The sequence below is a fragment of the Bubalus kerabau genome, chromosome 4 (assembly GCF_029407905.1).
Source record: "Bubalus kerabau isolate K-KA32 ecotype Philippines breed swamp buffalo chromosome 4, PCC_UOA_SB_1v2, whole genome shotgun sequence".
In the NCBI taxonomy this organism is placed as follows: domain Eukaryota; kingdom Metazoa; phylum Chordata; class Mammalia; order Artiodactyla; family Bovidae; genus Bubalus; species Bubalus kerabau.
The window spans coordinates 125,354,268-125,426,356 of record NC_073627.1 but is presented as its reverse complement, the minus strand read 5'-3'; the positions used below and the strand labels follow the sequence as shown (position 1 = coordinate 125,426,356).

Here is a 72,089-nt window from a genome sequence, read left to right as displayed (position 1 = left end):
TCCAACTCTGTGACCCCATGGACTGCAGCATGCCAGGCTTCCCTGTCCATCACCAACTCCCAGAGCGTGCTCAAACTCATGTCCCTTGAGTCAGTGATGCCATCCAACCATCTCATCCTCTGTTGTCCCCTTCTCCTCCTACCTTCAATCTTTCCCAGCATCAGGGTCTTTTCCAATGAGTCAGTTAGTTGCATCAGGTGGCCAAAGTATTGAAGCTTCAGCTTCAGTATTAGTCCTTCTAATGAACACCCAGGACTGATCTCCTTTAGAATGGACTGGTTGGATCTCCTTGCACTCCAAGGGACTCTCAAGAGTCTTCTCTAACACCACAGTTCAAAAGCATCAATTCTCTGGCACTCAGCCTTCTTTATGGTCCAACTCTCACATTCATACATGACTACTGGAAAAACTATAGCTTTGACTATATGGACCTTTGTCAGCAAAGTAATGCCTCTGCTTTTTAATACACTGTCTATATTTGTCATAGCTTTTATTCCAAGGAGCAAGCCTCTTTTAATTTCATGGCTGCAGTCACCACCTGCAGTGATTTTGGAGCCCCCAAAATAAAGTCTGTCACTGTTTCCATTGCTTCCCCATCTATTTGCGATGAAGTGATGGAACCAGATACCATGATCTTAGTTTTCTGAATGCTGAGATTTAAGCCAGTTTTTTTCACTCTCCTCTTTCACTTGCATCAAGAAGTTCTTTAGTTCTTTTTGGCTTTCTGCCATAAGTGTGGTGTCATCTGCATATCTGAGGTTATTGATATTTCTCCTGGCAATCTTGATTCCAGCTTGTGCTTTATCCTTCCCTGCACTTCGCATGATGTACTCTGCATATAAGTTAAATAAGCAAGTGACAGCAGATTATGTTCTCAGCTGAAAGTCCTAGGGCACTAGACCTTGGGAATAACAGCAAGCCACAAATATGTGTATATTGAAAGAAAGTGAAAGTCACTCAGTTGTGTCCGACTCTTTGCAACCCCATGGTCTTTCCAATCCATGGAATTCTCCAGGCCAGAATACTGGAGTGGGTAACCTTTCCCTTCTCCAGCGGATCTTCCCAACCCAGGAATCAAACTGGGGTCTCCTGCAATGCAGGCAGATTCTTTACCAACTGAGCTATCATACGTACAAGCAATCCAGCCTTAACTTGGCTCAATCCCTGAATGAATTAAAAGGATTCACTCTCACTCTGTCCCGCAAAGGAAAGATTAACCCTGATAGGAAAATGAAGAATCATCCACAACTTTTAATTAGTTATAAACAACGTCTAGCATTTGGTCAAACTACTAGGCTTGTCAAATAATAGGATTATACAACCAAATAACAACAACAATAACAAAAACATAGACAGTATAATCAGTCTTACAGGTGAACTAAATATTGGAATTATTACACAATGACTTTAGAATAATTATGATTAATATGTTCCAGAAAATAGAGCAGAAGATGAATAATTATATTGGAGAATTGGAATGTATACAAAATGATCAGAGGGAAGTCATTAAATTGAAAAATACAATATCCACAATTAAGAACTTAATAAATAGATTTAGCAGCAGGAGGCACAACTAGTGGACTAAAAGATAGCTCAAGACAGACGATTTAAACTGAAGCATAGAGAAAACAGAGGGAAAAATAAAGCCGATGTTAAATATCTATAATGCAGACTCTAAAGTCTATTATAGATGTAATTAGAGAAGCAAAGGAGAGAGAGATTTTGGCAGAAGCAGAGGTAATGATCAATCATTTTCCAAAGATGGCTAATGACTTCAAGTGACATTTTAAAAAGCCTGCAGATATCAAGCAAGATATATAATATATTTCTATATACATATATATATATATAGACACATATACATATATATATGTATTTAAAACTACATTGCTTTCAATAAGAAGTCATTGATAACTTCCCAACAGAAACAATATTAGTTAGAAGACAACAAAATAATATTAAACTTTTAAAGGTTTGAAAGAAAAAAATTACCAATCTAGAATTCAAAACCTAATAAAATTTACTTCTAAAATGAAGGAGAAATAAAGATCACATGACCCACATTAACTACAGAATAGGGCTCAGATTCCTCACTCTGACCTAAATAAATTTGATGTATGTGAGGTCTGTGAGAATTCTCGGAACTTTATTTTTCTTTGTGGCTAAATCTGTGTCTTCACCAGGCTTGATCTCATTGCAGATAATCTGCTTCTGATCTTGTCTTGCCTGCAATACCTTTACCTTTACTCCAACTTTGTTTGTTTATTTCATATTTGTTGATTTATTCAATAAGGATTTTTTAAAAGCATTTAAATCTATTTGCTCACTTAATCTTTACAGCAGGACTATGAAATGGTCACAGTTATTATTGCCTTTTTACAGATGTGAACACTGAGGCCCCCAGAGAGTTTAAGACCGATTACCCCAGAGCTAGTCAGTGGCAGAGTGAGGATTTGAACCCACAACTCCTGCTCTTGATGTGGTTATTCTAGATCACAATAACCATATCAGCCTTCTGTCTATACCTCAATGTCAGGCAGTGACCTTTATTGCAACTTTTAAAGTCCAGCTTGTCTTTACCAAAAGTTCAGCTCTTATTTTCATTTCAGAGTCTTCCCAGGCCTTTATGAAAGTCCTGCACTATCCAAACCACTCATTTGATTTTGGTACAAATTGCCTTGCTTCACTTGTTATTAGTTTTGTAAGTACTGTATTTTGTCAGATTGAAGATGACAATGATTTCCAGGACATACCATTATATTATACATCAGGAGGACAGAAAGAAGGAAATGCTGCCAACTGAACTATGCATACTGCAGTCCCTTAGCAATAATCATAGTAGCCTCCTGTTTTGAAATTTCTCGTCTATTTTAAAGGTTTGGCAATCTCCTGCTCTCACTTGCATTGCTTAGTATATAATCCCAGTTATATATACACATAATAAAATGTCACACATCTTCAACTTTTTTGGAGTATCTTTGTTTTTTCAGGTGCCATGACCTATCTGATTTTTGCTTTATAATAGAATATGGAATTATAAAAAATATGGAATTCTTCCAAAAACAACTACTTGCCTCATTTGTTTAAAATGTAGGCCCAGTTTCAGTGAATTTTTCTACATACACAGATTTTTCAGTTCAATTCTATGACATGAGGTACTATTTTAAGTTATTCCAAATGTAGTTAAACTCACTATATGTGGCACCAACTATGCACATAATTCAGCTGAAGTGATGACTGTAAATAACTAGGACTGAGTCTTGAGCATGTTTGGACAATGATAACTACAGCCTGAGTTTAGCCAGGTCAGTAGCTAATCGGATGACATATCTCAATTTGAAATGTTAATATAGGGAAAAATTTAATCTTAGAATCAACAGGATATATTCTTGCTTTCTAAAATAGATCATAAGGTCCCTGAGGGCCTAATGTATTCCTTCTATGTTGTTTGATATAATGGCATAATTCCTAACACAATACTAAGCTCATAGAAGACACAAATATAAACAGTATGATGGGGAATAAAACTTAATGAAAGTAGGGAACAAAACGTTGAAGTGAAAAGAGGAATAATGCATCATTTTAGCAGCCAAAGTTTCCCTTTATCAACATTAGCCAAGATTTATTTTTAGGCATGTCATGTGCAATATTCTTTGCTCCTTTGGGGTCTGTGAATATTCATGAGGGGTCCATGTGTGTCTAATATACAGTATTCTGGAAGATAATATGTTCAGTTTATCTGGATGGTCATTAATTCCAGTAGATTTTTGCAAATAATAGTATTTGCAAATTTTTCTAGCAAAGATTGGAGAAATATCAAAGACTTTTTAAAAAAGATTGATTTGTTTTATTTTTGGCTATGGTGGGTCTTCTTGCTGCATGAAGGCTTTTTCTAGTTGTGGAGAGTGGGGGCTACTCTGTGTTGTGGTGCGTGGGCTTCTCGCTGTGCTGGCTTCTCTTGTTGTAGAGCACAGGCTCTAGGTGCACAGGCTTCTGTAGCTGCAGCACTTGCTTGGGCTCAGTGGTTGCGGCACATGGGCTTAGTTGCTCTGCAGCATGTGGAGTCTTACCAGACCAGGGATTGAACTGGTGTCCCTTACATTGCAAGGCAGATTCTTAACTACTGGACTACCAAGGAAGCCCTCAAAGAATGCTGATTGTTGTTAAGTCCTCTTTTCATATATTTACAGCTGTTAAAACTTTTTTTTTATGGGTCAGAAACACCTATTGCAGTTACTCTGCATGGAATCATATGCCCTGAATAGATAGTATAAAGCATGCTGAAATATTTGTGGTTGATATGAGCAACCTCACTCATTTGGATTGGGTAATTCAGAGACTATATTAATTTGAACCTTGTCAAATAGGTTGAAGTGTATCCCACGTCTCAGGAAATAGGAGAAGGAGAATATTTGGAAAGATGAACAGAGTGTATTAAACTTCCAGTCAATATCTTATTTAAGGAACAAATGCTTTGTTCATTACCAAATTTTAACATTTAAAACAAATCACTTACCTATTAATCAAAAAACACCAGTGGTCATTAGAAGCATTCCTGCATGTTCTTGATGTTTTTGATTTTTTTTGGCTGTGCCATACAGCACGTGGGACCTTAGTTTCCCAACCCAGGGGTATGATACAATAAGAATCTTTCAGTTTTTGGAATCAGAGACATATCAGTGTCAGCCATGCGACAATGTCCTGAACTAGTCCTGGGGTCTGGTTCTTCATAAAAAAGTAGGAATCAGCAGTTCAGCCTCAGGCATTTGTGAGACACAAGTAAGCTAATTGTGTGAACATTCCTTGGAATATGGTTGGGAAGGAATAAATGTTTATTGAATTAATTTATTATTTAATGAGTAAATTTTAAATTTCTTATTTTAAAATTTTAACTATATCTTATTTTGAATTAGGATGGTTTTATGTATGTGGGTTATACTAATAATTCCAGTTCAGGCTATCAACCAAATGAAAGATGGGCAAACTTTTTCTGTAAAAGGTCCAGTAGTAAATATTTTAGTCTTTGCGTGTTACATGTGGTCCCTGTTTCATATTCTTTTTTATTTTTACCCATAACTCTTAACAAGCATTAAAACCATTCCTAGCTGTTAAACTGTGAAGAAAAGGGCAGGGCCAAATTTGGCCTGTGACTAGAGTTTACTAACTTTTGATCTAAACTTTCTGCATTTACTCTGTTTTATTATGCACTTAAAATACAAATGACTAATGCTAAAGCTGAAACTCCAGTACTTTGGCCACCTTATGTGAAGAGTTGACTCATTGGAAGACTCTGATGTTGGGAGGGACTGGGGGCAGGAGAAGAAGGGGATGACAGAGGATGAGATGGCTGGATGGCATCACTGTCTCGATGGACGTGAGTCTGAGTGAACTCTGGGAGTTGGTGATAGACAGGGAGGCCTGGCGTGCTGCGATACATGGGGTCGCAAAGAGTCGGACACGACTGAGTGACTGATCTGATCTGATCTGATCTGAATGTGCTTAAACAATTCAGAAAGGTAAAAAACCCAAGTTTAGATTTCTTGGATAAAATTTGTTGATGTTTTGCTCAGTCTTTAAGTCGTGTCTAACTCTCTATGACCACGTGGACTGGCAGCATGCCAGTCACCTCTGTCCTTCACTGTCTCCCAGAATTTGCTCTAATTCATGTCTATTGAGTTGGTGATACTATCTAACCATCTCATCTTCTGCCACACCCTTCTCCTGTTGCCTTCAATCTTTCCCAGCACCAGGATCTTTTCTAAAGAGTAGGTTCTTTGCATCAGGTGGCCAAAGTATTGGAGCTTCAGCATCAGTACTTGAAATGAATATTCAGGGTTGATTTCCTTAAGGATTGACTGGTTTGATCTTGCTGTCTAAGGGATTCTCAAGAGTCTTCTCTATCACCACAATTTGAAGCCATCAGGTCTTTGGCACTCAGCCTTCTTTATGGTCCAACTCTCACATTCGTACTAACTACTGGAAAAACCATAGCTTTGACTATACAGACCTTTGTTGGCAAAGTGATGTCTCTGCTTTTTAATACTTTTTAGTACTTTCAATTAATATATTAGAGAAAATAAACTTTGCTTCAGGGATATTTCAGTAATTTTCAGAAAAGTACAAAGAGGAATAATAGAGACAATTTTTCCTTCTGCCTGTGAAATAAATCAAAGACTTATGTGCTTGTGCACATCTTAAAAACAAGTAAGTTTGTATTTTGTTTGATTAGAAAATGTGATTTCTTCAAAGGTGCTTCTGTGAGTCTCATAGGTATACACATTGATTAAGATTTCTTATTAACATACAATCATCTCCAAATGTTTCCACTTAATTGCTTTTTATTTCAGTTAAGTACCAATGTTCTTTATTCTCACACGGAGTTTAATTAGCATGGAAGGTCACTGAGAGGTGTTAAGGCACAAACTTGCCCAGAGGAAGTAGTTGATGCCTGGCTGGCTTCTAATTATAAAGCATCCTAGAACTACAGAGGGAGAGAGAACTTAGAGGGGAAAACAATGAAAAGTGGGCATGAGCTCTCTCGGTGCACATGAAGAACAGATGATTAACTCCTAGTCTTTTTTAAGGTCACAGGTGCATATCGTTATCAATAGGACACAAAATACAGTGTACAGTAGTTTATGGGCTTCCCTGGTGGCTCAGACAGTGAAGAATCTGCCTGCAATGAGAGAAACCTGGATTCAGTCTTCGGGTTGGGAAGATCCCCTGAAGGAGGGGAAATGGCAACCCACTCCAGTATTCTTGCCTGGAGAATCCCCATGGACAGAGGAGCCTGGTGGCTAGTCCATGGGGTCTCAAAAAGTCAGACATGACTGAGCAATTAAACACAGCACACAGCACAGTAGTTTATTGATTATTTAACAATATTCACTGAACACCTTCTGTGTACAAACATGGTAGTCAATGCTTGGAAGGGAATATTTATAAAAGTGTTGAGTAAAATGCTGTTGAGAAATATGTAATAATTAAATATCACAATCATATGTGAAAGATGAGAGTATACTATTGCTTATTATTTATTAAAATTAGCATTTATAGTACTAATAAAATAATTTTGATTTTACTAGATTGTCACCTAATTATATAAAAATTGGACTATTTGACCAGATTATCCATAGTATTCACCTTAGAAGTATTGTTATGGTGAATTACAATGTACTCCTGTGTAGAGATGGGGTCTGTCTTAAAGCAGTTATAGCCAATAATAAAGGAGGCAACTATAAGTGCCACAAAATTATTTTTAATTTTATTAAGTAATTCTGTATAATTAAATGAGATATATGGTAATAGAATTAAAATAAAATTCGATGTATAATATTTTATCTATAATTTTATCCTAAGGGATAAATCCAAGTATCCCTATATTTTGTATTCATGCATTTCATGATAATTCCTCTATAAACAACTGTGCCTTAGACTAGCATGGGTGATGATAGCACTGAATACTTTTTGTGTTCCAGGCATGGTTCCAAGAGTATAATAAGCATTATTCCATTTAATACTATGCCAATTCTAAAAGGAAAGTATGTACTATTGTTGTCCTCATTTTCTAGACAAGGAAACTGAGGCTGAAAAAAGGTAGTTTGCCTGAGTCATATCCTTAGAAATAAGAAAGTTGGAATTAAATCCTGTATGGCTCCAGCTTCTTCTCCTAGTAATTCAGCCTCAGTGTTACCATAGATACACAAAGTATAGGGGTTTCCCAACAACAATCACCCCATAGCATGAATGAGTTAACAGCATAGCATGTTCATTATGTTCATTTAATAAGGAGGATTTCTTTGGTGAGGAAAGTTTAGCTGATTTCTCTGGGCCTTTCCCTCATATATGGAAAGAGGGGATTTGGGTTGGACTCAGTTTCAATATTATCCTTTTATGTTTTTTGGAAGTGTTTTTTTAGAAGTGTAAAACCATGAATTTCATACAAATGTAACATGAATACATGCCCAAGTGAAGTGAAAGTGAAGTCGCTCAGTCATGTCTGACTCTTTGCGACCCCATGGACTGTAGCCTACCAGGCTCCTCCATCCATAGGATTTTTCAGGCAAGAGTGCTGGAGTGGGTTGCCATTTCCTTCTCCAGGGGATTTTCCTGACCCAGGAATCAAACCCGGGTCTCCCGCATTGCAGGCAGACGCTTTACCGTCTGAGCCAGAGTTTATTTAACTCATTAAGTAATGAGAAAGCCAGTAATATGTTACAACTACTTAAATGAACTTTAAACACTACGCTTTTAAAGCTGAATCAGAATTACAGAAATTAATTTATAAAGAAATGCAGAATTGATTTTTGTTGTGGGGGAGAGTGGACCAATTCTCCCTCCACTGGACAGAATTTCCATGTTTGTGGACAAGTGCTGCTTTGCTACCAGTTTACCTATTTAACAGAGTGATAACTCAAAGATAAGGAAAGGCCCAAAGTCTCCACAGAATAGATAATTTAGAGGATGTGTTAGATAATGCCTTGTTTTTCATTGAAAATGCACAAGAATCTTTTGGTCCAATTTAAAGTCTTTCACAATTTCCCCTGCACCTGAGACCAAGAAGTCCACTGTGTGAAAATAGTACAGTATGGCCGCTCTAATGGAAGCATGGGAGGACAGAAAGTTCCTGTCAATTTGCCTCAATCACCCACCCAAAATTCCCCAAAGTTCTCCTGCAACTGCCCTGGAGGCAGCTTTTGGCACTGTGACGGCTGTATGGTATCTCCTTGCTTCCACAGCTAACATTTTGTAGTTTCCTGATTCTTCCCTTTGGAGTCAAAAGGCTATTATCAGAGATGAATGCAACTCATGGTGGTTCTTAGGCACCCATGAAGCCAGGAACATCTTTCTGGGTCAGGAACCTAGGATTCCTTCTTTATTTTAAAAAACATTTTTAGAGTGTAGTTGACTTACAATGTTGTGTTAATGTCAGGTGTACAGCAAAGTGAATCAGTGATACATATACGTACGTCCACTCTTTTAGATTCTTTTTCCATATAGGCCACTATATTCAGTAGAGTTCCCTGTGCTGTATTTAGTAGGTCCTCATTAGTTATCTATTATATATATAGTGGTGTGTGTATGTCAATCCCAATCTCCCTAATTCATCCCTCCATCTCCCTTAACTCCGATAGCCATCAATTTGTTTTCTAAATCTGTAAATCTATTTCTGTTTTGTTGATAAGCTCATTTGTACCCTTTTCTTTTTTTCTAAGATTCCACTTATAAGTGATATCATATGCTATTTGTCTTTGTGTTTGACTTACTTCACTTAGTATGACAATCTCTAGGTCCATCCATTTGCTGCAAATATCTTGTGTTCCTTTTTATGACTCAGTAATATTCCATTGTATATATGTGCCACATCTTTATCCAGTCCTCTGCTAATGGACATTTAGGTTGCTTCCATGTCCTGGCTATTTTAAGTAGTGCTGCAGTGGTCATTGGGGTGCGTGTATCTTTTCAAATTATGTTTTTTTCCAGATATATGCCCAGAAGTGGGATTGCTAGATCATATAGTAGCTCTATTTTTGTTTTTTTTTTAAAGAACCTCCATACTGTGCTCCATAATGCCTATACCATTTACATTCCCACCAACAGTGTAAGAGGCTTCCCTTTTCTCCACACCTTCTGGGATTCCTTCTGATGAATCCTCAGAAAGACTCCTAGGCTTGTAAGATTGAAATATGCAGAAGTTATTATGCCCACTACAAAGTCTTCTCTGAAGGGTGTATCAGTTAAACCCCAGGATTATTTTTTCGAGATCTTCCTTCCACCCAAGGGACTTCTGACCATAAGACATTCATCACATTATTGAATGATGTGTGGATAGTCAATGTATAATTCATTAACAGAGTTCCAAAGTATGGGCAAAGGAAGGGGCTGGTCTGGCAGAGTTTGTTTAATTACACTGGAAAAGTCCATAGTGAGTTATCACTGATTTGTGGGAAACTCTGAGTGCAAGGCCCAGTTTAGTGTTGATATAAATTTAAATGAGCATATCCTTATTTTCTCTCTGGTCATCATTATTACTGGGAATATTTTCTAAGAGGTGTAGATGAAGGTTATGAAATCAGTTGGTATTTTATTTTGCTACTTCAGATCTCTATCAATGCTGTTTTAAATATTCTCAGGAATAAATTTCCCTATTGATTGATTTCGGGGGTGTGGTGGGGGTTAAACAATTTATAACCATGCCAGATCTCTTTCAAATTTCCTGCACTTTGCAACTCTCTTCTGACCACTTTCTTTTTCATCAACCAAACCACCTTTCTTCTTTTACTGATTTTACCTGTTCTATTAAATACTTAAATTTCATAAAATGTTTATGGAACAAGTAACATAACAATAATTGACAGTTTTTAAAGAAAAGAAAAATCAACTGTGTCTATTCAACAACATATCACTTCTTTATTTTCTTACTCTTTTATATTCCTTGTCAGTAAGCTCACCTATTTTGAAGATGCAATCATAGTGTAGATGTAACTGTATTGTGATTTTTTTGGTCATAAAATACCACTAACATTTCCCAGTTTGCTCTATAATATTTATAATTATCTTTGTTTTTATTTTTATTTACTTGAATGATTTTTATTATAGCAGACACACTGTAAATTTGAAAAAAAAATCTAGAAAAGTACAAAGGAAATAGTAAAAATCATCTGCAATTCTACTAGCTAGAGATAATAATTACTCCTTTAACAGTTTTTCCTTCTCTTTTTACACATACATACACACATTTGTTTTTACATAGATGGATTCACATATACATGCAGATAGATACCCAATTTGTTTTTCTCAATAATATGTTCTGGACCTTTCCTCCCCCATGTAAATGAATACAGATATGCATCATCACTTTGTTGTTGTTGTTTAGTTGCTGAGTTGTGTTTGACTCTTTGGTGACCCCATGGACTGCAGCCCACCAGGCTCCTCTGCCCATGGAATTTTCCAAACAAGAGTACTGGAGTGGGTTGCCATTTCCTCTCCAGGGAATCTTCCCCACCCAGGAATTGAACCTGCATCTCCTGCATTGGCATGCAGATTCTTTACCACTGAGTCACCAGGGAAGCCCATAATCACTTTAGGTGCCTGAAAAAGACTGCATTGTAGGTTTTTACCTCCAACTTTTAACCATCCTTCTCTTGCTGTACAGATGAAACAGTTCCAGATTTCTGCCAGTCAAAATAAGGCTTTTGCACACTTCTGGGATTACCTCCTTGCTGTAAATTTCAAGTCTTATGATTATTACAACAAATGGAAGTCTCTTTTAAACTTTAAAACATATTTTAAACACTGTTTTTTTCAAAGTTTTAACATCTTACATTCCTGTCACTAATGTTACTGTCTTTTTCACTGCATCCTGCCCTAATCCTGAATTTTAGTGATTTGTTTAATATTCTAATATTTTTGGGGAAATTCAGCATTTTAAAATTTGCATTTCTATGATTACTTGGGAGTTTGAATATCTTTTATATATTTGTTTTCTTTTGTGTAACTTATTTTATGACTCGGCTCTTCATATCCTTGTCCAAATTTCTACTGAAGTTTTTCCTTTATTCTTTTTTCCTTTTGTTTTATTTTTCTTACAAAATATGTAAACTCTCATATATATTAAAGTTTCCTCATTTTTACTCATTATGATTTAACTTTTACACATAAAGCATTATGTAGTGTTTTTCTTGGTTGCTATTTTTGCTGATGTTGTTAAATATATACAGATTTATCACTGTTTTTCTTTGCTGTCTGTATCATTTGGGTCACAGGCAGAAAAAAACATCTTGTTACATTATAAAAATATTATCTCATTTATTCTTCTAATAACTCGTGTTTATTTTTAATATTCAAGTTGATAAATCTAGTACTTGTTTTGGTATACAGAATCCAAAAATTTATACCCAAAGCCTAACCATTTTGTCTGTCTCTATAGAACACTGGAAAAATAAAGATGGATGGACAATCAGGTATTATTTGGACTGAAAAATATATGTAAATTATAGACGATGTCAGATTTGAATAGAATATGTCTAAGGAAATTGGGGACCAACATCATTACTGAAATTGTGGGTATAATTTTACTTGGCAATGGGGACTCTATTAGTATGTAATATTTATTTTATTAGGTATGTGTGCTTATGAGTAAAGGAATAGGTGGAGAGTTTAGATTTAGAAATCATAAAATGTTAATGAAATTAAATAAATAAAGAGCATGTTTTCCATAGGATATAACTATGTCTGCAATGTAGAGAAGAAGTGAGCAACCACAGACAGAAGGATTCAGATTTAAGTGGGTAAAATATAAGTTTATAAGTTTCATAAAGGATTGTGCTAAGTGAAGCACAAATTCCATCTTCATTCAAAATATATGAACTGTGAGGCCGATAAGAAAGGATTGGCCTTATGGGTAGGACTCTAAGGAATTGGAAATGTTAACAGACAATAAGTTAGTAGAACGCCTCGGGCAATTACAATTAACTAGAAAACAGGGTGGAGATAGACTTCATTGAGGATGGGACTGAGGGATTATAAAATCATAAAGGCACATTGTATTAGTGGACCCAGCTGCTAGATGGCTCTATCAGGGGCAAGCCTTCTGAGAAAAACAGAGAAACTACATCTCAAAGACTAAGACTCTGGTTAGCACTGCGGGGAGACAGGAGTGAACACAGGTAATTAGAAATGAGACCTTTAGTTCACACTAAATTTTCATTTATTCTCACATCCATTCTCTTTTATTGATCTGTCTGCCTATTCCTACACTCTCTCAATTGTAACTTATTATATATTTTAATATCTATAATATCAGAAGTTTGCTCTTTATCTTTCTATCAGAATGTTCCTGTTTTTTTTTTTTTTTTACTGATTATTATTATATTTTCACTTTTGAATCAGTTTGCCAAGTTTTCATCTTAAAATATCTGTCACTACCACATGCCACCTAAGTTTTAGTCATAAGTGGGTAAACTATGGTAGCAAACAACCTCCAAAGCTCAGTGGGTTAACACAAGAGTTTATTTCTTTCTCAGAGTGTATCTACCACGTGAGTTGGTGTGCGAGTGAGTCAGGGGATGGCATTTGCTCTGCAACTTCTCAGGTACCGAGGCTGACAGAAGTTCCAACACTTTTCAGTGACACTTCTCAGCTCCTAAGTCACCAGAGTCAGGGGAAAGCAGCTGGAGAATTGTGCACAAGTTAAAAGGGCACGTATTTCCTCCTCTCACAACTTATTGTCTAGAATGGCACTTCCTACGGAACTTCCTACCATAATGGAAATGGTCTGTCATCTGCACTGTTCAATCTAGTATCCACTCACCATTTGTAGTTAATGAAATGTGAGCACTTGACATGTGATTAATATGACTGAGAAATTAGATTTTAACTTTTGGGAAAATGATTAACTTACTTTTCAGTTAAGCTGCATGTGGCTAGTAGCTATGATATGGGACAGCACAGGTCTAAATTAGTCACCTAGTCCTGCCTAAATGAAGGAGAGTGGGTAGCTAAGGTTATAAATGAAATATTCTGTGAGCTCTACTGTCTCTGCCTTCATTCCCCAAACAAAACACCACCATACACATATACACACAAACATACACATTCCTACTGGGAATTTCATTGATTGCCACAAAATCATATTTTAATCTTTTCAATATAGAGTATATATCTTTAAGAACAAGGTAAAACTTTCCATTTCTTGAGACATTCTTTTGTTTCTAAGCCATGTTTCTTTCAATTTTGGGGTGCATTTATTTACTTCATTCTTTTTAATATTGCCCTTTATTATGGTTTATCACAGGATATCAAATATATTTCCTTGTGCTATACAATAGGACCTTGTTGTTTATCCATTCCATATATACTAGTTTACATCTGCTGTCCCCAAACTCCCACTCCATCCATGCACACCTTCCTCCCCCTTGGTAACCACTAGTCTGTTCTCTATGTCTGTGAGTATTTTTTATAGATAAGTTTGTTTGTGTCATATTTTAGATTCCACATATAAAGTAATATTGTATAATATTTGTCTTTCTCTTTCTGATGTACTTCACTTAGTATGATAATCTCTAAGGGCATACATGTTGCTGCAAATGGCATTATTTTGTTCTTTTTTTATGGCTGAGTGGTACTCCATTGTATGTATGCATCACATTTACTTTATCCTGTCATCAGTCAATGGATGTTTAGGTTGTTTCTATGTCTTTCTAATACACTTGCTGTTGTTTAGTCATGTTGGACTCTTTGCAACCCCATGGACTGCAGCACGCCAGGCTTCCCTGTCCTTTACCATCTCCCGGAGTTTGCTCAAACTCATGTCCATCTAGTAGTAGGTAATGCCAGCCAACCATCTCATCCTCTGTCATTCCCTTCTCCTCCTGACTTCAGTCTTTCCCAGTAAGGGTCTTTTCCAGTGAGTCGACTCTTTGCATCAGGTGGCCCAAGTATTGGAACTTCAGCTTCAGCGTCAGTCCTTCCAATGAACACCCAGAACTGATCTCCTTGAAGGTGGACTGGTTAGATCTCCTTGCAGTCCAAGGAACTCTCAAGATTCTTCTCCAACACCACAGTTCAAAAGCATCAATTCTCTGGTGCTCAGATTTCTTTACAGTCCAACTCTCACATCCATACATGACCACTGGAAAAACTATAGCCTTGACTAGACAGAGCTTTGTTGGCAAAGTAATGTCTCTGCTTTTTAATATGCTGTCTAGGTTGGTCATAACTTTTCTTCCAAGGAGTAAGCCTCTTTTAATTTCATGGCTGCAGTCACCATCTGCAGTGATTTTGGAGCCCCCCAAAATAAAGTCAGCCACTGTTTCCACTGTTTCTCCATCTATTTGCCATGAAGTGATGGGACTGGATGCCATGATCTTAGTCTTCTGAAGGCTGAGCTTTAAGCCAACTTTTTCATTTTCCTCTTTAACTTTCATCAAGAGGCTCTTTAGCTCTTCTTCATTTTCTGCCATAAGGGTGGTGTCATCTGCATATCTGAGGTTATTGATATTTCTCCTGGCAATCTTGATTCCAGCTTGTGTAACTTCTACTTACCTTAAAATAGTTATGTACATTTTTAAAGTATCAGTTACCTCATCTATAAAATTAGAAGAATAACACTACACATTTACCCAATACTTTTGAGTATCAGTGCTGCTAATGTTATTGTTGGGGCTTCCCTGGTATCTCCGTGGTAAAGAATCTGCCTGCCAATGCAGGAGATGTGGGTTCGATTCCTGGGTTGGGAAAATCCCCTGGGCAAGGAAATGGCAACCCATTCCAGTATTCTTGCCTGGGAAATCCCATGGACAGAGGAGTCTGGTGGGCTATAGTCTAAGGGGTCACGGAAGAGTCAGTCATGATTTAGCAATTAAACAACAACATTATTGTTATTACTATCACTTTCCTTATTATGACTTATTATTACTACTCCTTTCATGATAATAATTATTATTTTCATTATTATTAGGTAATAAGCAGTTTGTGTGAATAATATTACTTAGTTTACACAAGAACCAAATGAGGTTAATAAATTTAAATCTGATAAGAATGAGATTAGCACAATGATGGATCCATGTTAAAATGCAATCATTTTATCCGTTATTACTGTTGCTACCATCAGTGTCAGCATTATCATTATCATCATTATTATCAATTGTGGTTGCCTTCTCAATATCTCTTTCACCGTACTCCATTAAGAGCAAGCAGGTTTGTTTAGGCTTGCTCCCATCTCCAACTCCAAATATAGATAATTCCACCTCATTGTTATATTGACAGGTTCAGGATAGCCACATTATTCAGTCCAAAGCCAATTAATACATGGAATTCCCTTACTCATAATGACTAGTTGATAGGTTTACGATCTAAGGCGAGCCAGTTAAAAAGAAGCCCAGGACTTTTGTTTAGTAGTTGGAGGTAAGGTGATTTTTCCTATAGGACATAAAAGAAAACAGGTCAACAGATAGAATCATGATATAGGTTAACACTGCGCCACAATATTGAACATCATTTTAAACCTGCTTTTACCTCTGGACATTTTGGATACATGAGTCAACAAATTCCTTTTATTGGTTAAAGTTTTCTTTTTATCCTTCACTTCAGTCACTCAGTCGTGTCTGACTCCTTGCAACCCCATGGACTGCAGCACGCCAGGCCTCCCTGTCCATCACCAACTCCCAGAGTTTACTCAAACTCATGTCCATTGAGTCAGTGATGCCATCCAGCCATCTCATCCTCTGTCGTCCCCTTCTCCTCCCGCCTTCGATCTTTCCCAGCATCAGGGTCTCTTCCAATCAGTCAGTTCTTCACATCAGGTGGCCAAGGTATTGGAGTTTCAGCTTTAGCATCAGTCCTTCATCCTTCACTTACTATTAAATAAATTCTGATTGAATGATTATTCTTCTCATAATTCCAATTGGAGTTATATTTAGTAAATATACCAATTGGATATATTTAGTATATTGGGAAGTGATATATAATGATTCTATAATCTCTTTGTAGAGATTCTTACTGCTTGCATTACATTTTTGGATGCTTCTTTTGGGGTTTTCTAGGCATATAGTAGATGGCAACCCACTCCAGTACTTTTGCCTGGAAAATCGCATGGACAGAGGAGCCTGGTAGGCTGCAGTCCATGGGGTCGCTAAGAGTTAGACACAACTGAGCAACTTCACTTTCACTTTTTACTTTCATGCATTGGAGAAGGAAATGGCAACCCACTCCAGTGTTCTTGCCTGGAGAATCCTGGGGACGGGGAAGCCTGGTGGGCTGCCGTCTATGGGGTCACACAGAGTCGGACACGACTGAAGTGACTTAGCAGTAGCAGGCATATAGTAATGTAATTTGAAAATGATACAACATTTGTGTTCTCTTTTCCAAAACTGGGGCTTACCAGGTGGCATTAGTGGTAAAGAACCTGCTGGCCAATACAGGAGACATAAGAGACATGGGTTCAATCCCTGGGTTGGGAAGATCCCCTGGAGGAGGGCATGGCAACCCAGTATTCTTGCCTACTCTTCATGAGGTTCTCAAGGCAAGAATACTGGAATGGTTTGCTACTAGAGTCTAGTGATCTCGTCAAGAAAATTGGAGCTACCGAGGGAACATTTCATGCAAAGATGGGCATAATAAAGGTTAGTTATGACAAGGACGTAACAGAAGCAGAGGAAATTAAGAGGTGATAAGAATACACAGAACTATACAAAAAAGGTCTTAACGACCCTGATTACCATGATGTGATCACTCACCTAGTGTCACTCACATGATAAGAGTGTGAAGTCAAGTGGGCCTTAGGAAGCATTGCAAAGCTAGTGGAGGTGATGGAATTCCAGCTGAGCTATTTCAAATGTTAAAAGACAATGCTGTTAAAGTGCTGTACTCAATATGCCAGCAAATTTGGAAAACTAAGTAGTGGCCACAGGGCAGAAAAAGGTCAGTTTTCATTCCAATCCCAAAGAAAGGCAATGCCAAAGAATGTTCAAACTACCGTGCAGTTGTGATCATTTCACATGCTTAGCAAGGTAAAGCTCAAAATCTTTCAAGCTAGGCTTCAACAATATGTGTACCAAGAACTTCCAGATGTACCAGCTGGATTTAGAAAAGGCAGAGGAATCAGAGATCAAATTTCCAACATCTGTTAGATCATAGAAAAAGCAAGAGAATTCCAGAAAAACTTCTGCTTCATTGACTACACTAAAGTCTTTGAATATGTGGATCACAACAAACTGGAAAATTCTTCAAGAGATGGGAACACTAGACCACCTTACTTATCTCCTGTGAAACCTGTGTGCAGGCCAAGAAGCAACAGCCAGACCCAGAAGTGGAACAACAGACTGGTTCCAAATTGGGAAAGGAGTATGTCAAGGCTGTATATTGTCACCCTGCTTATTTAACTTATATGCAGAGTACATCATGTGAAATGCTGGGCTGGGTGACTCACAAGCTGGAATCGAGATTGCTGGGAGAAATATCATCAACCTCAGGTATGCAGATGATACCACTCTAATGCCAGAAAGTGAAGAGGAACTAGGAGCCTCTTGTTGAATGTGAAAGAGGAGAGTGACAAAGTTGTCTTAAAACTCAACATTCAGTGTGTTTAGGCAGTTTAGAACATCTCCTGCCTCTCACAGTTGGGAGGCTCTGAACAATTCAGAAAACTAAGATCATGGCATCTGGCCCCATCACTTCATGGAAAATAGATGGGGAAACAGTGGAAACAATGACAGATTTTATTTTCTTGGGCTCCAAAATCACTGTGGATGATGATTACAGCCATGAAATTAAAAGATGCTTACTCCTTGGAAGAAAAGTTAGGATAAACCTAGACAGAGTTCTAAAAGCAGAGACATTGCTTTGCCAACAAATGTCCATATAGTCAAAGTTATGTTTTTGAAGTAGTCATGCATGGATGTGAGAGTTAGACTATAAAGAAAGCTGAGCACTGAAGAATTGCTGCTTTCAACCTGTGGTGTTGGAGAAAACTCTTGAGAGTCGCTTGGACAGCAAGGAGATCAAACCAGTCAGTCCCAAAGGAAATCAACCCTGAATATTTATTGAAAAGACTGATGCTGAAGTTCTAATACTTTGGCCGCCTAATGTGAAGAGCCAACTCACTGGAAAAGACCCTGATGCTGGGAAAGATTGAGGGCAAGAGGAAAAGGGGGTGACAGAGAGTGAGATGGCTGGACTCAATGGACAAGAGTTTGAGCAAACTCCAGGGGATGGTGAAGGACTGCAAAGCCTGGTGTGCTGCACATGGGATCACAGAGTTGGACAGGACTTAGCGACTGAACAACAGCAACAAGCAAACAACATTCTCTTATTTTTGCTTTTAATGATTTTTTTGAGGCATATCATTTTAAATAGTCCTGTCTTCCTGTTTTGTTAGAATTTATGATAGCAAGGCCAGCAAAAATAAAAGTTTTTCATAGATGACTAATCAGAAAATAACAAAGACACACAAAACTTCGTACAGGTGAAAGACAGCAAAATCAGAGGTAAAGAGAACTGAAAAGAGAGGGAGAGAGAGAGAAAATAGTTGCATTACAGAACTTCTTAAAAATGAATTATAAGCAATAAAGGACTGGTAAAAGATAATAGACACATTGAAAATTTGAAGTGTTCATTTGAACATTTATCAATTTGAATTGGGCAGTGCTAAACTGGAAATTTTAGTTCGCTGATTCCTAGAATGTCGACGTTCACTCTTGCCATCTCCTGTTTGACCACTTCCAATTTGCCTTGATTCATGGACCTGACATTCCAAGTTCCTATGCAATATTGCTCTTTACAGCATCGGACCTTGCTTCTATCACCAGTCAAATCCACAACTGGGTATTGTTTTTGCTTTGGCTCCATCCATTCATTCTTTCTGGAGTTATTTCTTCACTGATCTCCAGTAGCATATTGGGTACCTACTGATTTGGGGAGTTCCTCTTTTAGTATCCTATCATTTTGCCTTTTCATACTGTTCATGGGGTTCTCAAGGCAAGAATACTGAAGTGGTTTGCCATTCCCTTCTCCAGTGGACCACATTCTGTCAGACCTATCCCCCATGACCCGTCCGTCCTGGGTGGCCCCACAGGCATGGCTTGGTTTCATTGAGTTAGACAAGGCTGTGGTCCTAGTGTGATTAGATTGACTAGTTTTCTGTGATTGTGGTTTCAGTGTGTCTGCCCTCTGATGCCCTCTTGCAACACCTACCATCTTACTTGGGTTTCTCTTACCTTGGACGTGGGTTATCTCTTCACGGCTGCTCCAGCAAAGCACAGCTGCTGGAAAAGGAGTACGTCAAGGCTGTATATTGTCACCCTGCCTATTTAACTTATATGCAGAGTACATCATGAGAAACGCTGGGCTGGAAGAAGCACAAGCTGGAATCAAGATTGCTGGGAGAAATATCAATAACCTCAGATATGCAGATGACACCACCCTTATGGCAGAAAGTGAAGAGGAACTAAAAAGCCTCTTGATGAAAGTGAAAGTGGAGAGAGAAAAAGTTGGCTTAAAGCTTAACATTCAGAAAATGAAGATCATGGCATCTGGTCCCATCACTTCATGGGAAATAGATGGGGAAACAGTGGAAACAGTGTCAGACTTTATTTTTTTGGGCTCCAAAATCACTGCAGATGGTGACTGCAGCCATGAAATTACAAGACGCTTACTCCTTGGAAGGAAAGTTATGACCAACCTAGATAGCATATTCAAAAGCAGAGACATTACTTTGCCAGCAAAGGTTCGTCTAGTCAAGGCTATGGTTTTTCCTGTGGTCATGTATGGATGTAAGAGTTGGACTGTGAAGAAGGCTGAGCGCCGAAGAATTGATGCCTTTGAACTCTGGTGTTGGAGAAGACTCTTGAGAGTCCCTTGGACTGCAAGGAGATTCAACCAGTCCATTCTGAAGGAGATCAGCGCTGGGATTTCTTTGGAAGAAATGATGCTAGGGCTGAAACTCCAGTACTTTGGCCACCTCATGGGAAGAGTTGACTCATTAGAAAAGTCTCTGATGCTGGGAGGGATTGGGAGCAGGAGGAGAAGGGGACGACAGAGGATGAGATGGCTGGGTGGCATCAGTGACTCGATGGACGTGAGTCTGAGTGAACTCCGGGAGTTGGTGATGGACAGGGAGGCCTGGCGTGCTGCAGTTCATGGGATCGCAAAGAGTCGGGCACAACTGAGCGACTGAACTGAACTGAAACTGGAAATGATTAGGAGCACTCTATTGACAGGAGATCCTGGAAAGACTTTCACAGAGAAAAGGTAGAAGTAAAGCAAAAAAATTATTGATTGGCTATTGCTTAAAGCCTGTCTGTGAGTAGTGGTCCTTAGGTTTCAATTTTGTAACCTCACAGCCTTTTCAAGCTCAGATTCTGGTTTGCTTATGTAGGCTGCCATGGCATTAAAGCCACCTCTGTCTGATGATCTCCTTGTTTTAAATTAAAATGAATTTAACAGAGTCTATATGACCGAAGTGTAAATCTACAAAGTGGGGACACACTTCGAGAGAATCTGAAAGAAAAGCAGGGAAGTAGATAAGGAAATGTAAGACATTTTGGAGGAAATTATAGATTATAACAATGCAGATATCTCACCTATGTCTATTTGATGTGTCTGAAAAAGAAAGCAAGAACCAATTATGAACCAAAAATAATTTCAAAATATAAGAGAAAAGGTTTTGCTTTATTGATGGGAGACTATTCAGATGAAAATGATTACAAGATGTAAAAAAATAAGGATAATATAATTATACAAAAAATAAAATACATGGCATGGGATATTAAAGTTTTATTGAAAAGAAAAAATGTTCTGTCATTCTGATTGCCTTTGTTTGACTGTTCTTGAATTGTTTGGCAATTCTGGTAATAATTTGAGTTAAAATGAGGCCCCAAAGCTTTTGAGCTTTTCATTTTGTGCTTGAGCTTTTCAGTCACCTCTGGTATGCAGCTGCAAATTACATTCTTTTCCAGACTCCGCCCTTCAGCTAAAAACTCAATTGTGAGGAATAAAACAGGGCACAGGGTGTCTGCTGTGGGTTTTTCCTCCTCTGTCTCAACTGCCAATTGAGACAGGGGCTGGCGGAAACTCCAGGTTGGTTTTTCTCCATCTATTATGCAGCCTCTATGCAGCAATATGTTCTGCCCCCATCCTACCCCTAACTGAATCTCTGCCCTGGGGTTTGAAGGCAAGCAGGTAAATGCGAAACACATAAAGGACTTCCTTCCTGCCTCAGTCTGTGCTGCGCTCCACTGCACTGTGTAACGAAGCGAGAAAGCCCTGTGATGGTGCTGGAGTTCCTTCACCATTTGGTCCAATTTGTATCGCAATAAGCCAGTGTTCTCTAAAGTTGCACCAGAGGATGGGGTCATTATGAGTTTCTGCACGAATATAGTTTTTTGTCCGCCCCCCCGCCTTTTCTCTCTGTCCCACTCTTACTTGTTGTCCTATAGGACACGGGTGGAGAAGGAAATGGCAACCCACTTCAGTATTCTTGCATGAAGAATCCCATGGAAAAAGGAGCCTGGTGGGCTACAGTCCATGGGGTCACAAAGAGACTCAACTGAGCGACTAACACATGTAGGACACGGGGGAGGATATTTTATAAATATGTATTTGTATTTATAAATGTGTGTGCGTGCATACTCAGTCGTGTCCGACTCTTTGCCACCCCATGGACTGTAGTCCACTAGGTTCCTCTGTCCGTGGAGTTTTCCAGACAAGAGTACTGGAGTGGGTTGCCATTTCCTTCTCCAGGGAATCTTCCTGACCCAGGGATCTCTTCCATCTCCTGTATTGGCAGGAGGGTTCTTTACCAGTAATTTTCCTTTTGTCTTACTCCTTAATCCTATTGCAAATTACAGCTTTTAATTTTACCCCTTTGGTCTAGTATCTGTACAGAATCCTCAGGGTGCTCTTCCCTCTGATATACCTCTCACTATGTTTCTGTAGTCCCATAAGTATGTTGCATATGGTGAACGGGGAATACTGTAATGTGCTCCCATTTGATGTGAAGATATGTAACATTTCAAAACATACACGAACAGCTCTAGCACAGTGCATCCGTTGCGGGTCTATGGCAGGAAAATAGAGCCTATACCAGGTGGTTTATTAGATGTACTTTAATACAGGGATCTTGTAACGAATGTCTTAGAATTGACAGAGCCAAGAGGAAGGATTAGAAACTTTGGGAATTGCTCTCACTGCTCAGGATGGGAAGACAAAGATGGAGGCAGTGCTGTTATCAGCATCTGGGAGCCAGGAAGAGCTCACCTGTGGAGAGCTGGAAATACCGTGGGCACAGCTCAGAAGAAGTAGGGAGCATGGAGAAGACATGCTCCAGAAGGCCACCTCTGGACACACTGCCCAAAGCAGAGAGAAAGAGAGAGAAATACCCTGGCATCTTCTTCTCCTGCCATTGCCTCCCATTGACTGGACCCTGCTGAAAATGTGATTTGAGGTTTCAGCCCCTAGTGTTCAGACCAGAGCAGGAAAAAGCAGAGAGTGGATCTGAGGACCAAGAGGCAAATGTGACACATATAAAGGACTTTGTGCAAACACAGAAAGTTCACCAAAAATTTGAGGAATATTAAAAATGAGAGTTTTGCTTTGATCAAGGGACTTGAGTGCTGTGCCAGGGTGGCTGTTGGGAGACTGAAGAAGATGCTTCTTTCATGAAGCAATTCCACCTTCTCTTTGAAGCTTGAAATCTTTCATAGGCAATGAAGCTTAAGTTCCTCAGATACCAGGCAAAGTATCACATACTTCTGGAGAGAGAACTCCTCCATCTTTTCCATTCTCTCTGTGTTTTATTCCTAGAAAAATTGGTGCCTATTTTTGAGTGAACACCATTATAGGCTCCAGAGATGAAAACTTGAATTAGGCAAAATTACCACCCTCAGGTAACACACAGCTGTTGCTGTTGTTGTTCAGTCATCCAGTTGTGTCTGACTCTTCACAACTCTATGGACTGCAGCACGCTAGGCCTCCCTGTCCCTCACCATCTCCCAGAGTTTGCCCTAGTTCATGTCTATTACATCAGTGATGCCATCCAGCCATCCTATCCTCTGTCGCCATCTTCTCCTTCTGCCTTCAATCTTAACATACATATTAATAGAACCTAAATGTTGATAGTCACACTTTGTATATTTTGAGCTAAAATAGACTTAAATGAACAATATGCTGTGAGACCAAAATGGAAGGGATAAAAGTTGAGTCTTAAAGAGCAAATAGGAGTTAATCAGTTAAAGAAGGGAAGAGAGGATAAGAGGACACAGACCTCTGAGGTCATCAGAGAATGGTGAGGACTTCCAGGGGCCTAACACATATAAAGGAGAGGAACAAAATCTAAACCTCACGAATGCTGCTCTGGCCCTTCCATGACCTGTTCTACACAGCCACACACACACACATCCTCAAGGGAGACATCATTTTTCAGTTCCAATACATTTGCCAAATGAGCCTACACATACCTCAGAACCCTTCTCAACACAGGGACACTGACATCTGTTTCTAATTCACCGGTGCTATGAAATAAACCCCTCTGCTCTCCTTACAGCAGCTTGTCATTGGTGGGTAGCATGTCTCACAGGGTGAGGGGAACAGGTAACTGGTTGAGGGAAGGAAGGGAGATTGTGAAGCAGGGAGGGGACACAGGACAGGAAAGATGACAACACTGAGACCTCACAGTTCACTGTGGTGACCTTAGAACAACACTGTGATCAAAAAAAGGTGACGTGCTCCTTGCAGTGGCTGTGAGTAATAAACTTCTACTTGGTTGTACGCCCTCTTTGATGACCTTTTCAGCATCCTGTCTGAGTCTGTGAGGGCTGGCCTAGGGGAGCGTGTCTTCCAGCAAAGATAGTATGAATTCTATCTGGAATTCTGGATCTTTGCATACTGGGGAATATAAGTAGGTCAGCATATCTATAACAAAATAGGGTGAATAAAAAATTCTGGGTTTCCTCCTGCTCCTCCAACTGCCTCTTCTCTGGCTCTGTTGATGCCCCGTTTTCCTTCCAGGCCTCCTAAATGTGGATATAGGCCAATAAAGCAAATAAGGCAGCAACTTTGCCCAGTGAAGAGGACAGACTGGATTTTAGGCAAATTTCTTAATTCTAAGCAGGTTTTCCCCTGGGATATCAGGGCACAGAAACTGCATGCTGTGGCATAGCTATAAGTTTGTAAGGCTTTTGTTCTTATGTACAGTCCTTTATCAAGAACTCAGCATCTTGGCACTGATAATATTAAACAGATATAAGGAATGGAGTACCTCAAGGTACACATTTATTACCATTTATCAAAAGCTGTAATATATTTTTTATATTAAAGTCAAATTAAGCTGAAAAATTCTGGTGTCTATTATTATAAGAAAAATGATTTATTGACACCCTGTGCACTTCCTGCTGATTTATAGTGGCCTCTAACACTAAACAAAGATGCCTAAAGAACATTAATGAGAGAATGAAAATTCAAAATGTACATTTATAACCATTTCACACAGAAACCATTTCTTCCGATAGGGTTAGCATGTAGAATTTCCCCAGGTGTCCTAGAGGTTGAAATTTGTGTGAACTGTTTTTTTCCCACATGAGGGCATCAGTGCTCTAAGCAGCATTAGAATTCCCCCTCTTCTAAGCTTGACTTTAAGAGCTCTATTTTGAGAAAATGAAAACACATTGTGAGCGTCATACATCTTTGACTATATAAAATTAACATTTGGTTTATCTTCCTGGAAAAATCATTCATTCTTTTCTTTGATTCATCGAGCAGTGTAATTGTACCTTCTTACGGGGGGAGAAAAGATGACACACCTGTGACACGGCCGCTCCCTGTGGAGCCCACCAGGGTCAATTAGATTCTGTTATATTAACAGGATTATAGAATTTAGATGAGCTGTAATACTATATAACACGTGTTCATTTCCAGTGAAAATTAATCCACTTAAAAACTCTATGTATATGTCTGTTCATATTCCACAGATTTATTTTCACAGCCTAGGATATACTGCCATCACACATTACCCTCGGTTAATTCTAAATTTCACACTTTTAGTTGAGAGTAAATCCAGGTAATAATATAGATAGATCCCTGGAATATTACCCTCAGTCTAGTTATTGGCATAACAACTAAGAGTTTGTCAGTGAGAACTTTCAATGACTTGACTTTTCCTTACCAATTAAGAATAAATTAATCACCTTAGCACTGATATCCTCCATAATAAGCCCTGACCTGCTTTTCCGGCCTTATCTCAGCTAACTTCATTCTCAGATGGTGAATGAGTTGTAACAGAACTAATAATTCACACACCACTTTTCAGCACAGGGCAAAGGTATCCTTAACTTTATTGCCTTTTTTCATTCTACCTAAAATATCATCCTTAGCCCCCATATGAATCTGTAGAATCCTAGCTGCCTTTTGCAGTCCACGATGCATCCCAGATCCTCTGATTCTCATTCTGACTTCACCTTATCCATTGCCTGGGTGTGATCTCCCTCTGCTGCTGCTGCTGCTGCTAAGTCGCTTCAGTCATGTCCGACTCTGTGCGACCCCATAGATGGCAGCCCACCAGGCTTCCCCGTCCCTGGGATTCTCCAGGCAAGAACACTGGAGTGGGTTGCCATTTCCCTTTCCAATGCATGAAAGTGAAAAGTGAAAGTGAAGTTGCTCAGTCGTGTCCAACTCTTCGCGACCCCATGGACTGCAGCCTACCAGGCTCCTCCATCCATGGGATTTTCCAGGCAAGAGTACTGGAGTGGGGTGCCATTGCTTTCTGCGGATCTCCCTCTAACCAGGTGCATAGAGTGGCACTTTGTCTTTGATTCATTGCCACTAATTGGCCCCTATTTTAATATTCATGAATGTACCTGATGTCCCCCTAACATCTTATTGCCGAAGTGATTCCATGTTTTTGTTCCTTTAAAGTAGCAGTACTTTGCTTGTCAAAGGACGAGGAGCTCCCTTCTGGTATTTTTGTGAGGTCTTTCTTTTGCTTTTTCTATGAGTTTTTCCCCCTGCCTTACTCTGTCTGTCTGTGATGAGGCTCTAACTTTGGGGGTGTGGTTTAACGAACAGAAATTTATTTTCTAACCACTCTGGAAGCTGAAGTCCACGATCAAGGTGTCAGCAAGGTTGGTTTCTTCTGAAGACTCTTTCCTTGACTTGTAGACATCCACCTTATTGCACTTTTTGGCTTATGTATGTGCATAAATGTGTCCAAGTTTGTTCCTCTTATACTGACAACAGTCATATTGGACTAGCCCCCTCCCTGCCCCCACAGTGACCTAATTTTAACTTAATCGCCCTTCCTAAAGACCCTAATCTCCAGATATAGTCACAGTCTGAGTTAAGAGGGTCAAGAGTTTCACTTTTGTAGGTTTTGAGAAGGACATAACTCATCTTATAAAACCGTATTACTCAATTTTGTTTCATTTTTGTTATGTTTGAACACCTCTTTTATGGAATTTTTTCTCAAACTGAAATCCTACTATATTAACACATATCTATCACCTACTGTTCCCAGAGGGCTTCAGGGAGAACTGAAATGGTTTGTGAACCAAAATGAATAGAATACAATTCATTTAAAATGCTGTGATCCCTCCATCTAAGTTGCTCATTGGTGCCATCAGTGAACATGGGCTTGAGAGAAGAGAGACCAGGTGAGAGACCACAGCCTATGCAGCCTGTGGAGAAGGAGAATGAACTGTGAACTGGAGCAGTTATCTGGGTATGAGGAGGAGCAATGTTACAGAGGCATGCTCCAGTTGGTCTAGACACCTTGGTGAACAATGGGGAAGAAAGGGAGGAGTTCTCTGGTGACCCAGTGCATCACACTGCTCAGCAATTTATAATTAGAGAGCTCAGAGAAAAGTAATGCAATGTATTTCCCATTCAATCTGTTGGTTCAGGAAATAGCTATTCTCCACAACCCCTGGGAACTTGTCAAAATATATCTTCATATATCATGAAACCCTGAAGTCGGCAGAAGCCTCAGCCTTGACAAGTAAGGGTATATCAATCTGTAACACTGTCACTGTCCTCCAGAGATCTTCATGGAACATCTTTCCTGAAGAGATGGTAGTGGGCAGATTTGACACAAGGCTCTGTAGAGTTCTCCTGGTGCTTTTCATTTTGTTGTATAGATCCAGGTCTCCATCCAATAGAATCAACCCAAAGGACTTTCTTTAACATTTCTCATGGTGCAGGTTTGCTGGTGATGAATTCCTGTATACCCCTGAGACAAAACTAAAGGGTCCGACCAGCTCTTATCTGTTGCCTTTGTGGATTCCTCTCTGGGGATAAATTTGTTCAATTTTTGTAGATCTGCAAAAATCTTTATTTCATGTTCACTTTTTAGAGCACATTTTGTTTGGGTATAGATGTTAGAGTTAATGCTTTTCCAGTACTTTAAAAATGTTGCTTCACTTCTAATTTCTATTGTTTCCAAAAAGGTTTCTGTACCTTTTAACATCCTATCTGAAAGTCATAATTGGCAGATTTTGCTTGGAGTGAGTGGTGTAGACTCAGGCTGCTCAGTTCTTGAGCTCTGTCCCCTCTAATTCCTTCTTTAACATTTCTATCCTGTGGCTTGAGTGAAGGTAAAGAGGACTCATCAATTTTACTTTAGAGATGAGAAGTGAAGTTCAGGGAAGTTAGGTAACTAGTCTAGTGCCAATAGGAAGCAGAGGAGGCATGTGACAATATAATTGCAGGCATCAGGAAGTGAACCTCTGGACTTCATTCCTAGGAGACAGTTTTGAATCCATGATTTTCCTCTTCTCTTTGCTTTTGTAGGGTTTTCCTTTTTAATCTAGAAATTATGACAATTGATTTTTACCAAACGATAATAAAAATAGTAAATAAGGGCTTATGGTGTCACTGAAATCCTTTACTACATACACAGCCTGTAAGTATCATAATGACCTCTCTCTTTCATAACTCTGCAGTTGTTATTCAGATAACAAATGATCATTGTGTGCCTATTGGGTACCTGATCTCAAATGTTCTTACCTATAGGAAATTTACACCACCAAGTCTAGTTTTATGAATTTTAAATTTAACCTTTTCCAGAATATTTCTTTCTGGTAAAATATTGTTCAGTCCTGGAAGAACAACTCTTTGAAGTAGTTGCTCTATTGAAAAAAAAAAATCAAACCACACACACACATCACACATATCACACATATATGTATCTATACACATATAATATATACACGCAAAGCATACACATGTGCTTGCATATTATATGTATACTATTAATATCTGTTTATATGTGTATATATTTATATGTACACACACATATATATGTGTGTGAATTGTGTATGTATATATATTTGTGTATATATATGTATTATTTTGAAAAAGTAGAGTTGAAAATTTTGAAAAACTAGTTTTAATTTCTTTTTGAAAGTAGCAAATATGGATGGTTGAGTCAACCTAATCTTCTACTGCTTCTACCATTTAGGTTCTGAGACTGGTTGTTCTGTTCAGTACTTTATTCTGAACATCTTTTGTGTGGCATCAAAGCCTTCCTTAGCTCTATTCCAGCTTCACATATTTTCTGATTCAATGTGACTTGAGTTTTCGAAGAACTTTTCTTCCCTCCTTTTGAAGCTTTCAGAGATTTTGAAAAATGCTTTGGTCTATTTTCAGGGATAGTCATGCAGAATGATGAACTGTTTTTGTTTTATGGCTGAACAACTTCCCTTCTTGGAGCACCTCAAGGGGAACGTATTTAACTGATGCCATCATCAACTTGACTCGTTTCTTTTCATCCTCCTCACTCTTCTGTGAATGTCATGAGTTTTAATATTTCCCAAATATCCTGGTGGTTTTATTTTTCTAAAAATGCTCATAGATTTTTAAAAATGTATGTAAAAGTGAGAAACAAGATAAAGCAGCCAAACATTACATGTGTGGTCCTTACTGTATCCTGCTATATTTTTAATTTTCCCAATTGATTTTTTTTTTAGTTCAGCTAGAGTTTAGGTCTGTCAGAAAACAGTGAGCTTTAAGAATTCCAAGTTCATGGGCAAAGCACTCGTCCACAGTAGAAAATAACAAAGATGTATTTATATGATGCCAGAACCCTGGTAGGTGGTGGTGGTTGTGAAGGAAGGATCATTATAGCTGGGTTTAGGTTTATACTGGTAAAAACAAGAAAACTGAGCGAACTGTCAGTACAACGCATACAAAATTCCTTCCACCTTTGCCTTAATTATTATTCTAACTAGGTCATTATTATGGGTTATTATTATACTCACCTTATTTTCCCTCTTTGCTCTGTCATTGAGACCTGGCCTTCAAGTCATATGGTTTTCTTCTCTATATTTTGTCTGACCTGTTTGGTCACAATGATTGGTGTCTCCAACATAGTTCACTTTTAAGGGATGTGTCTCATTTCCTCCTCCATCTCATTGCTCACTAGTTTAATAATTTTATTGACCAAATTTCCCACTGTCTTTTTTGGTTTCTAAAAGCCATGTTTTCCTTTTTATATTATTTTCTCTATTCATTTATTGGCCATACCACATGGCATGTGGGATCTTAGTTTCCCAGCCAGGGTTTGAACCTGTGCCCCTAAACTGGAAGCCCAGAGTCTCACCACTGGACTGCCTAAGAATTCCCCTGTATCGTGTTCTCTTGATAGGTTTTTTTCTGTCTCTTTCCTGTCTGAACTTTTGTTTTTCCTTTCATCCCTTCTCTTATTTTCTTCACTTTCTGCCCTTATCTGGTCCTGTATACAGGACCAAAGGTCAGAGGTCTCTTGCCTGGATGTAGTGCACCATCGGAAGAGGAAGGAAAAAAAAATTACTATTTCCATAATTTTCAAGATTTACTCCTCAAAAATCTCAAGTGCTCAAGAACTTTAAAGACTCATGAGGGTCCTCAAATCAACAAACCAAAAAGAAAAGAGTTTATACCCATGATAGGTTGAGTTTTTGTAGAAAATGCCTTATTCAGTTCTTTCTAGTGACACAAGTTAATTTATTTAACTTTGACCAAGAGGTGTCTTTCCAATCCATAAAGTTTAGAAAATATCTGTTTATTTTACCAGAGACAGTATGATGAACTTGGCACAACTTTTAACCCAATATGATTTGTTGCTGTAAGAGTGAAGGCAGGCCACACAAGACTTCTCTACAGAGTATGATTACTGGAAGCCTGGCCATGGCTCAAATGGTGGAGGATGGGCCTTTCATTCTTGTAGCTACAAAAATCTGCCAAGTTTAAGAGAACTTAGAACGCATGGAAAGCAAGACTGCTGTATCATGAACCATGCGAATGAGTGTATATTCTGGTTAGTAGCACTGTTCAGTGAGGAAAAATAAGTACTAAGAGTTTATTAAGTGTCTACCATGGCTACTTCCTGTATATAAAGGACTGGGAATACATCTGTGCATCAGCTGGGATGAGCTAATTGTTGTTGTTCAGTCATTCAGTCGTATCTGACTCTTTGCAACCCCATGGATTGCAGCATGCCAGGCTTCCCTGTCCTTTCCCATCTTCTGGAACTTGCTCATGTCCATTGGCTCCCTAGATAAATCTGAGACTTGGAGTATGAGTCACTCCAGTGGCAAAGCATATTCTAGTCAATCCTTTAATGTTTTAAATACTTAATTTAAAAATTTTTAATTGGAGTTTAATTGATTTACAAGGTTGTGTTGGTTTTTGCCATATGACGTTAATTAGCCTTAAGTTTATATATCCCCTCCCTCTTGACTCGCCCTCCCACCCCCCATATCCCCCCATCCTCACATCCCACCCCTCTAGGTTGTCGCAGAGTGCTGGGCTGAGCTCCTTGTGTTATATAGCAGCTTCACATTAGCTGTCTATTTTACATATGGTAGTGTATATATGGCACCCCACTCCAGTACTCTTGCCTGGAAAATCCCATGGATGGAGGAGCGTGGTGGGCTGCGGTCCATGGGGTCACTAAGAATCGGACACGACTGAGTGGCTTCACTTTCACATCTCACTTTCATGCATTGGAGAAGGAAATGGCAACCCACTCCAGTGTTCTTGCCTGGAGAATCCCAGGGATGGCGGAGCCTGGTGGGCTGCCGTCTCTTGGGTCGCACAGAGTCGGACACGACTGAAGCAACTTAGCAGCAGCAGCAGTAGCAGTGTATATATGCCAATGCTACTCTCTCACTTTGTCCCACCCTCTCCTTCTGCTGTGTCTACAAGTCCATTTTCTACATCTGCATCTCTATCTCTGCCCTGCAAATAGGTTCATCAGGACCATTTTTCTAGATTTCATATATATGTGTGAATATACATTATTTTTCTTTCTCTTTCTGTCTTATTTCACTCTGTATAACAGGCTCTACGTTCACCCACCTCAGTTCAAATCACTCACATTTGTTCCCTTTTATGGCTGAATAATATTCCATTGTGTATATGTACCACAACTTTTTTATCCATTCATCTGTTGATGGATATTTAGGTTGTTTCCATGTCCTGGCTATTGTACGTGCTGCTGCTGCTGCTGCTGCTAAGTCGCTTCAGTCATGTCCGACTCTGTGCGACCCCATAGATGGCAGCCCACCAGGCTCCCCCATCCCTGGGATCCTCCAGGCGAGAACACTGAAGTGGGTTGCCATTTCCTTCTCCAAAGCATGAAAGTGAAAAGTGAAAGTGAAGTCGCTCAGTCGTGTCCAACTCTTCCCGAACCCATGGACTGCAGCCTACCAGGCTCCTCCACCCATGGGATTCTCTAGGCAAGAGTACTGGAGTGGGGTGCCATTGCCTTCTCCAGCTATTGTACATAGTGCTGCAATAAACATGGGGAACATGTATCCTTTTGAATTATGGTTTTCTCAGGGTATATGCCTACTAGTGGGGTTGCTGGGTCATATGGTAGTTTTATTCCTAGTTTTTTAAGGAATCTCCATACTGTTCTCCATGATGGCTGTATTAAATACTTTAAAATATAGGAAAAATATTCTCTCTCTATTAAAAGCACTAAAATCAAGGTCCAGAGAGCCCATGTAGAATGAGTCAGAAGTAGAATCTAAGTCTGGCTCCCTCCAAAGCCCCTGCTTTTAAAATCCATGAGGACTGAAGGATGAGCCTCTCCTGGTAAGCTAGTCAAAGGGAAAGGATTAGCAATTATGTTTAACTTTAAAGAAACCAGGTTAAAAACACCTCAAAAGGATACCTGTGATCTCAATCTAGGTTAATTTTCTATTGCACAAATTATAATAAAGTTTTAAAATACAGATCACTACATGAGACATTACATCTATCTTGTGGGGGAAAATCCAGTGGTGCTAATTAAATAGTCTGTTTCTTTAAAAGCAGTAATTGAGGCTTGAAATGCAGAAAAACAATTCTGGGATTCTACTGTTCATAAACCTAAGTGAATGAATACAACTATGGTTTATTTATGTAGTGTTGAGACTGTATGCTACACAGCACTGTACAACAGAGGAGAGAGACTGAGTACAAATAAATGAACCTGACTGTTTATTTCCTCAGTTGGCCATGGGTTACCAGTGTTTAGAAAGGATGGTGTCACTGAAAAAATTTACACAGGAAGGTTGATTCAAGTCCCCGTATGCAGGAGTTTATGAACACAGAAAGCTCCACACATCAGTAAATGTGTTCATCCCCTAAACAGCACTAAAATAAGGCTGGCTTGTGCAGGCAGGCCATAAAATCAAGGCAGCACACAATTAAGGGTAAAAGTGCTATATATCCTCCAACACCTAAGAGGGCAGCCGCATAACAACTTCCTGTGTGAAGCAGGAGGCAGTGCTTGAAGGAATGCGTCACTTGTAGTGGTTGGGGGGGAAAGGAGGCAGAAATAGTTTGTCTCCATTTTAATATTTTGAGAAATTTGTATAAATCTTTTGTTCCCTAAGCTTTCTGGAAGTATTAAAAGCAATCTTGTTGCCTTTACTTTGTTACCTACATTTTCTCAGATCAATTATATCTTTTCACTTCTCTTTTCAAGTCTTCAGAGCCAGCCAGCCCAGAAGTGGGGCATCTGTTCAGTGCTTTGAGGCTTGAACAGGATGCCTGTGTAGCCACTTCAGATATTATAACTGGCAGCCCCAACTGACGACCCCAAATTCCCCTGAGTCCCTGCAGAGGCAACCACCTATTGATTTCCTAATTTTTCATCACCAGAAGGCATGGATTTCCTTTCCCACTAATTATATACTTAATTTGAAATCAGGAAAGGGCAATGGGTAATGCATATTGCGTGTGAGTTAACCTTCTTCAGTTAACCTTCTCAGGTCCCTCTTCATGTTGAATATGAAGAGAGAAAATTAAAGAGTGCACAGAGGGAGGTAATTTATCTAAGACCAACCAAGAAAGGGCTCTGATGAGCTTCAGGAAGGAGTGCAGAGGCCCTTCCTTCCTCTTTTCTGTTTTGGGATTTGACATTGTTGGAAAGTTTATGATATCAGGACCTTTGCTCTGATCTCTGCCCAAAGTCTCAGGGTGGAATGGAATTGTTCTCTCATGGACTCATGGAACAGTAGCACTAGGAATAAATGTTACTCTCTGGATTTAGAAATTGATTTCACAGTTGAATGCTGTCTTGAATCAGGGGAACACTTTTGTAATCTGAAAAATATTCTAATTTGAATAGGGTAGAAACAGTATTATTTCTCCTAAAACTTAGTGTGTTACATAATTTCTGGGTAAAAGTTAAGCCATATTAAAATTAGGGAGGAGGCTGTCCCTATGCCTGAACTCACACATTGTCTTTTTGGGTTTTATGAGAGAGAAAGAATGAGAGGAGTTTTATTCTATTGGGTAATTTGAGTATTTCCTATTTAAAGGGAAAGGAAATGGTGCAGGGGTCATGTTTTCTAAGTTTTGTGGTTTCCAGAACACTGCTTGAATATACTTAAGATTGTGGTCACAGTCATTTTCATGACTGTCACCTTCCCACCTTTTCTTACCATCTTTCAGGCTCATTTTGTACTTGTCACTATTTTTGTACATGCAAAGGTGAAACTAGAGTAAATTTTTCAAATATACTTATGCTCCAAGAATTACCCATCCCATTTTCCTTTCAATGTGGCTTTTGTGGTTTTGGAAAAGAATCTATTAAAAATCTTGTCTGACATTTGAGCTTTGAAATTCGAACAAAATTGGAGAGCACTACTCAACTGAATGTCATAAGATCTAAGTCGAAAACTTTCGAGACTTTCCCATTCATTTCTCTCTTACTGCCACTACTTTTTACAGCTATCTAGATTTATTGGCTTACTGCATAACACCTTGTTAAATTGGCCACTTGCTAGGGTTTGGGTCATCTGGGGACACGTTAGCTATTAATTCTCTTCTTTACTGGGATCTGCTATCACTGGTCTTAGATGAGATATATGAGAGGTTAACATCAGTGCCGGGTCTGTGTCCATATGCAATGTTATTCTGCTTCATTAAAGAAAATGATTTCTGTTCTGTAATTTTTCTGTTTACTGAGGCTATCTTTAAGAAGATTCTGTTCAATTCTGATTTAATAGGTATTTAGAAACTGATGTTTTTCACTCTATTAGTTTTCTTTCTTTCTTTCTTTTTTTTTACTGTATTAGTTTTCTATGGCTGCTGAAACAAATACCATAAACTTAGTGGTTTAAACAACACTAGATTTATCATTTTCCAGTTCTGGAGGTCAGAACTCTGGCACGGGTCTCCCTGGGCTAAAAATCAAGGTGTCTGTTAGGCTGCGTTCCTTTCTGTGGGCTCTGAGTAGGCACATGTCCTTGCGTTTTCCAGCTTCTAGAAGCTGCCATATTCTTTGACTTGTGGCTCTTTCCTCCATCTTCAAGTCAGCAGTGGCAAGCTGAACCTTTCTCAGGTCATACCACATTACTTTGACCGTTCTTCTGCTGCCTGCTTCCACATTTAAGAACCTTGATTTCATTGGGGCCACACAAATAATCCAGGATTATCTCCCTATTTTAAGATCAACTTATTGACCACCTTAATTCCATCTGCAACCCCCAATTCTCTTTAAGGTAACACATTCACTGTTTCCTATGGCTAGTTGGATATATGGGTAGTTTTGGAGAACATTTTCTTGCTTACCAGACCAAGTTATATTTTTTTCCAGATAAAAATTATTTCATGAAAACATAGACACTAAAGGGTTAAAAAATGATCAACATACCACTCAATAAATTTTCATAACTTGTTCATAATATGTGTTCCTTTGTGACTGGCTTCTTTCATTTAGCATAATGTTTTAAAAATTCACCCATGTTGTAGCATGTACCAACACATTTCTTTTATTGCTGAATAATAGTCCACTGTATGGATACATCACATTTTTAAAATACATTAATTTGTAAGTGACTAATGCTACTATAAATACTTATGTACAAGTTTTTGTGCAGACATGTATTTTCAGTTTTCTTGGATACATTCCTAGGCATGTAATCGCTGGATTGATCACATGATAATTCTATGCTTAAATGTTTGAATAACTACTGAACTGTTCTCCAAAGCAAGGGTGCCATTTTACATTCCCACTAACAGTGTATGAGAATTCTGATTTCTCTGCATCCTGTGGTTGTCTCTCTTTTCAGAGATAGCCGTTTTCAGGGGTATAAAATGGCGTCTCATTGTGGCATTGACTTGCATTTCCCTAATGGCCAATAACGTTGCATCTTTTCATGTGCTTAGGGGCTTTTGTTTCTTCCTTAGAAAACTGTTTAGGTTCTTTGCTCACTTTTAGGTTCAGTTGCCTTTTTATCATTGAGTTGTAATACTTTGTTATGCATTCTAGATATAGAGATCTTAACAAGCACATGATTTGCAAAATTTTTCTTTCATTTTGGGCTCTCTTTTAATTATCTTAATGATGTCCTTTTAAGCACAAAAGTTTTAAAATTTTGATCAAGTCCAATTTGTCTATTTTTATTCTGGTGTTTGTGCTTTTGGTATTGTGTTAAAAATACTGCCTAATCCAAGCTCGTGCATACTTATGCCTATATTTTAGTCCTTGTTGGTATACTTTTTATATACAATATGAGGTAAGATTCCAAATTTTTTGTTCTGTATGTGGATATCTAGTTGTCCTAGGACCATTGTTGAAAAATAAAAATTCCCATTTCACCTATTTTTAATGAACTCATCTACAAAGTGCATTTTTAGTGGCTTCTTTGACTCAGGGCTTCCCTTGTGGCTCAGATAGTAGAGAATCTGTCTGCAATGTGGGATACCCAGGTTTGATCCCTTGGAGAAGGAAATGACAATCCACTCCAGTATTCTTGCCTGGGGAATTCCATGGACCGAAGAGCCTGGTGGGCTACAGTCATGGGGTCACAAAGAATTGAATACAATTGGGCAGCTACACTTTTCACTTTTTTTTTTTTTTTTTGACTCAGATTGGTTATATGATTTACTCATTAGTTTCTTTACTCTCATTGCCTTCTGGTATTCTGGTATGTAAATATATCATAACTTATTCATCCAGTCTACCTTTGCTGAGCGCTTGGGTAGTGTCTAGTTTGTGGCTATAATGAATAGTGTTAATATGAACATTCTAACACATGGTTTTTGGTGAAAAGAAAATCTTGAGGATTCAACTAGAAATTCTGTAGATTAGTTATTAATCTGAAAGAGGTGCCTTAGGCCATCCAACTGTAGGGCTTTCTTGGGAAAAGTCCAAGTTTGGTATAAAAGCAAGGAATGATAATAAATGTGGTGCTGGAGGCCTGCCTTGTTAGGATGGTTTTTTTCTCCAACAAATACTCCTTGAGTCTGTATGTATTCAAGGTTTTGTACTGGGCACTGGAAGGAAGCCGATGTAGGGAACAGACATGTTAAAATGTAAATCGGAAATTACAGGTATTGTATGACTTGCTGAGTTCTCTGATAGTCAGTGTACAGCTGGTTTGCAAAGTGTGATATTCTTGCCCAGAATCCTGGGAGTCAGTGAAAGTTCTCAGAAGTGGTATGTTATTCAAGTTGAGATCCAAATGATGGATAGATCCCCATATATGGAGGTGCTAGTTGGAAGAATAATGCTATGGTCAGAAAATAATGCCTACTGTCTATACTAGGTAGACACATTCCACATCAAGGATGAGGTGAGTCCATGGTTTACCTAGAACTGGATTAGGTGAAAGATTAGTGTTTTCTTAGTTGGCTGGATTTTTAGCTTCCTCTGTTACTGGTAGGTACATGGAATCTTAGACATGCAGAGATTCTTAGCTTCTTTAAAAGTTTGTTTTTTTGTTTCCTCAATCTCTGTTTACTAAAAGAACAAAGAGAAAGAATGGCAAGAAAGTGAAGAAGTAGAGACAACAACAAAAAAAACGGAAAAGGCAGAAAAAAAGACTTTAAAAAACTTTGACAATCATACCTCAATAAATTTGGTTTCCTTTGTACTCACATCTACATGTTTACTTATGTAACTTAATTTAGGAATTTAATAACCTTATTTCTGATAAGGAATCAAAGTCATGAGCAGATTGCTAAAGAGGTCCATAGCACAAAAAGGTTAAAATCCCCTAAATTAGACTATAAGTTAAAAAATTAAATATGCTAATAGAATCAAATGCATTAGTTTTGTTTAAAGTAAGTTACCCCTGAAAACTGGTTACCAGTATGGGTTGATCTAAGAGATAAATTCTTCCTGACAACTGATGCCAATGAATTTCTTAAGTGAAAGCACCTGGCCTAGAGGAGCAGCTCAATAAGGGAAGGTATAAAGATTTGGGGTTTACTTCGAGGTAACTGAATCTTCAAACACTTCATTTTCTGGTCTACGATCCTTTGGTAGTAACTTTTCCATGCACTCAAGTTCCTCTGACTCATAGTTTTTTTTTTTTTTTTCTTCAAGTAAAACTAAACCCTGAATAGGAAATAGAAGTGCTTATGCAACCTTATGAAAAATTATCTATCTTGAATTCTCTGAAAACCATAGCTTCTAATCAGTACAAATCCAGTTTCAGCAAGAAAAGACCTTAAAAAGAGAAAGTAGAAGTGGGCAGATACACAGCCTGCTCATTGTCTTTTTCCAAGAGGATCATCTCCTTTTCCTTTAAGATGTCAAACTGGAGCCTTCCATCAGGATTTCCAGGGAGTCTCTGATTCAGGAAGTGTGTTTTTGTGTATTGCATTAGGAAATCAAATTAGCTTTTTCCTGTTACTTTTAAGCAAAATATACAGATTCTGATTATTTGAATGTAATTAGATTTCCTTATTTAGCATACACTTTACTGTGAGTTACTGGTTATTACTGAAAACCGAACAAAACCTTGAGTTCAGATCAGTAGGTCTCTGCGAGAGTCAAGCTGCCTCAGTGCCAGATATTGGAGACCACCTATCATAGAGCTCTGGGTCAGTTTGATACTTTGGCTTTAATAAAAGAAATAGCTGTGCTGTTGTTCTGGTAAACCTGGTAAATAAGAGTTTAATTATTGAGAGGGCTGTTTTCCTTTGAACTTTTTAGATTTTTGAGAATAATATTGATTTATCCAGACCAGAGAGCAGCAGCAGCCTATGGGCCAAATATGGCTTACTACCTGCTTTTTTAGATAAAGTTATAATACAACCCCTCCCATTTGTTTACATAGTGTCTATTGCAGCTTTTTTGCATTACAATAGCAGAGCTGAATAGATGAGATGAATCATATGGCCCAGAAAGCCTAAAATATTTACTGTCTGTCCTTTAACAGAAAAATATTGACTCCCTTGTCTCGACTACAAAATGTCTTTTGTATCGGTTTGTTTGTGAGAAAAGAATGTTTAATGACTTAACGGAAATTATTAGTATTGAGTGGTTCCAGTTTCTAATTTACTCAAGAACTCTGAGGCTGTTTGATTCTCCCAGATGCCCCACTGAGTGACAAGAGACTATAAGGTGTCTGAGATCATAGGGACAGTGGTGCTGGGCATGCCTCTGTCTACATGGAAGTGTGGATCGACCAAAAGCACGACTAAAAATATGGTACAATCAGGAACCTGTGACTATCTTGGAAAGGCTAATAATCTGTTATCTCTTTAATATCTTTACTTTCTCAGTATGTATTTAGCAGAGAACTTGGGTGCTATGTGGTAGAAATGAGGAACAGGAGGATACTGTTAAGAATTTTGACAGAGATACTTAAATTTTGTTGAGAATAGGGCTGAATAACTGTTGGTAAAAAAAACCATATTTATTGCTTATATTTTTGTCTTTGTACCATTGTACAAATTACATATGAAAACTACCCCTTGGCATTTCTAATGAGTAAAATAAAATGTAATATGTAAAGCATATTGAGGAAAATAAAGTAAATCTTAGCCTTAGTTTTCAGAGTGGGGACTTTTAGAGACAGGCCCAGACTAGGAAAAAAAAAAAAAAAAAGGATCCTGTATGAGTCAGAATTGAGGATTTGGGGATCTCAAGGGACTGTTAACAATGAAGTCTGAAGCCAAGTCTGACTGAGAAAGCATACCCAGGTTGGCAGAGAGGATGTGTGAACAATTGTAAAGCTGGGAGGGGGCTGATTTGGCACAAATGTATTACTGTGATGTGCTATACTGCGTAAGTTCTCTATAGGGATTGGTTTATCTTCTTGGCACACAGATAACAGATGATACAGGCTTTCATATAGCTCTGCTTTCTGCAGGTTATCCGAGATTTCAATGAGATGTGGTTTCGGAGTAGAGGTTGTTGAGACTTGGCTCAGGAGAATGACTCAGTTGGCTGCCTGAAGACAATATGGGATATAGGCATAATGTTTATTATGCTTAGTTAAAAGTGTATCACTACCTGCTGCACTCATTCAACTGACATATATGTATAAAGTGCCTACTATTGCCAGATCCTGTGCAGGTACAGAATACTAGCAGAAGCACAGAAATGGAAGGAAAATTCTGCCCCTGTGGGCAGGAATAGGAGAAAAGGCTTACAAGTGTAGACTGCATGATTATAGGATGCCATTTTAGTTGCAGGAGAGCTTTATGTTAATGGTACCTGGAGTAGGGGTACCTAAGGGAACTTCAGGAGTTTGGTATAGAAGGTGATCATGCGAGTCTTTCCAAAGAAACTCCGAAATGAATTTTGAGTGGTCAACAGGAGTAAGTCAAGGGGAGTCAAGGAGAGGCAGGCATTCCTACTGTGCATGCTTTTCAAACACAAAAGGGAGTTAACGCCCTTGTGGCAACTCTTAATCAGCAGAAGATGGGGCTTGATGGATAAATGCTTGTAACTCTTGTCCTTTGAGTGAAGAATATGGGAGGACTTCTGTAGGCTTCTCAAGAGAGACCAGTGAATTGAGTCTCTTTCCTCATAGCAATAGTGTGATGATGCACCCATATACTGGCTCTTCTCTCTCACCCCTTCAACTCACTCACTCACTCCTATTCTCTTCCAAGAACAAACAGCAATCTGAAGGCACTGAGACCAGAGGTAGCACTATATGTTTCCGAAACTGCCAGTAAGTCACCGTGGCTGGAGAGTGGTGGCTATGGGCAGAACAAAAGGTCAGCTGTGGAAGCAGGCAAGGGCTGACGGAGATGGTCTCAGGTGCCACCCTAAAGGATTGGAGCTTTGTTCTGAAGGCGGTGGGTGGGGGCGACCAGAGAACTTTTAGTTCTGGAACAACATGATCAGATTCATATTTAAGCACTTTTGCCCTAATTAAATGCTGTAAATAATATGCCCTGTACAACTTTGTCCACCTGTTGCAAAGTTTGCTAGCAAAAGGCTCCATGGGTCTCAGGGAAACTCTTCCAACACACCTGGATTGTACCTAAAACAGACTCATCATTACGTACACAAAATACATTTGGAAAAAGAAATTTAAGACAGTTTAATAATTTTACAATAGTAAAGGAAATATATACTCATAATAGCAAATTTATTATAGGAAATAAAGCAAAGCAATAAAATTAAAATTAGCCATAATCCTATTGCTAGCAGGTGTATTGTTACAGTGTTGATATAGTATTAATGTTTAAATATATTTTCCTCCAGTTGTTAACGTATATATGTGTATTTTGTATTACATACTGTATAGCATATTCAAATTTGTATCTTTTTTCATATAACTTTATGGATGAACACTTCCTAAGGACATTAAATATTTTTGAAGTCATGAATTATGATGAACACATAATAGCCCATTATATGGATGTGCCATAACTTAATGAATCTCCAATTATTGGACATTTAGTTAACTTCCAATTATATGCTATGGAATCCCTTGGACTGCAAGGAGATCCAACCAGTCCATCCTAAAGGAGATCAGTCCTGGGTGTTCATTGGAAGGATTGATGTTGAAGCTGAAACTCCAATACTTTGGCCACCTGATGCGAAGAGCTGACTCATTGGAAAAGACCCTGATGCTGGGAAAGATTGAGGGCAGGAGAAGAAGGGGACGACAGAGGATGAGATGGTTGGATGGCATCACCGACTCAATGGACATGGGTTTGGGTGGACTCTGGGAGTTGGTGATGGACAGGGAGGCCTGGCATGCTGTGGTTCATGGGGTCACAGAGTCAGATACGACTGAGTGACTGAACTGAACTAAACTGAACTGAAAAATAATGGGATTTTTTCCCATGCCTTAAATTTTTGTGAATTTATGACTGTTTCCTTAGGAAGTGCTTCCTGAAGGAGTAATTTTGAATACTTTCTTGAGGAAGGCATGACACAAACAAATAGACTAATTAGACAGCTTCAGAATCTAAAAATACAAACTGAAGAATTTTTAGAAAATTCTTAGTGTGTATTGTTAATACATATTAATACAAATTAATGGAAAAGTTTATTAATTTATACTTCCCATAATATTTACTGTATACTTTACCACCCTTCTTTAATATTGTGAATATTAATGTTCTTTAAAAATTTTATTTAAAAAATGAAAATTTCAGTTTAAAACTTACATTGCATTTTAAATTTGTCAATGAGTCTCAGGAAAATAATTTTCACTTTGTCATGGCTTCCCGCTAAGATATCTGAATATTGAACATCTAATTAATAATGGTGATTAAATATACATCATGGTTTAAGAAAAAACTGGATACTTCATTGGTTCTGGATTGTCCATTCTCCCATTTGTATTTATCAGGGCAACCTAGATACTCCAACCAAATCAAACTGAACAAAAGCTGTAAAATTCAGGCTAGACACACCAAAATCTTCTTTTTCATTCTTGTCATGGTTCAGTGTGGGCTGGTTCAATGCTGGGGAGGGAATGCTTTTCTCTAGTCTTTCAGCAGGCACATTATCGGCCTCAGCCCACATCTGTGATCCTTGTCTCTGATTGTCAAGTAGGACAGATACGAACAGTTCTTGCTGTCAGCATCTTACCTGCAGCATGCATCGTGGTTGGCATCCTTGTTCTTTCTCTGGAGAGCTCTGAACTCTCACGGGTGGTGTTGGAGGAGCGCACTCAATCCTGGCACTTGAGAGCTTAGAACAGCAGTGGGATTAATATCCCTGAGGGCAGCTCTTTGTCTGTGGAAGGATGACAGATGTGAGCTACTACACAGATGCTCCCACCTCCCAACCTTTGGGCAGAAAAACCTGGGTGGGATTTTGCAGGTCTTTCAAGAGATCTCCTGAACTGTGCTCCCTTTCCTTACCTCAGTGACCTGAATACCTCACCCTTTTAATAGCTTCCTTCACCCACTATCTCTGTCTTCTTATCCTGCTTCTGGGTTCACTGTCCCAATAAACTGTTGGGTTGGCCACAAAGTTTGTTCAGGTTTTTCTGTACTAAGATGTTATGGACTCTTATGAGTCCCAAATGAACTTTGTGGCCAACCCGATATTTATACCTGAGTCTCTTTCAGGGGAGCCCATGCTAAGATATTCAGGGATATATGTTCTCTGCACTTTAAAGCTCTCCTATCCTCTGGGTCTTCCAAAAGAAAGTGCAAGAATGTGGAGGACTGTATGCAAGAGATCCATGGGTCAGACCTGAAAGGGGCAGATATCACTGCTGCCCACATTCTGTTGGCTAGAATTCATTCACGTGGGAGGCTGAGAAATACTGCCTAATTGTCCTTTCATGAGGAAAAGGAAGTAGCAACCCAGGAACACACAACATTGTGTGCCATGTAACCTTAGTAAAACTCTTATTCTGTATCCTAAGAAGAGGAACTGAACTTGTCCCTTTGTCAGTGATGTCAGAAGTGTCAGAAATTAGTGCTGCAGTTTTCTTTTTATTCTAGGAACGTCTAACTTGTTCTACTTCTTTCCCCAGAAATTATGGCTTCTAGTTTCTTTCAAAGGAGTTTGCGTTTACCAAATGACTTGTCCCTTGTGATTGTAACTTGTATTATTTCCCTTAACTATTCACCTAGTTACAGAAGTGATGGTCTTGACTGCAATGCAGGTATAAGTTTTTAAGTACTGAGTATAAATTTAGTCTAAACAAAGGCTACTCAAATGGGCTGGCACATGTGTGACATCCTCCGCTTCTCTGAAGGATTTTCTTCACTTTGAGTTTGGAAAGTCTGTCACCTAGGCCTATTGACTGAAATTCAGATGAGAGGTAAAATCCAGAACTTCTTCTCTAGAAATGGGGTATGAAGTGATAGGAGTGAAGGGGATTCATTACTTTTTTCAGTCTGTGAAATTTACAAATCTGTAAAAAGCTTATCAGAAAAATGAACATTATTTTCTAGAAGCTGGGATTTGGAGGAAGTTAGAGTTGGATTTGAACCCCAGTTCCAGCACTTATCTGAGTGGACATAGGACAAGCTAGGTGACCTCTCTAGCCTCAAATTCTTCATCTATACAACTAGGATATGGATACCCACCTTGCAAGGTTTATAGTGAGGGTTAAATAAATATACATAGTGCACTTATCATGGATCTTGGCATACAGTAAATGACAGCTTATTAGTAATAATAAAAGTTAATAAGTATGACACTTTCAGGCCCTATCTTGCTACATTAATATGATGCTGGACAATGGATGTTCATTGGAAGGACTGATGTTGAAGCTGAAACTCCAATACTTTGGCCACCAGATGCGAAGAGCTAACTCATTTGAAAAGACACTGATGCTGGGAAAGATTGAAGGCAGGAGGAGAAGGGGATGACAGAGGATGAGATGGTTGGATGGCATCACTGACTTAATGGACATGGGTGTGGGTGGACTCTGGGAGTTAGTGATGGACAGGGAGGCCTGGTGTGCTGTGGTTCATTGGGTTGCAAAGAGTCGGACACGACTGAGCGACTGAACTGAAAAAAGAATTCACATGAGTCAGTGAGGACTAAGGCATGTGTAACCAGATTTAATAATTCCAGAGTCACTCACTGCCCAGGCTTTCTGAGTTCTTAGAACACCATTATACAGTTTTCTATGAGCATGATCCCTGATATAATTTCCACTTGAAACTACTGACTGAAATAGAGCACGAATGGGAAAGGACATGGAATGCCGCAGTCACCGTCATTTGCAGAGTCTTGCCATTCATCATCTCCACAGGCTTCTGCTTTTCTATCTACATAAGGAGGGGATGGGAGCTATTTCTAGTCTCAGAACTGAATCAGCTACAGTAATAAGGTGAAGGCAAGCATGGTTGACTGAATGGTGCCCCTGAAGAACATACAGCCATGTCCTAATCCTCAGAACTTATAAATGTCACCTTTTTTTTTTTTGAAAAAAGGGTCTTTTCAAATTAAGTTAGGATCTTGAGAGGAGGCCATTATCATTAGAGATTATATGGTTAGACTCCAGATCCAGTGGAAGTGTTCTAATAGGAGACAGAAAGGGAGGAGGCAATGTGACCAGGGATGCAGAGATTGGAGTGATGTGATCACAAGTTAAGAAATACCTGGAGCCACCAGAGGCTAGAACAGGCAAGGAAAGAATTCTTTCCAAGATACCCTGGAGGGAACATGACTCTAGATTTTGAACTTTGGGCCTCCAGAATCGTGAGAGAATAAATTTACATTTTTGTAATCTGCTAGGTAATTTGTCACAGCAGCTTCAGGAAATTAATACAGCAAGGAAGTTCATTCCTGGTTAAGAGGGAAGTGGCATAAATAAGATCCCTCCCTGCACCCCACCGTGATCCATACAGTATAGGATGGTTAGCTCTGGTCATGGCCACAAATGAGGATTGAGTGCCTCAATTCTTCAATCCTGCCTGCTGCCAAGTCCTTTGAAGTGTGACACTGTAGCTCTTCCCATGAAGTGGTGGAAGCAGTTTCCTACCCTTTGATTCTACAGTAATCCTTTCACTAATAAAATGGACCAAAGTGAGAGTGCACCAGTTCCAAGCCTATGCTTCAACCTCTTGCATGCTTCTATACTCTCTCAGAACCCCTATCACCAGCCTGTGAACAAGCATACACTAACTTACTGGAGGATTAGAGACCCTCTGAAGAAGATCCCAATTGTTCAAATCAAGGCTTTTCTAGTCCAATTTAGAGCCAACGAACTCCCAAATATGTGAAGGAGTCAGCCTACCCAATCGTAGACTCAGTAACCCTGTGTTCAGGTGGTGAAAGCCCAGCACACATATAGACCCCAAGTAATAATTAAACATCACAGTTTTGGGATGGCTTGTTTAAACAGCAGGTGCTAACTCATGCAGCATGCAAGATGATTGTTCCTAAATGTTGAGATACTTTCATTTCCTTGTGATCAAATGAAAGTCTGCCTGGGAATCTCTAGGGTCAGGTATGACTCCCATATCTCCATATTAGAAGGTTTTATATAAACATCTGCAACCTGGATAGAATAAGAAAGCAAGAGAACCTTCCCCGAAGCTGTATTTGCACAACAAGCACATTCTTCTTGCTTTGGCACACTCATCTAGGGTGGACGTGGTATAGATTGCACAGGGAATTGACACTATGAACTTTAAAAGATAAGAAATGAGTTAGCCAGAGTAACAAAATGTTGTAGGAGAAATGGAGAAAAGGCATTCCAGGCAGAGGTTTCAGCTTGAGCAAAGGCCCAGAGGCTTCTGTTAGTGGTCAGAGTATTTTTAATAAATAAGCAAGTGTCCACATACCTTCAAGTGCTTCATTACTGCCTTTAGAAAACACCCAAGATGCCTACTGCGCCAGCTGTCAGCCTCCACCTCAGTTCCTCTCCCCTTTCTTTAACCTACAAAAACACTGCCTGTTGATGAGTTGTAAGTCATTTTGTAGAGGAAATTGGGTGTGCAAATCCTGTGATTAGACAAACATCCCTCATTTAAAGTTGTAATCCACTGGCCCTCTGTGTTGACACCTTAATTCTGAACTCTTAACAGCCTAAGCACACTCAATGGTCCCGAACAACCCCACCTTCTTCACTCCTTCCTAGCCCCCTCCCTTCCTGGCTTGAGTCTCCACCGGAAAATGACAGTCTTCCAGATGGGGTAAAACAGCCTTCTCTTACTTGCAGTGATAATAATGTTTTCTCAGTTTTATTACAGTCTCTTGAGAGTGGGACTGATTTGCATATTCCCTAACACTTAATTAACGATGTCACCTTCCCAGTGCCTTGAAAACAGTTTGCATTTTTTCTTCTTCCCTGGGCAGACCTCCAACAGTTACCTCCCACATTTTCTGCTGCAGTCCTTTTTATTACCTTAATGACAAATAATTGGACAGATTCTGAGTAATGAGGGTGAGAGGCAAAGGACTGTTGCAAGGGAGACGGCTGCGAGTTACAAGACACTTTTAGTGGTCTCTAAATCAGACAGACAAGTAGAGTAATGATCACCTTGCTGTAATGAGACACAATTAAGAATCACTGCAGCAAATGACAGAGCAGTTCATTGAACAGTAACCTCCTTCTTCACGTTCTCTCTCCCTCTTTTTTTCCCCAAAGGAGATCGAAGCTTAATTATAGCATCGCCATTTGCAATGCTATCATTAAGATTGTGTCAGCACTTCCAATATAAATTGCATATTTTCAAGGGTTTATTACTTAAACATAAAAACCAGCTCCATTTTGAAATTTAGGGTGTCAGATCTTAATCTAAGAGAACCAGAAAATATAGATTCTTAATGTTAGAAACGGAGAAGGCAATGGCAACCCACTCCAGTACTCTTGCCTGGAAAATCCCATGGATGGAGGAGCCTGGTAGGCTGCAGTCCATGGGGTCGCTAAGAGTCCAACATGACTGAGCGACTTCACTTTCACTTTTCACTTTCATGCATTGGAGAAGGAAATGGCAACCCACTCCAGTGTTCTTGCCTGGAGAATCCCAGGGACGGGGGAGCCTGGTGGGCTGCCATCTATGGGGTTGCACAGAGTCGGACATGACTGACGTGACTTAGCAGCAGCAGCAGCAATGTTAGAAAACGTCTTGTGCCAAGGCGTTTCAGTCGTGTCTGACTCTGCGATCCTGTGGACCGTAGTCTTCCAGGCTCCTCTGTCCATGGGATTCTCCAGGTAAGCATATTGGAGTGGGTTGCCATGCCCTCTTCCAGGGAATCTTCCTGACCCAGGGATCGAACCCATGTCTCTTTCATCTCCCGCATTTGCAGGTGGGTTCTTTACTACTAAGGCCACCTGGTGTCTTACAGGTACTCAATTTATATATGATCTCTGAATACTAGTATACATTTAATGAATCAGGGTGTTTTTTGCATATTTCTAAATATGAAATATAAATATAAAAAGACCCTTTTGTCCAATGTCTCTCCAACTTTAGCATGCACAGGCAGGACTTATTATAGCAGATGGCCTGGCCCCACCCCAAGTTTTTGATTCAGTAGGTGCTGTGGGGCTGAGTTTATATTTCTAAAAAGTCCCCAGATGCTGCTGCTTCTGCTGGTCCAGGTACCACTACAATAGTCTTTACTATAAATGAGAATCAGAAACAAAACTCCAAACCACAAAACCACGTATCTGAAAGGTTAGGGTCATTGATTTGTATTTAAAAGAGTAGATCCAAAGCCATTTAGTAAACAAAGTGTCCCTTACAGAAACTCACCCCATAACTCCTCTTCTCTCTAAAAGGCAGTTACTCTTTTCCAGTCAGTTCTTTAAAATAAAAGAGAAATTAAAAATCAAATATATACTTGATAAAGCACTGCAATTAAAATGAGATGTTCTTTTTCATTTTACTTTGCAAGTCTCTTTTCTAATGAGCTGAGTGCCCTTTGGAACATTTTCTTATTCTCTATATAAGTTCCCCTTCCCCAGTACTACCTGTTTTTACTTATATGGTATATTTGAAATGACTAACACATTCCCGATTTTACAGATATAGAAATGGTTATATAACATAAATAATTTGCCCACAGTCATGGAGATTTTGTGGTAATGATAGAGACATCTTTCTGGCTGCTCAGTTTTCTGATTTATAATCCATATTTTGCAATATTTGTAAATGGACATATCCTGTACATTATACTTAATTCCAGGTCTTTAGTGATTGCCTCATTGCAATGCGATTTGCTATAGAATAAGACAAGTTAAGGAAACTGGAGAATAATTCATCATTTATATCCCAAATCCTTTTAGAAGAATGTGGGATCATGAATAAACAATAACAAAATCATCCCCATCCTCTTAGAAACCACATTGCAATTAGCCAGGTGCATCATACTACATATTTAATAAATAAGATAAATTTGGGGTACTGGAAAAATTCAGCAGTGGCTCTGGGAGCACACTCGTGAGTGAAGGAAAGGCACTTTCCTTCAGCCTAATTCAAATTAGTGAATTAAAAGATTTGAAAAGTGTTGATACAAAACAGTTTTCTTGATTAGTAACATATATGAGATCCAGATGCCTAAAGTTCAACGTCTTCAGAGCTCTGTGGTTGTGTCATATGTAGAAACACAGAAGTCCCTGACAATGACCTTACTGATTATACTAGTCAGATAGGCTGACTTATGCTGCAGTAACAAAATCAATACATAAAACAAACTCAGTGTCACAGAGTTTCCTGCTGATGTAAAGTCTGTTATGGGTCCAAGTGAACCTCCAGGGCAATGGTCCTCCACTTAGCAACTCATTTTCCAGGTAGCTTGGATCTTTTTGTTCCACTATCTCAGCTGAGGCCTCCTTAGTCACCTTTGTAGGGGAAGGGAGTGCTGGAATAATTTGCATTGGCAGCTAAATTCTTAGCCCAATAGTCAGCCATCACTTCTGCTAACAGACTACTGTCTTAAAACTAGTCCTGTAGATCTGTCCAGTTCCAAACAGGCAGGGAAAAGTATATCCTCACATGTCCAGGAGAAGAGAGGACTGGATAGATATAAGGAATAGAAGTCACTACCACAGTGATTCAACAACATTTCCTTTTTATCAGTGGTATACACAAAATTGCCTTTATTATGTACCATTCATCTTTGCTTTCTAATTGCATGGCATAGGATTTTTAGTTTTTGATGTGGTTAACTCTCTCTGCTTTGCACTTTTATCACTGTACTATAATCTAAGACCTTACCCATGTTGAACATACATGGCTTACGAAGTATTTATATATATACATATATAAAATCTCAGTTAGTATAACTGCAATAATGTGTATAGAAAGGTATCATTGTTATCACTTTCAGGTAATAGGTTTGGTGAAGCTTAGAAACTCTGTTTTCCAAGTCATGTGTTAAAGATAAGACCAAAATCCAGATCTTCTGATTAAAGCCTTCCATTCATTCTATTAAAACATACTATTGTCTTTGTTGAAGCTCTTTGTGCTTATTCCTCTCAAACAAGTAAATTAAAATTGTCATACTGTTAAACATGGAAGATTCTGTATCTGCTTACTGTAGAGTTTCAAACCCAGTTCAGAGTGTGTAGGAAGTCTGGGGTAGTTTTGTAATAAGATTCCTGCAGAAATCATTAGTCCATAATTTCCTTAAAAGTCTAAATTGCACTCTGCTCTTATTCCATTTTATTTGATTCTCACAAGTGCTTTTAAAATTTCAGATTACTAGCTATTAAATTAATTTTAATAAATATCAGTAATTAGAGAGTCTTGGCTAATGCAGTTCTGATATGTGCTATTTGTACTTCTTTACCAGTAAATTGAGATCTGTCAACTTTTATGGCATCATTTTATAGTTCCTCTTACCCCAGAACTTTAATGCTTTTTACAGAAATAAAACTCCTTGGAATTAGGTGCCTGCCTTTTTACCAAGGGAGAAAATGAGGCCCACTAGGAGCCATACTGCAAATTCTTAGCTGCGGTCCAGTCATTCTTCTCATGGTTCTGATGGTGTACATAACAACCTTCTGAACTGGTTTTCTTATATCAAAGTGAACTATGAATGCAATTGTAAGGTATGTAAACATTCATCCACAAAATCCAGTATATAACAAATATAGCTTTCTTTCTCCTAAAGTAACTCAGGCTAAACATCTCTTGCAAATCCCTCTTTAATTGGGTGGTGGAAACTTCCTGCAGTAAATTCTACTGGTGTCTTTACCATATGCCCTTGGCGTTCACCATACTTGCCAGCAGTGCTTACTGCTAACTTCTATAACTCTTAGTTAGAGGGCTCTCTCTAACCCACATAGAGGGCAAAATGAAGCATAGCCCTCAGCCAATTGTGAATGGGAATTGGAGAATAAATACTCTAGCTTCCTAGCTCCTCAGGTGGAAAACTCTGAGGTGTATTTCACAATCTCTCCAAAGGTTGCTACTGAGATTGATTCAAAGTTGCCAAGGGCAGTAACTAGTTCATTGATACATGTGTATTGTTTTCCTTCTCATTCCTATTTTATTTACCCATGCCTTTATGAAGGCTTCCTGTAATCATCACCCAAATAAGCCTCTTACTTTCAGACCCTTTACTCAGGTCTGTTTTAGAGGGACTAGTCTAAGACACTCACCCTCCCAACTTTCCCAGCAACACACCTAAATTCCATGGGCTCTCAGAACATTGAGACTCAAGCACAGGGGTGACTATTATGTGATACCGAGTGTTAAGTGGCTAGAATACTGAGTCCAGGAAACAAAGGGTAAAGGTAAAGGGGCCTGCTCTTCATTACTCCCAGAGAGTTTATGGGAGAGTCTGTGCTTCCCATCCTCACAACTTCATACTGTCAGTCTAATGGTCCCAGTTCCTAGATGGGGAGATACTTCTACCAGAGGACACAGTCAGTCTCACTCAATTTAAAGTGCAAGTTGCTGCATGATCACTCTGAGTTCCCTGAGCGAGTAGACCAATAGGCACAGAAGGCAGTTATCACACTGGTAGGGGTAATTGTCTCTGATCATTATAAGTGGTAGGAATGCTGCTATACAATGGAGCAGGGAAGAACATGTTTGGTATTGAGGTAATTTGCTTAGGTGTCTCTTGGTAAACCAGTGCTCAAGCTGACCTGTAAACGGGCAAGTACAGAAACGATGGCTTCATAAGTGCCCTAGATCTGGGTCATCCCATCAGGTAAAGGACATAGAGAATCAGAAATAAGAGCTAAGAATAAGAGAAGTACAACTGATGGTGAAGGATGGGAATAGTAATACCAATTATGATCAGGGTCTAACCGCAATGCCAAATATTGTCATTTCACTCACAAATTCCCTCTTGTAAATTTCCCTAGGGATTATGACCACAGAATCCGGGACCAATTGTGCTTGGGTTCTGGATAGACTGAATGAAATGTGAGAAACAAGCGGATTTGGGCAGTCCAAGGGGTGGATTATGGTAGACATTGTTTTGGTGTCCCATCAGTCTTTTTTAGCAGGCTGCTGTGAATGTTGGCTGTTAGAGCTCACTGATGCCCTTCCACACAGTAGAAACTACTTTTACCTCATGGTTCTTAAGTATCAGCCTCCATCCCAAGGAATGGCCATAACCACACAATTTGGTGGTACGGTTTTGCTCCACAGGCTTGCTCAGTTCTTACTCTTCCTTTTATACTGCTTCACTCCTCCCTTATAGGATATTTCCTTAAGAGTACTCCCTCAATGTATGCATATTTAAACTTAAATCCTTGTCACAGAGTATGCCTCAAGGGAATTTGACCTAAAACACTTAATTACACAAGGTAGGTTATTTGCAGAGATTTACCTAATTTTACAATGAAAAAGGCTTTTTCTCATTTTTCTCAAAAGACAGGACAAGTTAAAGTTAGGATTTACAAGGATTTCTTTCATATAATATTTTATCAGCAGTCATACTCAAGGTCATATTTAAAAAGGTCTTATGTTCTTGGCTAGCTGTAGCCCTGCTATATGAAATCTTTAGCCAAAATAACTTACCAGAATAATTTCAAACCCACATTTGAAAGGTGGGTTTGAACCCATCTTGGTTGGAGATAAGATTTGGAAATAGCCAAAGAGAGATGACAAGATGGCAGAGTAGAGGACTTTGAGCTCACCTCCTCCCATGAAGAGACCTAGGTTCGATCCCTGGGTTGGGAAGATCCCCTGGAGAAGGGAAAGGCTACCCACTCCAGTATTCTGGCCTGGAGAATTCCAAGGACTGTATAGTCCATGGGGTCGCAAAGAGTTGGACATGACTGAGCAGTTAGTTGTGATTTTGGTGTTTTCATGGGAGGAAGTGAAGTGAAGTGAAAGCCGCTCTGCTGCTGCTGCTAAGTCACATCAGTCGTGTCCGACTCTGTGTGACCCCATAGATGGCAGCCCACCAGGCTCCTCCATCCATGGGATTTTCCAGGCAAGAGTACTGGAGTGGGATGCCATTGCCTTCTCTGATAGAAAGACTGGAACCTATAAAAAAAAAAGATATTGTACATCTGAAGACAAAGAAGAAACCACAACGAAATGGTCAGAACGGTGCACTTGCAATATAATCATTACCCCTGGGTACATGACTGGAAAGGCAAGTGAAAGCTGCTCAATTGTGTCCAACTCTTCATGACCCCATAGACTGTAGCCTGCCAGGTTCCTGAAGATAATTATATCACAGAAGTCCCACAGGTGTGAGAGTTCTAAGACCCTATGTCAGTCTCTCTATCAGGGAGAAGAAGCCCCTAGAGCATTTGGCTTTGACTGCCAGGAGGTCTTTATCACAGAAGTTCCACAGTACTGAGGGAAATAGAGACTCTACTCTTGCAGGATGCACATAAGATCTTGTGTGTACCATGACCCATGGCAAGAGCAATGCCCTTGTGGGAGCCTGGGCCACACCTACATGCTAGTCTTGAGGGGTCTTCTGGGGAGGTGGGAGGTGGCTGTGGGTCTTTCTTGGGATATTGGCACCAAGACCTGGCCCCACCAAATAGCCTTTAGGCTCCAGGGCTGGTATGCTTCAGGCCAAACAAACAATAGTACAGTAATAAGTCTCATCTATCAACAGACATGGTGCCTAAAGGCTTCCTGAACCCAGAGCCACTTCTAGATACATCCCTTGACCTAGTCATGCCCACCAGAGGGCCAAGACACAACCCCACCACCAGTGGGCAGGCACCAGCCTCTCACACCAGGAAGCCTACACGAGCCTCTTGACCTACTTCACCCACCAGGGGGCAGACACCAGAAACATGAGATATACAGTCCCACAGCCTGTGGAACTGAGTCTGCAAACACAGGTCAGAACCTACCTGGGGACAAGTTGGTCCCTGATCATTTGGTCTTAAGAGGGGAGTGTACTGCTGGGACACATAGGGTATCCCCTACAGAGGGCCACTTCTCCAAGGCTGGGATCTGTAACTAATCTTCCATATACATAAAAATAAAATAGAAGTATAACTAAATGAGGAGAAAGAAGAATATATTTCAAATGAAGGAACAAGATAAAACCTCAGAACAGCTGAAGTGATGTGTAGATATGCAATCTACCTGAGAGAGAGTTTAGACTAATAAAGATGATCCGAGAACTTGGGAAAAGAATGGATGCAGAGTGAAAAGTTACAGAAAGTTTAGAATTAGAAAAAATAAAGAACAACCAACCAGGGTTGAAGAAAATAATAACTGAAGTGAAAAATACACTAGAAGGAATAAATAGCATAATAAATAGCAGAATAATGGATAAGTGAACTGGAAGAAAGTAAGTGAGCTGCAGAACAGAAGGGAGTGGCATCTAAAATGATGAAAGGGAAAAATCTACAATCAAGAATACTCTACCCAGCAAGACTCTTACTCTGATTCAATGAAGAAATCAAAAGCTCTATAAACAAACAAAATCAAAACGAATTCAGCACCACTAAATCAGCTTTAGAACATATTGTAAAGGTACTTTTTTTGGGTGGAAAAGAAAATGCCACAGCAAGAAACAAGAAAATTATGAAAGAAAAAGCTCACTGGTAATGGTGAACATACAGTAAAGGTAGGCAGTCATCTACATACAAATATTATATCTAAACCAATAATTGTGACAGGAGGAGAGTACAAATGTGAGGTATTTGAAATGCATTTGAAATTAAGAGATCAGAGGCTTAAATCATGTATATATGTATAGACTACTATATCAAAACCTCATGGTAACCACAAACCAAAAATCTATATAGATACACACATAAGTAGTAAAAAGGAATCCAAACACAGCACTAAAGAAAGTCATCAGATCATAAGAGAACAAAAGAGGAAGGGTAGAAAAATATCTACAAAAACAAATCCAAAACAATTAATAAAATGGCAATAAGAATATACATATCAATCATTACTTTAAATGTTGGATTAAATGTTCCAACCAAAAGACATAGGCTACAGAATGGATACAGAAATAAGACCTGTATATATGCTGTCTATAAGAGATTCACTTTGGATCTAGAGATACACATGGACTGAAAGTGAAGGAATGGAAAAAGGTATTTTATGGAAATGAAAACCAAAATAAAGCTGGAGTAGCAAAACTCATATCAGACAACATAGACTTTAAAATAGAAACAAAGAAGGGATCTACATAATGATCAAAGGTTCAATCCAAAAGAATATATGACAGTTGTAAGTATATATGCACCTGACATAGAAGCACCTCAATATATAAGGCAAATGACACTTAAAAAGGAGGAATTGACAGTAGCACAATAGTAGTGGGAGAACTTAGCACCCCAATTATACCAATGGACAGATCATCCAGACAGAAAAATCAATAAGGAAACATAGGCCCTAAATGATGCATTATACCAGATGAACTTAATTGATATTTATAGAGCATTCTATCCAAAAGCAGCAGAGTACACATTCTTATGAAATGCACATAGACTGTTCTCCAGGATTGATCACATGATGGGCCACAAAGTTAGCCTCTGTAAATTTAAGAAAATTGAAATCATATCAAGCATTTTTTCCAACCACAATGCTATGAGATCAGAAATCAACTATAAGAAATAACTGGAAACACACACACACACACACACACACATGAAGGCCAAACAATACACTACTGAACAACCAATGGTTCACTGAAGAAATCAAGAGGAAATTCAAAATACTTAGAGACAAACGAAAATGAAAGCACGATGATCCAAAACCTATGGGACATGGTAAAAGCAGTTCTAAGAGGGAAGGTTATAGCAATACAATCTTACCTCAGGAAACAAGAGAAGTCTCAAACAACTTAACCTCACACCTAAAGCAGCTTCCCTTGTGGAATGGGCTTCCCCTGTGGCTCAGCTGGTAAAGAATCCTCCTGCAATATGGGAGACCTAGGTTCAGCCCCTGGGTTGGGAAGATCCCCTGGAGAAGGGAAAGGCTACCCACTGCAGTATTCTGGTCTGGAGAATTCCATGGACTGTATAGTCAATGGGTTTCAAAGAGTCGGATACGACTGAACGGCTTTCACTTTCACAAGATAAATAGGCTTTTTGCTATACTTTAAAGTTTCAGTTTTGAAGTGCTGCCCAATCAAAACACTTTTTTCACTTTTCACCATGAGATTGTGCTTCCTATTTTAAGTATATTTCCTCTAAGTGACCATCTTTTTTTGGGGTATTTATTATCCTCATATATGGAGAACCTTATAATTTCAGAAACAAAACTAGAGCTAAATATTAGCAATTATAGGAAGATGACCAGGAGACTTTTGAGAATGAAAGGGTACACACTTAATAGTCATATTAGGATGGTAGGTATAACCTATAGTTGCTCTGGGCAAACCAAGACACACAGCCATTCTTACTTCAGGGAGTTAATAATGTATTGAACAGTTTAAAGAAGAAATATTTTCTGGTAGTATGAGCAATCTCCTACTGACTTCTGTGCCATTGGAAGTATTTGATCAGACTGTCCGTCAGTAATGATAGTGCTGACATCTGAGGACCTCCTTTGTATTTCTAAGAGCATTGCTCTTTGAAACTTACCCCAAACCATTACAGAATCTTTCTTGGCTGGAGAGAACCTTTTCATCTAAAAAAAGGCATTGCATCTTTGTCTTTTGCCTGCCCTGTGAACTTAGCTGACAGATGAGGTCTCTGGTGTTTGATAACCTTGTTGTAGGCTTTTTTCAAGTTTTATTGCATTCTTCACCTGAGTTCCTATTCTATCTTTGGCTAAAGCGTGGATTGCCCTGGCTGTGTATCCCATGTATTACCCAGCCTATGGAACTAGATTCACAAAAGTGAGAGTAGAAGGGGAGGACTTTATGTCTGAGATTAAAGCTAAAATTTTAAACATCATGTTCTTTATAGACAAGAAGTGGAAGAGTTTACTAATTGGTTAGTGCTTTAAAAATTAGAGGGATGTTTCTTATTCTTTATAAAAAGAGAAAAACTGGATGAAAATTCTACCATTGTTTTCAATCTTTGGGGTAGATTCAGATTTCTTAAAATAAATTTTATAATACATTCTGCTAGATTTTGATTCAAAATAACAACCTGAAAACATGAGTATATAATCTAGGATACAATCTTTTAATATCTAGATACCCATAAAATCTGGAATGAAGCAAGATTTTTTTCTTGAGCTTGGGCACTAAGATAGTTGCCCTAACTTCTACCAATCATAATTTCAACTTACTTAGAAAAGATCTGCCGATAAAACAAAACAAAAGACAATAAGGAAAGAGGTAGGGAAAATCAGACAGTTCCGAATATAGAACTTGAAATAATTCTGTGTTTTCATTACAACTTGTCACCAGTCCTTTCCATTTCATTTGCTATAGCTTATACCTCTCAGGGTTTTTCCTGCTATCATCTTCCTTCTAATCAGCAAGCAGATCTCCTTGTGTGTACTCTAGGGAAAACATCTCTGCTCTGTTTTATGTCTCTGAGTTTTTTTAATAGCCTTCTCTCCTTGAGGAAGTTTTAAATAATATTTCATGTATTGATGACTTGCTCTCTGAAGTAGACAAGCCCCACCTACTTACATGGAACTTCTTATCAGCGTCCTAATACCCATACTTTCATGAATGGAAAATTAAGAATAATGAGACATTTAAGAACCCCTAAAGCATGGAAACGGAAAGACAAAAATAAATAAGTAGTTAGAAACAGAAAATTTGTAGGTAACAGAATAGAACTTAAAAAGTATGGTTGAAGACTTTCAGTCTGGAAAATGGTATAGAATCCATTACCCTGATAGTAACACCAGACAGATAGCACAAGAAGTAAAACTATATATGAATATTTCTTCTGAACTGAGGTATAAATATCCTTAAGAAGTTATAAGCAAGTTGAATCTAACAATATGTAAAAAGAATCATGCACTATGACCAAGTTGAATACAGTCCAGGTAGGCAAGGCTGGTTCAGCATTCAAAAATTAGTTAGTGTATTCTACCGTATCAACAAGCTAAATAAGAAAAAGCATATGACTATCTCAATTAAGGCAGAAAAATATTTAACAAAATTCAAATCACATTGATGATATAAAAATTTTAGCAAGTTATAAATAAAAGGAAATTACTTCTGTTTTATAAAGAATGTCTACCAAAAAGTCTACCAAAAATTAATATCATGACAAGAGAGAATGATTGCCTTTTAAGATAAAGAATAAGGCAAATATTATTCAACATAGTACTGGAAGTTCTAGCTCTTGAAAGAAAGAAAGAAAATGAGGTAAAACGCATACATGTTGAGAAGGAAGAGATAAAAAATTGTCTCTCTTTGTCGATGATATGATGCTTTATATGTAAAATTTCAAAGAATATATAATAGAGCAGTAAGAAATAAGTTCAGCAAGGTAACAGTATATAAGATCAACACACATATGAAATCAATCCCATTTCTATATACTACAATAAGCCTGTAGAAATCTAAATAACAAGGACAATACCATTTATAACCACTTCATAGAAATGACAATATTTAGGTACACACTTAACAAAACATGTATAGGCTCTGATGAGGTATCACCTCACACTGGTCAGAATGCATGCTTAGTCACTTGCCAGCCATGTTCGACTCTTTGTGACACTATGGACTATATAGCCTGCCAGGCTCCTCCCTCCATGGGATTCTTCAGGCAAGGACACTGGAGTGGGTTACCAAGTCCTCCTCCAGGGGATCTTTCTGATCCAGGGATTGAACTGCTGTCTCTTATGTCTCCTGTATTGGCAAGGGGCTTCTTCACCACTAGCATCACCTGGGAAGCCCTCGGTCAGCATGGCCATCATCAAAAAGTCTACAAACAATAAATGCTGGAGAGGGTATGGAGGAAAGGAAACTGTCTTGCACTGTTGGTGGGAATGTAAATTGATACAGCTACTATGGACAACAGTATGAAAGTGAAAGTGAAGTTGCTCAGTTGTGTCCGACTCTTTGCGACCCCAGTAGTAGGACCCCTACCAGGCTCCTCTGTCCATGGGATTTTCCAGGCAAGAATACTGGAGTTGGTTGCCATTTCCTTCTCCAGGGGATCTGCCTAACCCAGGGACCGAACCCAGGTCTCCCGCATTGCAGGCAGACTCTTTACCATCCGAGCCACCAGGAATTCTCCAGGCCAGAATACCAGAGTGGGTAGCCTTTCCCTTCTCCAGGGGATGTTTCCAACCCAGGGATCGAACTCAGGTCACCTGCATTGTGGGCAGATTCTTTACCAGCTGAGCCACAAGGGAAACGGAGAACAGTATGGAGATTCGTTAAATAAACAGGAATAGAATATGACTCAACAATCCCACTACTGGGCATATATTCTGAGAAAATCATAATTGAAAGAGACTCATGTACTCTAATGTTCACTGCAGCACAATAGCTAGGACATGGAAACAACCTAGATGTCCATTGACAGATGAATGGACAAATAAGTTGTGGTACACATAAACAATGGAATATTACTCAGCTGTAATAAAAGAACACATTAGAATCAGTCCTAATGAGGTGGATGAACCTAGAGCCTGTTATACAGAGTGAAGTCAGTCAGAAAGAGAAAAATATCATATATTAATGCATATATATGTACATCTAGAAAGATGGTACTGATGAACCTATTGGCAGGGCAGCAATGGAGATGCACACATGGAGAACAGACTTGTGGACACAGTGTGGGAAGGAGACGGTTGGACAAATTGAGACAGTAGCATGGAAACTTATACATTACCATATTTAAAACAAAGAGCCAGTGGAAATTTGCTCTATGATGTAGGGAGCTCAAATCAGGGACTCTGTGACAACCTAGAGGGGTGGGATGGGGTGGAAAGTGGGAGGGAGGTTCTAGAGGGAGGGGACATATATATACCTATGGCTGATTCATGCTGATGTATGGCAGAAACCAACACAATACTATAAAGCAATTATCCTCCATTTAAAAATAAATAAACTTAAAAATTAAACCTATATAGGATCTATATGCTGAAAATTAAAAAATGTTGATAAAAGAAATCAAGGAAGACTTAAATAAATGGGGAGACATGCAGTGTTCATGAATTAGAAGACTTGACATAGTAAAGATGTTAGTTTTCCCCAAACTGATCTGAAGTTTACTGCAATTTTTATCAGAATCCCAGCTAGGGTTTCTATATACATGGACAAGCTTGTTCTAAAATTTATATGGAAAGGCACAAACCCCAGAATAGCTAAAACAACCTTGACAAAGAAGGAAAAAGTGGGAGGAGTCACTCTGTCACATATTAAGGCCTATATAGCTACATCGGAGAAGGCAATGGCACCCCACTCCAGTACTCTTGCCTGGGAAATCCCGTGGACGGAGGAGCCTGGTAGGCTACAGTCCATGGGGTTACCAAGAGTAGGACATGACTGAGCGACTTCACTTTCACTTTTCATTTTCATTCACGGGAGAAGGAAATGGCAACTCACTCCGGTGTTCTTGCCTGGAGAATTCCAGGGACAGGGGAGCCTGGTGGGCTGCCGTCTATGGGGTCGCACAGAGGCGGACATGACTGACGTGACTTAGCAGCAGCAGCAGCAGCATATAGCTACATAACCAAGGCAGTATGGTATTGACAAACGGATATATACACAGATCAATGGAACAGAAAAGAGCACCCTGAAATAGACCCACACAAATATGCTCAATTGATTTTGGCAAAGAACTAGCACAATTCACAAAGGAAGGAGAGCCTTTTCAGCAAATGATACAGAAACAATTGGACATTCATAGACAAAAGATTAAACCTCGACTAAAACATCACATCTTTTACAATCAACTCAAAATGAATCGTACACTTAAATGTAAAAAAAGTATATAAAACTTTTAGAAAATGAAAACATAGGTCATAATCTTTGGGATCCAGTCCAAATTGGATTTGGACTTCCTCAAAATTTAAAACTTTTGCATTGCAAAATCCCATATAAAGAGGCTGGAAAAGCAAGCTACATTGGGGGAAATTTTTGCAAACCACATACCCAGTAAAGAACTAATATCGAGAATATATAAAGAATTCCCACCAGTCCATCAAAGAATCCAATGAGAAAATGGACAAAAGATACATAGAGACACTTCACTGACAAGAATATACAGATAGTAAATGAGCACATTAAAAGATATTCATCATTAGTCATGAAGGAAATGCAGATTAAAAGTACAATGAGATATCACTACATACCTATTAGAGTAGTTAAAATAAGAGAATAATGATAACCTGGAATTCTGGTGAAGATGTGCAGAAACCAGATCACTGCTACATTATTGGTGGAAATGTGCAGTGACACAGCTACTTCGCAATAGTGGCCACAGTCACTATAAAACTAAACATGCATCTACCATATGACCCAGAATTTGCACTCTCGGGTGTTTATACGTGTTCACACAGAAACTCTACATGAAAATTTCATAGCAGTTTTACTCATGATAGCCAAAAACTGGACATAGCCCAGGTGTCCTTCAGCTGGTAAGTGGTTAAACTGTGTTACATACATATCATAAATACTACTGAAAAATAAAGAACAAAATATCAATACACATAACAACTTGGATGAATTTCGAGGTAATTTATGCTGAATAAAAAAAGCAAATCTCCCAAATTGCATAATATATGATTTAATTTATATAACATTTTAAAATAACAAAATTATTGACATAGAGAACAGATTAATGGTTGTCAAGTAGAGATGAAGGGAGCCAAGGGAGGTGGAAGGTTATAGAAAGGCAACATGAAAAATCCTTGTAGTAATAGAACTAGTACCCTTGATTGTGGTAAAGAATCCACAAACCTACACCACTAACAGAACTAAATACACAACCATACACATAAATGAGTTCAAGCAAAACTGGAGAAATCTGAGTAAGATTTTTGTATGGTCAATATCCTGATTGTGATATCACACTACAGTTTTGCAAATTCTGGGTGGGGGCAGAAATTGGGTAAAGGATGCTTAGGATTTCTGTATATTATATTTTACAACTGCATTGAATCCCAATTGAGTTTCTTAGGTAAAGAATCTGTCTGTTAATGCAAGAGATGAAAGAGATGGGGATTCAACCCCTGGGTCGGGAAGATCCCCTGGAGTAGGAAATGGCAACCCACTCCAGTATTCTTGCCTGAAAAATTCCATGGACAGAGGAGCCTAGCAGGCTACAGTCCACGGGGTTGCAAAGAGTTAAGACATGACTGAGCATATGTGCACACATGCGTGCATGCGCGCGCGCACACACACACACACACACACACACAAATCTCAATTATCTCAATAAACACTTTAATTAAAAAAACTTCTTGAAAAAATGTGATTGGGATCTTCAGAGAGTCAAAATGGGATGTCACATATAAAACAAGGACAGGTTGTTAAAAAATGAACATTAAGAGAAGACACAATATTCTTGGAAACTGGAACATGACTGCCATAATAACATACTTAACATAAAATTGGAAGATTCCAGAATGCAGAGTAAAAAGACAAAAAACACATAGGAATAATGAAAGATATGGAGGATCAGTCCAGGAGTTCAAACCTCTATCTATCAGGATATCCAGAGAGAGAAAGCAGAATGAATGTGGAGGAAGGTACTAAAGAAGTGAGAGAACAAAAAGTCCCCAAGCTATGGAGAATAAGGAATCTTTGCAATAAAAGTCTGGTATCCATAAAGCAGCATGAATCAAAAAAAAAACCCAACCAACACAGAATCATATTCTGAGCAAAACCAAATCATTCCAAACACACAAAAACTCAGGAAGTTTACTTTGTATTCACCATATCTGAGAAAATTACTTGAGGATATACTCCAGCACCCAAAAGAGAGAATTTATTGAAATCATGGATCCAATAAAAAGAAATACTAAGACAGTAGCTGAAGTGTTGGCATACAAAGCCGCAAATCCAAATTAGAATGTGGGGTTAGTGGGATCCATTTAAAGTATCTTCAAGAGATAGGGATGTATATCAAGTAAAAGAAAGAGACCCCACAAAACATTTAGCATGTGATGAAGGGATTCATTTCCTTCAACTATAAAAAAAGGCAATAAGAAATGACAGGATTAAAGATCTAAACGTAAGACCAGAAACTATAAAACTCCTAGAGGAAAACTTAGGCAAAACACTCTCCGACATACATCACAGCAGGATCCTCTATGACCCACCTCCCAGAATATTGGAAATAAAAGCAAAAATAAACAAATGGGACCTAATTAAACTTAAAAGCTTCTGCACAACAAAGGAAACTCTAAGCAAGGTGAAAAGACAGCCTTCAGAACGGGAGAAAAATAATAGCAAATGAAGCAACTGACAAACAACTAATCTCAAAAATATACAAGCAACTCCTACAGCTCAATTCCAGAAAAATAAATGACCCAATCAAAAAATGGGCCAAAGAACTAAATAGACATTTCTCCAAAGAAGACATACACATGGCTAACAAACACATGAAAAGATGCTCTATGTCACTCATTATCAGAGAAATGCAAATCAAAACCACTATGAGGTACCATTTCATGCCAGTCAGAATGGCTGCGATCCAAAAGTCTACATGCAATAAATGCTGGAGAGGGTGTGGAGAAAGGGGAACCCTCTTACATTGTTGGTGGGAATGCAAACTAGTACAGCCACTATGGAGAACAGTGTGGAGATTCTTTAAAAAACTGAAAATAGAACTGCCTTATGATCCAGCAATCCCACTGCTGGGCATACACACTGAGGAAACCAGAAGGGAAAGAGACACGTGTACCCCAATGTTCATAATAGCCAGGACATGGAAGCAACCTAGATGTCCATCAGCAGATGAATGGATAAGAAAGCAGTGGTACATATACACAATGGAGTATTACTCAGCCATTAAAAAGAATACATTTGAATCAGTTCTAATGAGGTAGATGAAACTGGAGCCTATTATACAGTGAAGTAAGCCAGAAAGAAAAACACCAATGCAATATACTAACGCATATATATGGAATTTAGAAAGATGGTAACGATAACCCTGTATACAAGACAGAAAAAGACACACTGATGTATAGAACAGCCTTTTGGACTCTCTGGGAGAGGGAGAGGGTGGGATTATTTGGGAGAATGGCATTGAAACATGTATAATACCATATATGAAACGAGTCGCCAGCCCAGGTTCGATGCACGATACTGGATGCTTGGGGCTGGTGCACTGGGGTGACCCAGAGGGATGGTATGGGGAGGGAGGAGGGAGGAGGGTTCAGGATGGGGAACACATGTATACCTGTGGCGGATTTATGTTGATATATGGCAAAACCAATACAATATTGTAAAGTTAAAAAATAAAATAAAATAAAAAAGAAATGACAGGAAAAAAGTACAACTCATGGCCCCAATATAAAACAATCCAATATGTCATGGTTTTAAAGGGAAAGAGAGGAGACATTTCACCAGTAACTTTGATAGTAGGATTATTGTTATTCAAGTGAGGGAGGGAGGTGTGATGGTAGGAAGTGCAGACAATGAAATTTAACTGCAGCAGGCTCTGACTTCACGAGCAATATTTATATAGTTACAATCATCCTAGGATATTTAGTGGTTATAAACTTTTGTAATCAACCTGTAGTCAAACAAGAACTGCAATTAATTGTTTAACATAGATTGGGAGGTGAGAGGATAGGGTGGGAGGTGGGAATGATATATGCACTAAAAAATTCTTACTTTACACATTTGAGGATTTGATCTACATTTTCAAAAATGTATGGACGATGATAGCTATTCTGGATGGTGATATATCCTAGTTTTGATTTGTATTTCTCTAATAATTAGTGATGATGAACATCTTTTCATGTGCTTATTGGCCATCTCTATGTGTTCTTTAGAGAAATACCTACTTTTCTGTCCTAAGATTTGACTGGGTTATTTGTTTTGATCCTGTTAAGCATCATGAGCTGTTTGTAAATTTTGGAGACTAATCCCTTACTGGTCATATCATTTGCAACTATTTTCTCCCAATCTGTGGGTTGTCTTTTTGTTTTGTTTGTTTCCTTTGCTGTGCAAAAACTTTTGAGTTTCAATAGGTCCCATTTATTTATTTTTGTTTTATTTCCATTATTTTGGGAGACAGATTGAAACCGATATTGCTGTGATTTATGTCAGAGAGTGTTCTGCCTATTTTTCCCCTAGGAGTTTTACAGTGTCTGGTCTCACACACAAAAAAAATCTACAAACAGTAAATTCTGGAGATGGTGTGGAGAGAATGGAACCCTCCTACCGTATTGGTGGGAATGTAAATTGGTATAGCCACTATGGAGAACAGTTTGGTGGTTCCTTAAAAAACTAAAAATAGAGCTACCGTAAGACCCTGCAATCCTACTCCTGGGCATATATCCAGAGAAAAATATGATCTGAAAGGATACATACACTCCAGTGTTCATTGCAGCAATGTTTACAATAGCCAAGACATGGAAGCAACCTAAATGTCCATCAACAGAGGAATGGATAAAGAAGATGTGGTACATATATACAATATAATATATTACTTGGACATTAAAAAGAATGAAATAATGCTATTTGCAGCAACATAGTTGGACCAGAGAGTGTCATATTGCGTGAACTAAGTCAGACAGATAAGGACAAATATTGTTTGACATCCCTTTTGTGTGGAATCTAAAAAGAAATGATACAAATGAATTCACAAAACAAAGAGACTCACAGGCTTGGAGAATTAGCTTATAGTTGTCAAGGGGAAGGATGACAGGGAAGGGACAGTTAGGGAGTTTGGGATGGACATGGACACACTGCTGTATTTAAAATGGATAACCAACAAGGACCTATTGTATAACATGGAACTCAGCTCAGTGTTATGTGGCAGCCTCGATGGAAGAGAAGTTTTGGGGAGAATGGATACATGTATATGTATGGCTGAATCCCTTTGCTGTTCACTTGAAACTACCACAACATTGCTTGGTAATTGGCTGTACATCAAAACAAAATAAAAAGTTTTAAACAAGAGGAAAAAGATATATGGAATGAAACCAGGGGCTACAAACTTCATTTGCAGTTTCAAAAGTAAGAATTAGCAGTACTAAAAACTGTCATATAACTGTTATAAATTGAGAGAACAAAAAGAGGGTATGGAAGATATTTAAGAGTATTCTTTTCAATCATATCAGGAAGTTAAACTGATACAAAGTTTGCACATCAAAAATTAACCCTAAAAACAAATTGTTCAGATCCATGTCTAACGGTCAAAATACCCTAGAAACAGAAATAGGATTGCCCTTGGAGAGTGCAGTGGGAAGTTTTGAGGTGATAAGACTCTTGCTGTATTTTATAAGGCTCTCTCTTCTATTTGCTTTTCTACTACATGCATATGTTACATTGATCAAAGGAGATAAAATTATACAAGATCCATTGGCTGTAACCTCATGAGAGGCCCTGACCCAGTATCATTCTGCCAAGGGATATAAAGCAATACAAAGGGTGCACACTCAGGAAACATCTGCCACAGTGGTGAAATGTTGAGAAGGGAACAATAAAAACCACAATTGAGAATCACAACCCAAACAACACATGTAGGAACATCTGTGTTATTTCTGACAAATTCTGCTGGTCACGGTTTGACCTCATCCATCACTGAAGAACACCTAACTCGATCAGGGGAAAAAACAGCCTTACCTTTGAGAGATTAATTCCACCTTATCAACATAGGTCCCCACACATATCGACTATATGATGGAGATTAGATATCGCTGGAGTAATTTCAGGGTGATGGCTTTGACAATCCTAAAGCAGTCTACATCTATAATGGCTAGTTATTCTATTTATGTACTGTATCAACTCTCATGAGAGACTAGCTTAAATGATTTCTGCTCTCATGCATCTACACGGTGAATTAGATTTCTGAAACATATTCATCCGTTTTCAGTCATCCTTTTAAATACATGCATCTTGTTACATTAGCAGCTTCTACCTCTGTCGTGATTCCCCTCAACTCTCACTGCCTGTGAGACATGGTGGGAGGATGCAGCCCGTCTGATCTTGGCAGCTTCTCTGATGGCTATTCAGGAAGTAGAGGCCTCAGAGCTGACTGTAGGCACCTGGGAGCAGAGTGGATCTGGGTTCTGGGCCAGCTGGGCTCTGGGGTTTAAAGCAACTTCAAGAAGCACAGTAGGTGGAGCTCAGGTGCCACGTTTCACCCTGACACCCTGCCTTTGGAGGGAGGGACTTGCCGCTTTTAACCAAACTGCCACCTCCATTGACCCTTTCCTTGCAGGGAACTTGTCTCTGAGCTGAAAGGCACATAGACAGGAATAATTATGAGAAGAGAGCAATTCTTGAGAGAAAGCTTTTGGTCCATCCTGTCAGAAGAGGGCTTCCCAGGTGGCTCAGAGGTAAAGAATCCGCCGAATGACACAGGAGATACGGGTTCAATCTTTGTGTCGGAAGATCCCCTGGAGGAGGGCATGGCACCCCACTCCGGTATTCTTACCTGGAGAATCCCATGGACAGAGGATCCTGGCTGGCTATAGTCCATAGGGTCACAAAGGGTCGGGCATGATTGAAGTGATTAAGCACATGCGACACAATTGAAAATGGGTTTCTGACAGCATTTATCATACCTTCCTCTCTCTCAGGATTAGGAAGTTTATACTGTATTTGAATTAATCTGTCAAGTTATAGATCTGCAAGCTTTGGTCATCAGAGGAGTGCTTTTTGTTTTAAGTACCTGAGAGCTGGAGTCAAATTGACCAGACTTAACCTCTGGCTCCACCATTTATGAGGTGTACAGCCTTGTATAGGTGAGTTAACTTCTTTGTTTAATGGGATAATGATAATAACCACTTTCTTAGAGGACGTTGCAAGGGAGGTACCCTGTGTGGTAGATGCTGGATACTCAATAATTAATAGGGATTATTATTTTTCCATAAAACTTACACCAGGCACATGTGTGACAAGAATATCTTGAGACTGCAAGTTGCAACTAGGAACTTAGAAGTGGGAAAATGGTAAGAAAATAACTTCTCATACAAACCCTTGAGGCTTCTTTTCTGGACCTTTCTGTATATTGACACTTTCAGTCCTCAGCCATCTACATTTTCTCAAGGAGAATTAGAGAATTAGGAATATAACAAGAAAGCAAAGCAGTTAATGTTCCCTTTTGAGCTTCTAAAAAAAGCCAGCCTCAGAAACCTACTTGGACAGCCAAACTTTTCATTTGCAAGAGCTGATTTTGTGGAGAGAGATTTAAAAAAGGCTGTTAAGAACCTGAGCATAATGCCCAGGAGGAGGCAAGGAAACAAGTTTGTGCTGTAACAACAGATTGCAAGAGAAGACTGGGGGACTCGATAGTGATCTCCCAGCAAGACTGGACAAGACTAGGGTGATCACATAACTTCATGTCCAATTAGGTCACTGTTGAGAATGAAAAGGCGCATTATTATTCATTATTCTGGGACCAAATGAGCAAGTCAGGATGTGACCCAGACAAATCAGGGAATGTCTGATTTGCTGATTTTCACCTTAGCTGTGGTACACTGGGCTGAGAAAGGGGAAGAGGAACTGGATGAGGAAGGCAAGTGGCACCTGAGCATCACATGGAGGAAAGCAGGATCAGCAGAAAGAGCCCAACACCATCTTTTGCCAGTACCACCAGTTGGGACTGGCAGCCCATTCATCAGCCTAAGAGTGAACCCCACTTATCAGCTGCCTGATGAGCCACATGGCCCTCTGTGTGTGGGACGGGTGGTTTTGGCCTGTATCTGTCAGCATTTTGCCTGTACGTAATCCAGCAGAAGTGATGCCCACACCTCCCACAGACTTTGCTGAGCCATATTCAAATGTCCTCACATGGATACACTCTTTTTCAATAGCCCAGGACAACCCGAAGCCCAGAAGCAGAGAGAGGTAGATCAGGGAGTCCCCAGCATCCACAGTTGGGTAGAATTAGACAGTGTTGGAACCCACCTTCTGTTACAACAGATTCTAGCTGAATTTCTTCAGCAGTGGTGAACAGCATCTGGGCAGATGAGGGAGATGAGAAGATGCCAGCTTGAAGACTGGGGGGACTGAGATTTACCAGCAAAATCTTAATGCCAGTTTTCCTAGCTCAGAAGAGAAATAGAGCTGACTTCCCAGAGATGAACATAAAAGTTACATGGTGGTGATTTTATTCTGGTATCAACATTGTAGGCGTCTTAATTTGATCTAAAGGGTATTTCTTACTAGAATAGTAAGAATATTAATGTTCACAATCACCTACTCTTGTAACTACCAGGAACCTTTTAGAAAACATTTCTTAGGGTGAATTATGTATTTATATGTAAAATACCAGCAAACATCCTTATGGTCATAACTTTTGGGTGTTTCAAACTGGATTATAGTAAGACAATGTATTTTATTCAGCAGATTTGTTTTAATCTAATTATGTAGGTGAATAAAAATTACTGCATGCTGGTGCATCTAATGTAAGTTATCTATTATTCACACCACATTTACTTTTAATATTCATGCAGATTCCCTTTGACATAACCTACTGTGTCACAGTTAATCCAATAAAGATAAAATATAGCTCAGCAAAACACCAGTCGATTCCAGCTTTCTGGTAATTATTAAAGACTATTTCACACTGGTTCCTTCAATCAATGTATTTCCCCTTGGATATGATGGCTCTCCTCTTTGAAGCTTTCAATCCTCCCAGTGGATTCAGAGGAATACTCAGGCCCCTTTTCAGTCTCTGGTCTCAGAGGTAGTTCAAAGAGCACAACAAGGCTTCACAGGTTTATCCTCAAAGGCTGACACTGTCTGTTTGATGTATGGTGACTTAAAAAGTCGTCTCTGGCAAAGCATGTGTTTGCTACCAGTCTATTGAATCAGCCATTTATCAACTTATCTGTATTCACCCAGCACACCTGCTAACAGCTCAAAGGAGAACACATACTGTCTCTCGCTGGACTGACTATTGATTTGATTCCCTCCTCTAATTTTATATTGTTTTGCTACCCTGTGGATGAAGCTGCTCCTTTACTGGATGAAATCAACATGGAATCCGTGAACTGATGGCCTTTGGTGGTTTTATTCAAGAGCCCTGAGGGCGACAGACTCTTTACAGGTTGAGGACAGCTGGAGCTGGCCTGGGGGAGTGGATTTCCTGTCCCAGCATGCCTTGCTTTTCACTATTATCTACATCTCAGGTATTTCACTGTATGGGCCCTGCTAGGAAATCAGGGAGATCACTAGGAACTCTCAATCTCATCATCAGAAGCTGGGCATATCCAATGTCTACCCAGTGCATGCAAATAGAACCCTGGATTGAAGATACGAATATACCAAATTCCTCTCAGTTTAACCATCTCATTTTAACCATCTCTATGCTCCAAGGAGAATTTCCTCTATTCTATGGAGCCTGGTGGGATGCTGTCTATGGGGTCACACAGAGTCGGGCACGACTGAAGCGGCTTAGCAGCGGTAGCAGCAGCATGAAAGCCTAAGCACTCACTTCCAGCTGAGACTTTTCCCCTTCCACTTCTCTGTCATTAGTGAAGCCGCTCAGTCATGTCCAACTCTTTGCGACCCCATGAACTGTAGCCCTCCAGGCTCCTCTGTCCATGGGATTTTCCAGGCAAGAGTACTTGAGTGGGTTGCCATTTCCTTCTCCAGGGGATCTTCCCAACCCAGGGATCGAACCCGGGTCTCCCGTATTGTAGGCAGACACTTTACCGTCTGAACCAACAGGGAAGTCATTATCTGTTGTTAAATAAAATGAGACTACCTCGTTGCATCATGAAAATTATCATTTATGACTGTCTTCCTCACTTTAATCTCTGACGTGATCATATAACTTGATTAACATTATAGGTAATGCTTCAATTGCAGAAAATACTATCTTGATGGACTCTTACAGAAAAGGACAGATAAGATCAATATTTTTCTGTGTGATATTATATATTTTAAGTAGAGAAGTTATTATTTTGAGATGGCAATAATTCTGTGATTGAAGATTCAATTTTAATATGAGGTAGTCTCTCTCTCTTTAGCATGCCTTATAGGTGGTGAAATTCACCAACATTCTATCCATAATACTTTTTTATTCTTGTTTTGTACACATTCTCTGGATGGTCTGATTCAATCATGGCTCCAGTTATCATCTAAATTCAAAACACTCCCCAGTATATATTTCCAGCTTTGACTTCTCTGCCAAGAACCAGCCCCTATTTCCCTCTGATAAATATTTCCATTTAGGTTGCAGGTAACTTAATCTCAACATGATCAATGTTCAACCCATTATCCTTATCCAAAATTTCTTCAGAATTCTTTGTCAGTAGCATTGTTAGGTATTATGTCCCTTATCAATGGAATCAACACTCCAGATATAATTAATCTCCAAGTAGCACCCATTAAATCTTTCTCATATCCACCACTTTCTCTATATGACCATTGTCACAGCTTATCTCAGGGCCCTATCATTTCTAGCTTTTACCACTTCAATAAACTCCAGGTTCATCACCTATCTTCTTTATGACTGTTATTATATTTGTTTAAAACAAGATTTAACCATGAAATTCATCTATTTAACCATGAAACTTATTGTCTCATCTAACTTTTTTTATTAAAAAGCAATAAAAACTATTTGCTTGCTTAAATTGTTTTACTGTCTCCTATTTGCCTTCAGGATAAAGAACAAAACTACCTAGCAATGCATAGCAAACTGACTACAGGCAAATAATTCACACAATGAGACCTAGTTCTTTACAGTAAGCACTGGTAGTTTCAGTGGCTAGAGGCAAATGGAGACCACCCTTACAAACTCCCTACCACGGAGCACATGCCAATCAAAATCAGTCTCAGGTCAAACTCTGTCAGACTCACGATCCTGAAGAACAAAATGCAAAGACATACTATCATATCACTTATATTAAATAATAAAGCTATAGTCATTAGTACTGTAAGGGTAGAGTACCAGATCAATGGAATAAGTAGTCCAAGTGTAAGCTCACATATTCCTGGCCACTGATTGATGACAATCTGACACCACAGAGCAGTAGAGGAGGGGCAATATTATCAATAAATAGTGCTGGGTCAATTGTATAGCCACATAGAAGAA

General features: G+C 39.0%; 2 long non-coding RNA genes across 3 annotated transcripts; one reads left to right on the top strand and one right to left on the bottom strand.

The window, feature by feature from the left end:
* Positions 1 to 41,288: 41,288 nt before the first annotated feature.
* Positions 41,289 to 66,979, bottom strand: LOC129651599 (uncharacterized). Of its 2 annotated transcripts, XR_008714236.1 has the most exons (5): positions 66,665 to 66,979; positions 48,346 to 48,395; positions 46,429 to 46,523; positions 42,761 to 42,907; positions 41,289 to 41,790 (listed from the first exon to the last, which is right to left on the bottom strand). It is a non-coding gene; the product is annotated as an uncharacterized LOC129651599 (long non-coding RNA). The 2 variants fall into 2 exon arrangements; XR_008714235.1 differs by lacking the exon at positions 46,429 to 46,523.
* A 189-nt stretch (positions 66,980 to 67,168) lies between these two features.
* LOC129651598 (uncharacterized) lies at positions 67,169 to 68,579 on the top strand. The gene is made up of 3 exons (XR_008714234.1): positions 67,169 to 67,380; positions 67,664 to 67,788; positions 68,514 to 68,579. It is a non-coding gene; the product is annotated as an uncharacterized LOC129651598 (long non-coding RNA).
* The last annotated feature ends 3,510 nt before the right edge of the window (positions 68,580 to 72,089 follow it).